Genomic DNA, 72,089 nt, shown 5'->3' with positions numbered 1-72,089 from the left:
GTGACTCATGCCTGTAATCCTAGCAATTTGGGAAGTTGAAGTGGATGGATTGCTTGAGCGCAGGAGTTCGAGACCAGCCTGGGCAACATGGTAAAACCCCGCCTCTACCAAAAAATATAAAAATTAGCCAGGCATGGTGGCGTGTGCCTGTAGTCCAAGCTACTCAGGAGGCTGAGGTGAGAGGATAGCTTGAACCTAGAAGGTGGAGGTTGTAGTGAGCCACTATCATGCCACTGCACTCCAGCCTGTGCAACAGAGTGAGATCCTGACAACAAAAAAGAAAGAAAAATTGAGATTTCATTCTTATTTAGCAATCTAGACACTAAACATATGTTTTTTCAACAAAAATCAGTGTTATCAAAAACAAGTAGTTAGGGGCTGTGTGTGTTCTTTTACAATTTCATTTTCGCATTCCCTGTAGGTACTCATAGTAAATGGCTCTTTTATATTTTAATTACGTCAGAAGTAGAAGGGTTATAGATAGATTGAATTAGCCTCAAGTAATAAAAAATGTAATTTCAGTGGTAAATCTACTTTCATCTATGAATGATGTCTTTCGAATGTAGTTAAAGTTAAAAGATTAATTTCACTTTACATTATTCATTTAAACTGGATTATGTGGAATAAATTGGTAAATATGCCTATATGGGTTTGGACTACAAAGTTTGTAGAGTTGCACGTTCTTTCAGCAGTCAGTAAATGAGTAACAATGACAACACTAAGGTTATTAATAATGATTAATAATCTTGGCAAAGTTATAACAATAGCTCCTGAATGTAATCATAATAAAATCAGGAAATATATGTTATAAAAAATCTATTTATTAGGGAAATCATTACCAAAAATTAATATCATTTCTAGTAGGTTATCAATCCTCTTTGCTGAAAAAATTAATGTTAATAATTATTTTTCTTTTTTTTTAAATTTATTATTATTATACTTTAAGTTGTAGGGTACATGTGCATAACGTGCAGGTTTGTTACATATGTATACTTGTGCCATGTCGGTGTGCTGCACCCATCAACTTGTCATTTACATCAGGTATAACTCCCAATGCAATCCCTCCCCCCTCCCCCCTCCCCATGACAGGCCCCTGTGTGTGATGTTCCCCTTCCTGAGTCCAAGTGATCTCATTGTTCAGTTCCCACCTATGAGTGAGAACATGCGGTGTTTGGTTTTCTGTTCTTGTGATAGTTTGCTAAGAATGATGGTTTCCAGCTGCATCCATGTCCCTACAAAGGACACAAACTCATCCTTTTTGATGGCTGCATAGTATTCCATGGTGTATATGTGCCACATTTTCTTAATCCAATCTGTCACTGATGGACATTTGGGTTGATTCCAAGTCTTTGCTATTGTGAATAGTGCTGCAATAAACATACGTGTGCATGTGTCTTTATAGCAGCATAATTTATAATCCTTTGGGTATATACCCAGTAATGGGATGGCTGGGTCATATGGTACATCTAGTTCTAGATCCTTGAGGAATCGCCATACTGTTTTCCATAATGGTTGAACTAGTTTACAATCCCACCAACAGTGTAAAAGTGTTCCTATTTCTCCACATCCTCTCCAGCACCTGTTGTTTCCTGACTTTTGAATGATCGCCATTCTAACTGGTGTGAGATGGTATCTCATTGTGGTTTTGATTTGCATTTCTCTGATGGCCAGTGATGATGAGTATTTTTTCATGGGTCTGTTGGCTGTATGAATGTCTTCTTTTGAGAAATGTCTGTTCATATCCTTTGCCCACTTTTTGATGGGGTTGTTTGTTTTTTTCTTGTAAATTTGTTTGAGTTCTTTGTAGGTTCTGGATATTAGCCCTTTGTCAGATGAGTAGATTGCAAAAATTTTCTCCCATTCTGTAGGTTGCCTGTTCACTCTGATGGTAGTTTCTTTTGCTGTGCAGAAGCTCTTTAGGTTAATGAGATCCCATTTGTTAATTTTGGCTTTTGCTGCCGTTGCTTTTGGTGTTTTAGACATGAAGTCTTTGCCCATGCCTATGTCCTGAATGGTACTACCTAGGTTTTCCTCTAGGATTTTTATGGTATTAGGTCTAACATTTAAGTCTCTAATCCATCTTGAATTAATTTTCGTATAAGGAGTAAGGAAAGGATCCAGTTTCAGCTTTCTACTTATGGCTAGCCAATTTTCCCAGCACCATTTATTAAATAAGGAATCCTTTCCCCATTTCTTGTTTCTCTCAGGTTTGTCAAAGATCAGATGGCTGTAGATGTGTGGTATTATTTCTGAGGACTCTGTTCTGTTCCATTGGTCTATATCTCTGTTTTGGTACCAGTACCATGCTGTTTTGGTTACTGTAGCCTTGTAGTATAGTTTGAAGTCAGGTAGCGTGATGCCTCCAGCTTTGTTCTTTTGACTTAGGATTGTCTTGGAGATGCGGGCTCTTTTTTGGTTCCATATGAACTTTATAGCAGTTTTTTCCAATTCTGTGAAGAAACTCATTGGTAGCTTGATGGGGATGGCATTGAATCTATAAATTACCTTGGGCAGTATGGCCATTTTCACGATATTGATTCTTCCTATCCATGAGCATGGTATGTTCTTCCATTTGTTTGTGTCCTCTTTTATTTCACAGAGCAGTGGTTTGTAATTGTCCTTGAAGAGGTCCTTTACATCCCTTGTCAGTTGGATTCCTAGGTATTTTATTCTCTTTGAAGCAATTGTGAATGGAAGTTCATTCCTGATTTGGCTCTATGTTTGTCTGTTACTAGTGTATAAGAATGCTTGTGATTTTTGCACATTAATTTTGTATCCTGAGACTTTGCTGAAGTTGCTTATCAGCTTAAGGAGATTTTGGGCTGAGACAATGGGGTTTTCTAAATATACAATCATGTCATCTGCAAAGAGGGACAATTTGACTTCTTCTTTTCCTAACTGAATACCCTTGATTTCTTTCTCTTGCCTGATTGCCCTAGCCAGAATTTTCAACACTATGTTGCATAGGAGTGGTGAGAGAGGGCATCCCTGTCTTGTGCCAGTTTTCAAAGGGAATTTTTCCAGTTTTTGCCCATTCAGTATGATATTGGCTGTGGGTTTGTCATAGATATCTCTTATTATTTTGAGGTACGTTCCATCAATACCGAATTTATTGAGCGTTTTTAGCATGAAGGGTTGTTGAATTTTGTCAAAAGCCTTTTCTGCATCTATTGAGATAATCATGTGGTTCTTGTCTTTGGTTCTGTTTACATGCTGGATTATGTTTATTGATTTGCGAATGTTGAACCAGCCTTGCATCCCAGGGATGAAGCCCACTTGATCATGGTGGATAAGCTTTTTGATGTGTTGCTGAATCCGGTTTGCCAGTACTTTATTGAGGATTTTTGCATCGATGTTCATCAGGGATATTGGTCTAAAATTCTCTTTTTTTGTTGTGTCTCTGCCAGGCTTTGGTATCAGGATGATGTTGGCCTCATAAAATGAGTTAGGGAGGATTCCCTCTTTTTCTATTGATTGGAATAGTTTCAGAAGGAATGGTACCAACTCCTCCTTGTACCTCTGGTAGAATTCAGCTGTGAATCCATCTGGTCCTGGACTTTTTTTGGTTGGTAGGCTATTAATTATTGCCTCAATTTCAGAGCCTGCTATTGGTCTATTCAGGGATTCAACTTCTTCCTGGTTTAGTCTTGGAAGAGTGTAAGTGTCCAGGAAATTATCCATTTCTTCTAGATTTTCCAGTTTATTTGCGTAGAGGTGTTTATAGTATTCTCTGATGGTAGTTTGTATTTCTGTGGGGTCGGTGGTGATATACCCTTTATCATTTTTAATTGTGTCGATTTGATTCTTCTCTCTTTTCTTCTTTATTAGTCTTGCTAGTGGTCTGTCAATTTTGTTGATCTTTTCAAAAAACCAACTCCTGGATTCATTGATTTTTTGGAGAGTTTTTTGTGTCTCTATCTCCTTCAGTTCTGCTCTGATCTTAGTTATTTCTAGTCTTCTGCTAGCTTTCGAATGTGTTTGCTCTTGCTTCTCTAGTTCTTTTAATTGCGATGTTAGAGTGTCAATTTTAGATCTTTCCTGCTTTCTCTTGTGGGCATTTAGTGCTATAAATTTCCCTCTACACACTGCTCTAAATGTGTCCCAGAGATTCTGGTATGTTGTATCTTTGTTCTCTTTGGTTTCAAAGAACATCTTTATTTCTGCCTTCATTTCGTTATGTACCCAGTAGTCATTCAGGAGCAGGTTGTTCAGTTTCCATGTAGTTGAGTGGTTTTGATTGAGTTTCTTAGTCCTGAGTTCTAGTTTGATTGCACTGTGGTCTGAGAGACAGTTTGTTATAATTTCTGTTCTTGTACATTTGCTGAGGAGTGCTTTACTTCCAATTACGTGGTCGATTTTGGAGTAAGTACGATGTGGTGCTGAGAAGAATGTATATTCTGTTGATTTGGGGTGGAGAGTTCTATAGATGTCTATTAGGTCTGCTTGCTGCAGAGATGAGTTCAATTCCTGGATATCCTTGTTAACTTTCTGTCTCGTTGATCTGTCTAATGTTGACAGTGGAGTGTTGAAGTCTCCCATTATTATTGTATGGGAGTCTAAGTCTCTTTGTAAGTCTCTAAGGACTTGCTTGATGAATCTGGGTGCTCCTGTATTGGGTGCATATATATTTAGGATAGTTAGCTCTTCCTGTTGAATTGATCCCTTTACCATTATGTAATGGCCTTCTTTGTCTCTTTTGACCTTTGATGGTTTAAAGTCTGTTTTATCAGAGACTAGTATTGCAACCCCCACTTTTTTTTGTTCTCCATTTGCTTGGTAAATCTTCCTCCATCCCTTTATTTTGAGCCTATGTATGTCTCTGCGTGTGAGATGGGTCTCCTGAATACAGCAGACTGATGGGTCTTGACTCTTTATCCAGTTTGCCAGTCTGTGTCTTTTAATTGGAGCATTTAGTCCATTTACATTTAAGGTTAAGATTGTTATGTGTGAACTTGATCCTGCCATTATGATATTAACTGGTTATTTTGCTCGTTAGTTGATGCAGTTTATTCCTAGCCTCGATGGTCTTTACATTTTGGCATGTTTTTGCAATGGCTGGTACCAGTTGTTCCTTTCCATGTTTAGTGCTTCCTTCAGGGTCTCTTGTAAGGCAGGCCTAGTGGTGACAAAATCTCTAAGCATTTGCTTATCTGTAAAGGATTTTATTTCTCCTTCACTTATGAAACTTAGTTTGGCTGGATATGAAATTCTGGGTTTAAAATTCTTTTCTTGAAGAATGTTGAATATTGGCCCCCACTCTCTTCTGGCTTGGAGAGTTTCTGCTGAGAGATCTGCTGTTAGTCTGATGGGCTTCCCTTTGTGGGTAACCCGACCTTTCTCTCTGGCTGCCCTTAAGATTTTTTCCTTCATTTCAACTTTGGTGAATCTGGCAATTATGTGTCTTGGAGTTGCTCTTCTCGAGGAGTATCTTTGTGGCGTTCTCTGTATTTCCTGGATTTGAATGTTGGCCTGCCCTACTAGGTTGGGGAACTTCTCCTGGATGATATCCTGAAGAGTGTTTTCCAACTTGGTTCCATTTTCCCCCTCACTTTCAGGCACCCCAATCAGACGTAGATTTGGTCTTTTTACATATTCCCATACTTCTTGCAGGCTTTGTTCATTTCTTTTCCTTCTTTTTTCTTTTGGTTTCTGTTCTCGCTTCATTTCATTCATTTGATCCTCAATCGCAGATACTCTTTCTTCCAGTTGATCGAGTCGGTTACTGAAGCTTGTGCATTTGTCACGTATTTCTCGTGTCATGGTTTTCATCTCTTTCATTTCGTTTAGGACCTTCTCTGCATTAATTACTCTAGCCATCAATTCTTCCACTTTTTTTTCAAGATTTTTAGTTTCTTTGCGCTGGGTACGTAATTCCTCCTTTAGCTCTGAGAAATTTGATGGACTGAAGCCTTCTTCTCTCATCTCGTCAAAGTCATTCTCCGTCCAGCTTTGATCCGTTGCTGGCGATGAGCTGCGCTCCTTTGCCGGGGGAGATGCGCTCTTATTTTTTGAATTTCCAGCTTTTCTGCCCTGCTTTTTCCCCATCTTTGTGGTTTTATCTGCCTCTGGTCTTTGATGATGGTGATGTACTGATGGGGTTTTGGTGTAGGTGTCCTTCCTGTTTGATAGTTTTCCTTCTAACAGTCAGGACCCTCAGCTGTAGGTCTGTTGGAGATTGCTTGAGGTCCACTCCAGACCCTGTTTGCCTGGGTATCAGCAGCAGAGGCTGCAGAAGATAGAATATTTCTGAACAGCGAGTGTACCTGTCTGATTCTTGCTTTGGAAGCTTCCTCTCAGGGGTGTACTCCACCCTGTGAGGTGTGGGGTGTCAGACTGCCCCTAGTGGGGGATGTCTCCCAGTTAGGCTACTCAGGGGTCAGGGACCCACTTGAGCAGGGAGTCTGTCCCTTCTCAGATCTCAACCTCCGTGTTGGGAGATCCACTGCTCTCTTCAAAGCTGTCAGACAGAGTCGTTTGCATCTGCAGAGGTGTCTGCTGCGTTTGTTTAGTTTACTGTGCCCTGTCCCCAGAGGTGGAGTCTACAGAGACAGGCAGGTTTCCTTGAGCTGCTGTGAGCTCCACCCAGTTCGAGCTTCCCAGCAGCTTTGTTTACCTACTTAAGCCTCAGCAATGGCGGGCGCCCCTCCCCCAGCCTCGCTGCTGCCTTGCCGGTAGATCACAGACTGCTGCGCTAGCAATGAGGGAGGCTCTGTGGGTGTGGGACCCTACCGGTCAGGTGTGGGATATGATCTCCTGGTGTGCCTGTTTGCTTAAAGCGCAGTATTGGGGTGGGAGTTACCCGATTTTCCAGGTGTTGTGTGTCTCAGTTCCCCTGGCTAGGAAAAGGGATTCCCTTCCCCCTTGCGCTTCCCAGGTGAGGCAATTCGGGCTGCAGCAGCTGACCAGCACCGATTGTCCGGCACTCCCCAGTGAGATGAACCCAGTACCTCAGTTGAAAATGCAGAAATCACCGGTCTTCTGTGTCGCTCGCGCTGGGAGTTGGAGACTGGAGCTGTTCCTATTCGGCCATCTTGCTCCATTAATAATTATTTTTCAATACAAATGCACTGCATTCATGTAAAGGAAGGCGATATATCAAAGAATGCTTGCTCACCCTGAATTCAATGATTTTTTAATATGACACCAAAACACAAGCAACAAAAGGAAAAATAAACAAATGAGACTATATCAAACTAAATAGTTTTAGTATAACACAGGGAAAACATCATCAAAATGAGAAGGCAAGCTATGAAATGTGAAAGCAGGTATGGAACCATACATTTGTTAGATTAATATTCAAAATATATAAGGAACTCATACAACTCAATAGTAAAACAATATATAAAAAACACTGAATAATCCACATAAAAATGGGCAAAGGATTTGAATGGACATTTTTCCATAAAAGCATACAACAGGTACAGTCATATGCTGCTTAACAAAGGAGATACCTCTGAGAAATATGCCATTGGGCAATTTTGTCATTGTGCAAACATCATAGAGTGTACTTACACAAACCTAAACGATATAGTCTACTACACACCTAAGCTATATGGTATGACCTATTGCTCCTATGCTACAAACCTATACAGCATGACACAGTACCAAATACTATATGCAATGATAACACAATGTTAAGTGTTTGTGTATCAAAATATATCTCACCATAGAATATATACAGTAAAACACAGTATAAAAGATTAAAAAAAAAAATGTACACCTGCAAGGGAACTCACTATGAATGGAGTTTGCAAGACGAGAAGTTTCTCTGGGTGGATCAATGAGTGAGTGGTAAGTGAATGTGAAGGCACAGGACATTATGATATATGACTGTAGACTTTACAACATTGTACTTAGGCTACACTAAATTTATAATACATACTTTTGTTTCTTCAATAAAGACTTAATCTTTGCTTCCTGTAACTTTTGTACTTTACAAATTTTGTAAGCTTTTGGCTCTTGTAATAGTTTAAAACACAAGCGCATTATACAGCCATAAAATATTTTATTTATTTATATTCATATTCTATATGCTTTTTCCTACTTTTAGAGTTCTACCTTTTTTAACTTTTTAAACTTTTGTGTTATAAAATAAGACATAATTACACACATTACTCTAGACCTACACAAGGTCAGGGTCATTCATATCACTGCCTTCCACCTCCACATTTTGTCCCACTGGTAGGTCTTCAGGGGCAGTCACACACATGGAGTTGTCATCTCCTGTGATAACAATGCCTTCTTCTGGAATACTTCTTTAAGGACATGCCTGAGGCTGTTTTACACCTAAAAGTTTTTTTTTCCATAAGTAGAAGAAGCACACTGTAAAATAATGATAAAATGTATAGTATAGTAAATAAATAAATGAGTAAAGTAGTCATGCATTATCATTATCAAGCATTATGTACTGTATATTACTATATTTTAGACTATTATACCACTACAGGTGCGGTTTGTTTACATTAACATCATCACAAAGATGTGTAATGAGTTGCACTATGATGGCTATACTGTCATTAGGCGATAGGAGTTTTTCGGCTCTATTATAATCTTATGGGTCTGTTGTGGCCTGAAACATCATTACACAGTTTGTAACTGTATATGAATAGCTGCTCAATATGACTAATCATTACAAAGGTGTAAATCAAAATGACAGTGAAATATCATCTCACAAGTTTTAGGATGGCTATTATGAAAAAGACAAGAGACGATAATTGTTTGGAGAGCATGTAAAGAGAACCTTTGCACCCAGTGAAAATATAAATTGGTATCTCCATTATGGAAAACAATATGGAGATTACCCAAAAAATCAAAAATAGAATTTCATTATAATCCAGTAATACCACATCTGTGTATCCAAAAGAAATTAGATCAATATCTCAAAGAGATATCTGCACCTCTATGCTTATTGTAGCATTATTCACAATAGCCAAGATACTAGCCAAACTGAGTGTCCATCAACTGATAAACAGATAAAGAAATTGTGATATATTTTCCTATGTGAACATATATAATAAAATATTATTCAGCCAAAAAGGGAGGAAATTCTACCACATTCACAACATGTGTGAACGTGGCAGACATTATGTTAAGTGAAATAAGCCAGGAACATAAAGACAAATACTGTATAATCTCACTTACATGTGGGATCTAAAAAGTTGAAGTTACAGAAGCAGAAAGTAGAATAATGGTTTCTAGGGGATAGGGAATAGGGAAAATGAGATGTTGATGAAATATACAAACTCTTAGTTATAAGATGAACAAGTTCTGGGGATCTAATGTATGACCTGGATGGTGATAGATGTGTTAATACATTTTATTGGGGTTATCTTTATACAATGTATATGTATATCAAATAAACACATTTTATATCTTGAATCTATTTAATATGTATTTGTCAAGTAAATATTTTAAAATTTAAAAAATACTAAAAATTTAAAATTAAAAATAAATAAGAGGCCAGTTTATTGAAGAACTTCTACTTACCCTGGATGTAAATAAAACCACATTTTTTAGATTTATTAAGCACTACTGTGACAGTAAGCAAATATAAATTACTACTTATATTGCAACTTCCAAAAAATATGCTTTATGTTAATTTCAGCATATAATTGTGTTCCTTGCCACTATAATTCATTGCTCTTTTAAATGATATTTTGCTTTTTGTTTTCATTGAACTTTTCCTTAAAATTTTGGTCAAACTGATATGTTCTTATATTGGCAATTATTGAACAATACTATCTTTATTTAGCTAAAATTGAATGAAAATGGTAACCGGGATATGACAGAACACAGACACTTAGTAAGGATTTTTAAGAAAACGTTTTTTGTTCCCCTTTGTTTCTTTTCTTTTCCCTGTGACTGAAAGACTTTCTGATACTACAGCTATTTAACCCTTTTCCCATTTATAAAAGAAAACAAGTGCAGCTCGTTGCCAGTGCTCATTTATTTTTACAAAAACATGCTCTTTGAGGCTGAAGCAAATATGATATTTAATGTGACAATAAAATATTAAAACTACTTTTGGAGTTATTTCTAAAGAGAACTAACATCAGAATCATCTATTTCAGAAAAATCAGATTCATCAAATGGATCTTCAGCAAACAACTGCTCGAGAATGATATTAACATCACGTGTAGGGATGCTACCTTTTCCAGGATTTTTACTCTTGTTTTCAAAGTCAATATACTAGAATGATGGGAAAATAATAAAAGCAAGATATTCCATGGCAAAGTTACCTTGGGGGTAAAAGTTGCAGTCGGAAACACCGCTGGTGAGTATTCTCAGGGCAAATGGGAAAAGGGTTAAAGAGTAAGGCATATTCTATTACGTACTTTTTCAGGTGCAAATTTTATTTGAAAAAGAAAATAATTCCCAATTTGTCTGTATGCACATGAAGCAAGCATCATATAATTTCTTTAACATTATTTTACATATGCTTCAAATACATTAATTCTTCTTGAACATTTTTTAAAGAGTTAATATTGACTCTGTTTTTTAAACAGTACAATATGGACACAGGAAAATCAATTAGCTCCACTAGGATCCATGTTCTAAAGTCCCTGACCTATGTTTATCCAGATAATGAGTTACCCTATGAGACTTGGGTTGAGATTCTCTCTCTCTCTCTTTAATATACACACAAACACACTACAAGAACAGAAGCAATCAGAGGCACGGATATACACGGGGCAAGCAAATATCTGACTACAAAGCCTACTAAATCAACTATAAGATCTGATGGCAAATAAAGATCTAAGCAGGCAAGGAGATAGAATCAGGGTTGGGGTAGTGTCTTATGGAAGTAATTTAACACAAAGAAATATAAACACTGTGACAGATCTGAAAATAAAACAGAGTAGAAATTAACAAGTGTTTACGGAGCGAGGCTTAGGGTCCGATTTTAGCATAGTAGTATTTATTTCCTCGATGCCCTGATGAAATGGGTATTTTTTCCTATATTTGAGTGGCTCTTAGCAAAAAGTGTTCAGAAACTTTCAGGTAAGTTATTCTGAATTTGGCAGGATTTTATTCCAAATGTGAACTGATGTAAATGTACAATGAAAAGCTATTAGATTATGGGTAAATTAATTAGTGGCATATTTGAGTGTATCATGGAACATAACAAAAGTTTGTTTAAACTGAAGTTCTCTTATTTTATTATAGACATTATTATCTACTGGTGTGGTAATGTATATATACACTTATATTAAGTATGCAGGCTTATTTTTCTAGCTTGAACCCTCCATTAGTAATGTTTTTCATCGAATTAATGTACTTACCAAGGTATAAACACTTACTTAAGAAGAAGCAATTTTGATGGAACTGTAAACAGGATACTAACAAATGAGTCATAACTAGTTCTTCCCCATCAATGTCCCATGTTCCTTCTATAGACTTGTAATTTTGAGTTACACACACAATTATATATGTCATAAATATTCTTACAGTATACTTATTTTGACAAAACCAAACATAGTATATTTAGCATAAACAGATCAACAGGAAAATAAAGGCAGTTCACTTAGGAGAAAGAAAATATACTAACAAACAAACTTTAAAAACTGTAGTAAGCTACTCCTGATTTTCACATTGCATGCCATTAAAGGATCAGAGAAATTGTTTCATTGCAATGAAAATAGCGTAATATTAAATATTATTGCAGGTAAGTGAGCATTTGTTTGAATGCACTAATATTTTGTAACATGCTATTTAATGCGTTTGAAAAATAACCAAATTGTTTTAGATTAATTTATCTTAAGATTTTCCATTACAACAAGGCCCAGTCTTAATGTGCTTAGAAGCTTGGAGTATTAAAAAGAACTACAGACATTATTTTGAACACTTTTTGTATAATTGTACAACTTCCTATTCTTATAGTTTCCCTGCAGTTAACAAACAATACATGATTTACCAAGAGTAAAATCATCACTCTATTCCTATGAACTTCACTGAAAATAATCTTAGATAAGTGATAGCAGATAGCAACTCAGTATTGACTTTCTTTCTTAGTAGTGATTTTCTACTCAGTATTGATTTTCTTTTTCTGGGTGGCCTGGACCTCACCCAGTCCCTGCAGACCACAGGGACTGCAGAATCTCTGGGATCTGAGATCACTTGAAATATAAATTATACACTGGGTAGAAATTTGGGGAACATCACATAGGGATACCATTCTGTGCAAATGATTTGTTATTCATGCAAGACAAGTTTAGACATCAACCCTTTTGAAACATAGCAAATAGTTTGAAATTATTTCTAGTCATATGACGAAAGACCTCATATCAGTTTATTTAACACGTGGCCAATTACCATTAACGTATGTAAAGCTCTCATCTGGAGACACTTCCTCTAAAATTAGATGACTATTGACATTCACTGATGCCCCATGAGCCACTCTCAGCATTGCAAGGTGTACTGAATTCTTCTGCATAGAAGACAATTATTAGACATCATTTCCTATGTTTCACAAAATACTAATCTAATAAGCTTATCTGTAAAATAAAAAGTTGGGGGAGGGGTTCAGGATGTCTAATTAGAGCCATCTCCTACTCTCCTTCTCCACTAAGAAGAACCAGAAGAGTGGGTAGAGAATCACACTTCGGATAGGCAAACTACTTAGAAAATGCCATTAAGTAAAATTGATATGAGAAGAACTAGAAAATCTTCACTATCTTAGATTAATTAAATAAATTTAATTTGTTGTGATAAACCTTTCTAGAAAATACTCTGTGCCAGAGAGCTTTGCTGGTAAATGCTTCCAGGTACTTAAGGCAGAAAAAAAAAAAAACAATCACACATACATATCCAAATTTTCTGAAACAATCTCATAGAATAATAAAAGGGAGTACTTTCTCACTTTTTAAGAGGCCAGTGTAGACTGATACTCAAACTGGAAATTAATAATAATAATAATAGAAATAATACAGACCTGTATTTCTTGATAATATAGATGTAAAAATCCTAAATTAAATAGTAATAAATCCAACCAAGTAATATGTGAAAAGATAATCCAGAAAGACTAAGTGTGGATTATTTCAGGAAAGCAAAATTGCTTTAATATTAACAATAAATAATTTCATGTAACAGACCATATTAACAGAATAAAGATAGAAACTAGTTGATTATTTCAATATAGATACAAACAATAGCATTTAATAAAATCTGACACCAAAAGAACATAACACTAACTTAAAGAAATTGAAGATAAAGAAGCTCACATTGCCCCATTTTTTAAATCAAATTCCAAAACATATAAAACTAATGTATGGCGTTAGAAGTCATCATGACAGTTACCTTTCTCTCATAAAGAGGAGGCATGGCAGGGCAGTGTTGACATGCCAATACTGTCCTGGTTGTACATCTGGCCATTGGTTATATGGATGTTATAAATTTGTAAGAAATCCTTGGTCTTGTGATTTGCGCACTTTTCTATTTGTGTCTACTTCAATAAAAACATTTTAAGTAGCTCACAAAGCTAAAGGAAAATATAACCTTTTTGAGATGGTTCTAGAGTAAAAGCAGGATAGTGTAGGTATCCCTTATTGAAAATAATTCTTATATTGTTGTGTATCCTAGCTGTAGACTTTGAAGCATATTAGGAAGATAAAAGTTGCATACCAATTTGTCAATCCTATAAAGTACTACTTATGGAAACATACCCTTACTCCACTGGTAGTATAAAGCGATCAGGGAATTTTTCTAACACATCTTTTACAGATGTTAGGATGCTTTTCTGTTTTCAAGGTGCCTGTGATGTTTCTGGGAATATACATTTAAAGTGAATATCATGGGACGATATAAATAACTGCATAAAATGTTTTACAGTTTCTAAAAATATAAAGTTGGCTTTAAAAGGAAACATAATTGTTTTAATAAATTCAAATGAAAGTAAAACAAGGCAACATTAAAAACTTCTTTATGTGTAAATGCATGTCATATTACTTTTTAAATCAATTCTGATACACATAAAGAGGAAAAAATGTGAGATACTAAGATTTTACATTACTGAGGAAAAAGTAATACTTATCAAATAAAGTAACCTTTTTTATAGTGATAGGGGTCCTGCTATGTTGACCAGGCTGCACTTGAACTCCTAGCCTTTAGCAGTCCTCGCATCTTGGCCTCTCAAAGTGCTGAGATTACAGGAGTGAGCCACCATGTCCAGCCTCATAAAATAACATTTGTCAGTGAAGTCTTATATACAGTGTGATGAGCCATATTGGATTATTTACATTTTAGGAGAAAGCAATTCATTGTTTACATTATGAGTGTTCTTATTTCGGTTACAATTCATTGAATATACACTATGCTGTATATGCTTTTCAAGTTGCTAAGGATGCATAGGCAAATTTAGCAGGGATGAATTTCCAACTGTCACACTAACAAGAATAAAAACATCACAGCCAAAACTTGAGTCTAAAATGATGTCATGCATCTAAATTATACCTGGCTCGATTCCATGCAATTCACTGAACTCTAAGAGAGACCAGATAACTGGAGGCTCAACCACTAAATCAGCTGTTTCCAAATTTAAAAGGGCATCAAAATTACCAGGGCCATTGTTGAAATTAGTTTTTCTGGGCTAGCCAGGAATCTGCATTTTGTTTGACTTGATGTGGTTTGGTAAGATTTCAGGTGACTGTGGCATAGTTATTTCTAGGACCATACTTTAGGAAATACCTATCCAAAAGAAACAGGTATCCAAACACTGACCAAAAGTTAAGTTCTGTTTTCTCCTTTATCCTCTTAACTTCTAATTTATACTAAAATATAAGTGCTTTGAACTTTTGTAGCTTTTGTTTCTATTCGCACTTGAAAACTCGGAAGGAACAAATAACTTTCTCATGTGATAGAATCATAGGCAATATTATTAAGATATTCTCATAAAATAAAGTGAAGATAAATAAAATGTAGTTTGTGTATTTGCCTGGGGCATGGTTTTCATTATGATACTTAAAAAATGTAACAAACCTGCACATTATGCACATGTACCCTACAACTTAAAGTATAATAATAATAAATAAATTTTAAAAAATAATCTTCATTCACCATCTTAAGAGAAACTAAACACAGATACAGAGAAGGCATGTCTGGGAAAAAAGTCATGACTAGCAATTACCTGTTGGAAAATGATAAACATTTAAAATTGCCACCATATTTTAACAAGTTTTCTGTATCCCTGAATTCATGGAACCATGTCTGATTTTTATGCTTAGAAAACATACTTCCACGAAGTATTTTAATAATTCTATGCTCAAATCTGATCATAATATTTGCTCACTGAATGATCATTCCTTTTGAACTATTATTTTCTTGCTGTAGTTCTCATCTTTTGAATTTTGTGGTTGTTGAGAAGAGAAATAGGTTAATCGAGTGTTGGTATGCATTTTTTTCTTGCTCTGCTTAGTACATAACTATTTTCTATATAGATTCTAACTCTTATAATTTTAAGATATTATAAAATGTGTCTACTTTGTGCATTATAAATAAAGATCAACATAAAAACCAATGAAAACATTTTAGGTAATCATTGTGTCTAAGTACAGCTGTATACTTAAGCACTCATATTCTACACTGACTTCTGGCTCCCATTCACAAGAGTGTTTTTTTTCCTCATTGTAATAACTGTATATGTCATTTTAAAAACTATATATAATTTTTTAAAATTATAATTACTTTTTAGAAAATATGATTTCAGGAAGCTGTTGAAAGTACAAATGACATAGAAAAGTGAATAATGCTTATAATCAATACTTAATATCAAATGAACTTAGCAAATAGAAATTATGGAATGGAGCCCACTTAGTGCTCAGTTGTGGAATAGGCCAAAAATTGGTTTGGTTATGCCTTTATTAAAACTAACATGACATATCTGAAACAATATTTACAATTCACTGTGTAGAGTAAGCCACTCCTAGATATCAGAATTTGGAGATATAGTTGAGGATGGTGAACACAAACACCTAGAGAATTTCTGCATAAGGCTTAAGTGATGTCGCATCCTGAAGATAATCTTCATCGGCCTCAACATTTTCCAGACTTGCCATCAAGATACTATTTAGTGCCTTTAATCAATACAGGATCATCTGTATTTCAAAGCAATCACAATTAACACTCAAAGAATAAACTAATTCTTGACCAGAGCTGGTGCAATTATTCATAATGATTTTCAATTTATAGAAATTTTAAAAGGCAAGTGACACTAATGAAAATATCACTTTTCATTTTTTAAAATAATTTCAACTTTTACTTTTGAGTCAAGGGGTACATATGCAGGTTTGTTACATGGGTATATTTTGTGATGCTGAGGTTTGAGGTGTGAATGTTCCCACCACCCAGATAGTGGCCATAGTACTCAATAGTTAGTTTTTCAACCCTTGCCTTCTTCTTGCTTTCCCCTCTCAAGTAATCCCCAGTGTCTATTGTTCTCATCCTTATCTCCATCCATACTCAATGTTTAGCTCCCACTTATAAGTGAGAGTATGTGATATTTGGCTTCTGTTCCAGTTTTTCTTTATTCACTTAAGATAATGGGTTTCAGTTGCATCCATGTTGCCGCAAAAGACATGATTTTGTTCTTTCTTATGGCTGTGTCATAATACATTTTGTGTATGTACCACAGAAAATGCCACTTTTCAATGCCATAATAGTTTGGGTTTAATATAGATTTTTCTCCTAAGGATTCAGTCATTTAATGATTGCCTCATATTTGAACAAAACAAAACAAAAAAACATAGCAACTAACTTGTGCAAAATAGAAGCATTCATTTGTAAAGAGTTGATGTCAATGGTATTTTAATTCTCTGAATTAATTTCTAAAAAATCTTTTCTCAAAACTGAGCCAAAAATGGTGGGAAAGATAAAGCATCCTTTTAATAAATGGATATCATTGCTCTTCTGAGTACTACACATAATAAGATGCTGAAAAACTATTTGGAAATGAATATGATAAGTAACTAATAGTACTGTACTAATATTACTGGAAGAGAATGGAAATGTGTGTAATATTACAATGATTTTTGGAGCAGATACCATCTTAGTAGCCCTTGTAAATTGGAGAATACTAAATAGAGTCCCAATATACAAACTCTGGAAGGTGAAAAGAATGTTAATATGACTATCTATTAATAGAAATATGTATAGTAAAATTATCTGATATCAATGAATATAGAGATGTTGTAATTCTCATTTATAATGAAGTGATATGCTCCTAAGCAACAAGAAAGCCAAATCAAAGAAATTTTATTTTTATTTATAAAATAAGAAAATCAATTTGTTCAAACTATGAGTTTCTAGGCATGTATTGTGCTATGCATTTTACTGAGGGGTGCAAAGTAAAGAAAAATCTTGAAAGGTGCTTCTAATACAAGAATATATTGCCGGGCGCGGTGGCTCACGCCTGTAATCCCAGCACTTTGGGAGGCCGAGGCGGGCGGATCATAAGGTCAGGAGATCGAGACCACGGTGAAACCCCGTCTCTACTAAAAATACAAAAAAAAATTAGCCGGGCGCGGTTGTGGGCGCCTGTAGTCCCAGCTACTCGGGAGGCTGAGGCAGGAGAATGGCGTGAACCCGGGAGGCGGAGCTTGCAGTGAGCCGAGATCGCGCCACTGCACTCCAGCCTGGGCGACAGAGCGAGACTCCGTCTCACAAAAAAAAAAAAAAAAAAAAAAAAAAAAGAATATATTAATAAATCCCTCATGACAGTAAAGTGTCATGGAAATATGAGTTTGGAAGTTCATACTTTATTCACAATTGGCTATAAATAGATCTTTAAAAAAGACAAAAATAAAAATTCTAGTCATTATAAAATGTTGCAACATGTAAATATAGATGGTAAACAAAAAAGTTTAAAAATGATTTGGCATCCTACTTTTATATTCCTATATATCTATCCTGATTATCAATACTCCAACATTTTTTAAGGGCCTGGAATGAGACTAGATATTTCTAGTTACAAATAACATGAAGTTACAAATAATATTAAGATAGCTATTTTAGAATAGTTTCCTTTCTGAAATTGTTTAGAAGTTAAATAGTTACTTGCTGTTATGTTATTTGATCTATAAAATAGAGTAGATAGCAAGAAGTAGTTTGTCTCATCCATTATTTAAAACAGATTTTGTCACAGTATACTCTAATATTAAGCTTAAAATTAGTTTCATGTGTTCAAAGTTTCTATGATGCTTTGATCTATCAATTGCCACTGAAAGTGACATAGCCTCTACTTATAACAAATCTTTTTAATTAATGTATTCCTAAGAAATGTCAAGCTAAATTCAATTGTAAGAAATGTATACCCTGTAGAATACAAAATCAACATTCAAAAATCAGTAGTATTTGTATGTACTTACAGTGAACTATCCAGAAATCAAGAAAATAGTTTCATTTACAATAGCTAAGAAAAAAAGGTAAGTGTAAATTTAATCAAGGATGTTAAAGAATATACACTGATAACTATAAACACTCATGAAATAAATTGAAAAAGACACAAACATATAGGAAGATATCCCATGTTCATGGATTGAAAAGTCTATGTTAACCAAAGTGATTTACAGGTCCAATGCAATCCCTCCAATGTCATCTTTTGCAGAAATAGAAAAAACAATCCGAAAACTAATATGGGACCACCAAAAAACATAAATAGCCAAAGTGATCCTTATCAAAAAGAACAAAGCTAGAAGCATTGCACTATCTGATGTTAAAATTTACTACAAAGGTACAGTAATCAAAATAGCATTGTCTGGAAAAAAGTACACATGGAACAACAGAACAAGATAAAGGACTCTGAAGAAAACCCATAAATTTATAGCCAATTGAATTTTGACAAAGAGGCCGAAAGAACAGAATGGGGAAAGGACAGTCTCCAAAAACTGGTGTCAGGAAAACTGTATACCCATATGCAGAAGGATGAATTTGAATCTTTCTTTCATAACATATCACTTAAACATAAGACCTGAAACTGTAAAACTACTAGAGGAAAACATAGGGGAAAATTATCTTGACATTGGTTTGGGCAATGATTTTTTTAGATATGATCCTGAAAGCGCAAGCGATAAACAGACAATGAAATTTTATCAGATGAAAAAGCTTCTTCACAGCAAAAGAAACAACAGAGTGAAAACATAACCCACAGAGTAGAAGAAAATACTTGCAAGCCATACATCTAAGAGGTTAATATTCAAACTATATAAGGAACTCAAACAACTTAATTACAAGAAAACAAATAACCAGATCAGAAAATGAGCAAAATACCTGAAGAGATATGTATCATAATAAGACATACAACTGATCCACAGGTTCACGAAGAATTCTCAATATAAGTAAACATTAGGGGAATGCAAATTAAACCCATCATGAGCTATAACTTCACACCTATTGGAATAACTATAATCAAAAAGAAAATACATGTGTTCCAGAGAATGTAGAGCAAAGGGAACTCTTGTTTATTGCTGGTGGAAACACAAATTAGTACAGCCATTATGAATAACGGTCCGGAGGTTCCATAAAAGATGAAACATAGAACTATCCCATGATTCGGCAATTTCACTAGGGGATATATATATCTAAAAATTTGAAATCAATAAGTCAAAGAGCTATATGCACTCCCCTGTTTATTGCAGCACTATTCACAATAGCAAAGATATGGAATCAACCTAAGTGTCTATCAATGGATGAATGGATGAAGAAAATGTGGTGTGTAAACAAAAAAATGCTATTCAGTCATTAAAAGAAGGAAATTCTGTCATTTGCAGCAACATGATGAACTTGGAGGACATTATGTTACATAAAATAAGCCAGGCACAGAAAGACAAGTATGGCATATTTTATATATGGAATGTAAAAATGTGAACTTATAGTAGAGGAGAATGGTGGTTACCAGAGGCCGGGGCCAGGGGAAAGGGAGGAAATAGAGACACGGTCATCAAAGGTATAAAGTTTCAGTTACACAAGAGGAATAGGATTTTGAGATATATTGCACAGGAGGATGCCTATAATCAAAAACAATGTATGTTCCAAAATAACTGAGTGAAAATTTTCCAACATCTCATCACAAAGTTAGTGAGATGAAGTGTGTTAATTAGCTTGATTTAATCATTCCACATTATATACATATATAAAAACATCACGTTGAAAACCACAAATGTACCCAAATATCATTTGCTAATTAAAATAGTATTAATTAAGTAATAAATTAAAACAAGTTTAAAAATAGCCCTGGATACCTCATACCCATTAGGATGGCTACTATCAAAATAGAAAAAATTACAGAAAATCATAAGTGTTGGTGAGGATGTGGAAAAATTGGAACTCTTGTTCACTGTTGGTAGGGATGTAAAATGGTGCAGCCACTACGAAAAACAGAATGGCAGTTCTTCAAACATTAAAAAACAAAATTGCCATATGATCCAGCAATTCCATTTCTGTGTATATATTCAAAATAAGTGAAATCAGGGAGTAAAAGAGATATTTGCATATTTGTGATCATAGCAGCATTATTTACAGTAGCTAAGAGATAGAAGCACCCTAAGCGTCTATCTACAGATCAATGGATAAACAAAATGTGGTGTATACATGCAATGAAATCTTGCTCAGCCTTAGAAAGAAAGAAAATTTTGACACAGGCTACAACAGGGATGAACCTTGAGGGCATTATGTTAAGTGAATTAGTCTAATCATAAAACTACACAAAAAGACAAATACTGTTTTATTCTATTGATATATCTACAATAGTCAAAGCCATAGAGACAGAAAATAAAACGGTGATTGAAATTTTTATGTATATGTATTTTACCAGATTTAAAAATTTTTTTAAAGCCCCTGATTTTTAAGAAAGTAATTAAATCCATCTATGCCTAGTGTTCCAGTAATGGAACACTAAGCATGTGGGAGTTATTTATATCCTACTGCTCAAGGTCATCGCCAAGGTCTGATTGCAATAATTCAAAAAACTGCAACCTCAAGCATATATGGGTTAAGAAAAACTTTGCATTCTTGTTATTTCTGGGACCACACTTCCATCTAGCATGATGATGCCTAAACAACCTTTTGAAAACTGATATAAATATCCAAAGTTTTAGAGATTAAAATAGTGAGGAAAAACAAATAATTATTATAATTCCCAGGAAATATCCATAAGTCGAAAGCCTTTGCTTAGGGGAATCTTCAGAAAGAAAGACTTGAGGAAAAGAAAAAATCAAATTCCTTAAGCATGACATTTAGGATTTGCTCTGGCTTGTGATAAATATATAGAGAGCAAGTCCAATTGTGTGATGCCCTATTTTAAGAAATTGCATTTTTTATACAAATGAATTAGCTTAATTTATCATATTCTAAAAGTATCCTTTAGTATTCTTTGAAATTAGAGACTCCATTATATCACTTATCTTTTACTTGAAGACTAAAGCACATGTCTCAGAAGTGGAGGCAGTGGTAACATGTTAGAAATCACTGTCAATCGGAAATCAATCTGTAATAAAGGCGGCACTTCTAAAATTATAATGTAAGTCAATAGGGAAATATATGATTCCATTTTCAAAAATGTGCTTCAAGTACAAATGTCACGGAATGCAACTATTTGTAAAATAAGGTCTAGTTTTAGTCACATAAGGCATGATTTTAAAAAATCACACTCAACTCAGTATTTCCTAGGTGAGTAAAGAAAGAGAAATAGAAATGAGCCATTTCTGAGGTGCTGGGGGATGTTATTTGATAAATTTACTAAGAGCCTAGAGAAAACTGAAGTTGCTGCCCTCTGACTACAACATTCAAGTTTATCATTTGTGTGTAACATAAAAGGCCAATTTAGATGTTAAAATTTAATCATCATGAAACATTAATGCCTTAGGTTGAAACAGAGAATGGCACAATAATGGCATTAGAAAGGGTGAAAATAGCACCATTACTCTCATTGACATCATCAATGTGTTTGCTTCAGTGAACTGCACTTCCAAAATGGAAAAACAAGAAGGTTATTTGTAAGGAAGTTATCATCAATATTTAGCTTTCTTCTTGCCCGACTCTAGAATGACCTACATTCTATAAAAGACGAAAAAATACATCTAACCAAAACATAGATGTCTTCATTCATAAAACACAGCAACATTTGGCAGATTTCCTTTATCATCTTTGGATTAATGTGATTGCATTAGGGAAATTTAAAAGTTGATCATTAAATGATAAAAATATGAAATATTGCTTCGTGGGGGCAGTAAGCACTGTTTAGTATCAACTAAACAAACATTTATTTGGCTATCAATCTACAAGTCGTTAGTTACCTACTATGTCCCAGACATATAATAATACATAAATATATACATATATAACCTGTCTTATGAGTGTCAAATCCATATTTCTAACTGCCAACCAGAGATTTCCATCAGGAAATCCTATAGGCACTTCAAAGTCTACAAGGCCAAACTGCAATAGCCCTGTAGGTATGCATACCCTGCAGGTATGCATTATTATATATGTAGACCTATATATGTTTATATATATGTGTAGACCTATTTAATATGTTTATATATATGTGTAGATCATTATTATATGTGTAAACATATATATATGTTTATATATATGTGTAGACCTATTTAAAAATGTATGAATTTTGAAATGAGAGCCAGAAGACTTAGATTCTGAGACACTACACACTACACCCCTCCTTGCCTCTCCCAAATACTATTTATATAGTGATAATAGAAACACATTTGTGTTTCCAGCCTTAACCTCTCTTATGAGGACCAAATCCATATGTCTAACTGCAAACCAGACATTTCCATCAGGAAATCCCACAGGCACTTCAAAGTTCACAAGGCCAAATTCCAACAGCCCTGTACATATGTATGTGTCCATACAATTCAGACATTCACAAGTCCTTTGAAGTCAGTATTGGCTCTTCTTCATTCTTATTTTACTTTCCAGACCCGGATCAACTATCGCCTTTTTGGGTTGCCCTCCATAACCTTCCCAGGCTGAATTGATTGCTATTTTCCCCATATTCTCATTATTTTTAGTATATATCCTTAATACTATACTTACTTTTTTGTTATAATTAGTGAAGTAACTATCTTTCTCTTCTGCTACACCATAAACCTCTAAGGCAGATGACGTTTTTGTTACTGTCTTGCTTTGGTTTTGAAGGGATTAATCTGAGAACACTCAAATGAAATGGTGTTTTTACAAGAAAATTCTGTTACAATAGGTATGAGTTGAAACATCTCTTACTTTCCTTTTTTTTTTTTTTTTTTTTTTTTTTTTTTTTTTTTTTTTGAGACGGAGAGTGTAGCTCTGTCGCCCAGGCTGGAGTGCAGTGGCGCGATCTCGGCTCACTGCAAGCTCCGCCTCCCGGGTTCACGTCATTCTTCTGCCTCAGCCTCCCGAGTAGCTGGGACTACAGGTGCCTGTCACCATGCCCGGCTAATTTTTTGTATTTTTAGTAGAGACGGGGTTTCACCGTGTTAGCCAGGGTGGTCTCGATCTCCTGACCTTGTGATCCGCCCGCCTCAGCCTTCCAAAGTGCTGGGATTACAGGTGTGAGCCACCACACCCGGCAACATCTCTTACTTTCAACATATGTACCAGTGACTCTAATATGTTCCAAAGTCTGAAAATCACTGAATTACGCAAATAGTTAGACAGAGAGTACTGCCACACAATAAATGTTTAAAATAACTCTTAAGGTGTAAGCATACCCTCTTATATTTGGCTAAATATTTCATGTGTCATTCTAATGATTTCTGGTGATGGCAACCATTTTCTAAGTAGTGAGCCTATACACACTTAATTTTTTTCCTTTTTTTTGAGACGGAGTCTCGCTCTGTAGCCCGGGCTGGAGTGCAGTGGCGGGATCTCGGCAGTGGCGGGATCTCGGCTCACTGCAAGCCCCACCTCTCCAGTTCACGCCATTCTGCCGGTTCACGCCATTCTGCTGCCCCAGCCTCCCGAGTAGTTGGGACTACAGGCGCCAGCCACCACGCCCAGCTTTTTTTTTTTTTTAATTATTATTTTATTTATTTATTTATTTTTATTTTTAGTAGAGACGGGGTTTCACCGTGTTGGCCAGGCTGGTCTAGAACTCCTGACCTCAGGTTATTCACCCGCCTCGGCCTCCCAAAGTGCTGGGATCACAGGCGTGAGCCCGGCCTCACCCCCCCACCTTTTTTTTTTTTTTTTGAGACAGAGTTTCACCCTTGTTGCCCAGGCTGGAGTGCAATGGCGTGATTTCGGCTCACTGCAACCCCCGCCTCCCGAGTTCGAGCGATTCTCTTGCCTCAGCCTCTTGAGTAGCTGGGATTACAGATGTAGGCCAGCACGCTCAGCTAATTTTTTTATTTTTAGTAGAGACGCGGTTTCACCATGTTGGCCAGGCTGGTCTAGAACTCCTGACCTCAGGTAATTCACCCGCCTCCGCCGCTCAAAGTGCTGGGATTATAGGCGTGAGCTACTACGCCCTGCCCAGCCTGTACACATTTAAAACACCCTGACTGTTAGGTAAGATAAATATTGTGACGGAAAGATGGAGACATTAACTGAAAAAAAGTAGGTTGCAAAACAACTTTTACAAAATATTCACATTTTAGTATCAACTGCATAAATGGGTACATATATGTACAAAAAAGTCATGAAAGATATACACTAACTTGCTGACAGTAGTAATCTTAGGCTGGTGGAAATGTGGTGGTTTTTGAAAATATTTTACCTTATGTGTCCGACTTTCTGCAAGGCACATAAACTGTTTTTATAATAATTAGATAAAAAATAAACACATATGCCTTCTGTCAGAATTGATAGGACTCTAGAGGGGAAAATAATGAATATAAATCGAATACCTTATGCATCAGGCAGTATGCTAGATGCTGGGGATAGAACAATTAGTAATGCAAGGACAGGTTTAGAGAAGTTAAACAGCATACCCATGACTTATTATAAACAAATAATATAATTCGGATTCAAATTCAGGTATTTATGATTCTGAAATAATACTTATTTCCATTTCATCTTGGTACTTCGGGTCCAATATCATTCCTGGGCAAAACTTAAGTTTCTGCTGCTCTACCCACATTACGTCATGCCATGAATCACCATGATCATTACCATGGGGCCTATCTCAGGATACTCTTCATCCATCAACTGAATCTTTATCATCTTCCCTAATGTTTTGGTCAACTAATCTGATAAAGTAATTTATGAAAAAGAATTGATATATTAGTTGTTGTACTGAACACTCAAGTGCCATGTATGTACAGCCTATTATGCTAGGTTTGGGATGACAGAGCTCATATTCAAGTGGAGGGCAGGGAAGCTAAACACTCACATAGCTGACTGCATCATAATCTGCTAAATGTTATAATGAAGATAACAACAAAACTGTCACTGTGAGCATGGAGAAGTTAAGTGCTTAATTCTGTATTGGAAGTCACAGAGAGTTTAATAGAAAAGTAAGTAGGCAAAGGGCATATGAAGCAAAGACCAATACCTGTGCAAACTACATATGTATCCGCGAAAGAACCCTCCTTCTAAGGGTAAGTCTGACCATTTTATGGCAACCTCCTGCAAACACATTGCCCTTACATTGATGCCAAATTCCAGTGCTAGGTGTCTCTGGGTTTACAGCAGACTAGTAGCATGAAATACTTTTAGGCAACCCTTTCTTGAGCAGATCTCACAATAACATCTTAAAGCAAACACCTGTGGCTTATGCAGCCTCTCTTTCATATTGGTACATGACATTCTCACTGAACTGCAACCCTGAGCGGCTCACATAGTGACATGTTTAATGTAGTTGGGTTACCTAATAATACTTGCAGAAATTAGGAAGCTGTCAGCAAAACATCCAGGAGGGCTTTGTGAATTGCTTTCTAAAATCACTCTAAATTAGCAATTAATGAAAAAATTTTGACAAATTGTTCAACACTGAGTACAAGTGGATAAAAATCAACCTCTGGAAAATTCAATTTTGTTTATCATTAATGCTAGAGTATATTTAACAGATGAATTTTTTCCAGAGTAGTCATCTCAATTTACTCCAGTAGATAGCCTTGATAAGTAAATTATTTTACCCCTTTTTAAAAGAAAATAGAAATTAACTCATTCCAAAGAGTAAAGGAGAGGAACATAAACTTTTGGATCAGAAGTATGCTTGGAGAGAAATATGTGAATAGGTAGTTAGAGATAAAGAGAATTAACATTTTATGCATAGTTATAAGTAACTGAGGCCTTTCAGGCATCAGTGATAGGTAATTTATACATGAATATTTGCACTTCCTTATGTACTTTAAGCGAGTTGTATTTATGGGCTTTCTGGAGGGCTGACTTTTTTTTCTTCAATTATTTCAGTCACAGTTTACATAAATAATCATAGTTCTATGATCACTGTGTCAGAATTAGAAAATATTTCAAAATAACTAGATGGTTACAAAATATAAATGTACACATGAAATATTTAGTTTTTATAAAGTTAAGTCAGGTGGTTTGGCATAAAAATGATATACCCTAAAATATGAAAAAGTTAAGAGTGAGTCGGTGATGAAATTAAGGACCAAGACAGAGAAGAAATCAAACATGCCTTCTATTTCTTCTCTAAAATCCCACCCCAGGTAGGAAGTGTTATCTCCTCTAAAAATGTTTTCCACATTATTTCCAAAATAATTGCGAGAATACCATAAAAATTCCCTATTGCCTACAAGAAAATAGGCAGTTAATACTTTGAAGTTATTGGGTAACATTTAAGGAAATTTTTAGCAAATATGTTTTTTAAGTTAAAACACAAAAACCACAAAACATGTTTCAAAACTAATTTCTGAAAAACAACCAAAATATTTTAAATAAATCTTCAAACCTAAATGGTTGCAGGTGAAAAGATTAATTTCCAGTGCCAAATAAGATTTATACATGTTCCTTCCTCGTCTAGTATCACATATGGGTAAGTTTATAATTGGATAAGCACAATAGCCTGACCTGAAAATAAATCAGGGCAAAGTTTACCAACAAAGGGGGGAAAACACAACAGGATTCTATATTATTTAAGAGAAATATTTATTTATTTATTGACTTAAAACTTTAAACTCTAGATCTCCAGAGGCATTCAACCAGTAAATATTTACTTATTGCCTTTTATTTGCTAAGTATTAGTGGAGAAATGAGGCAATATAAAGATGACAATTGTATTCTCTGTTCTCAAGACATTTACAACTGAGTTGGAGACGCATGCACACAAATACATCTTACTGCTATATAACAACAATTATATTAGCCTTTATAACAATGGCTAAAAACAAAAGCTTACTTTTTGGTATTTCTTAAATGATTTTTAGTACAATTTATTATATTAACTTGTTCGGATTTGTGACTGAACAGCATGTTGTGTGTGTACACCAAGACAGCATCTGAGTGCCCAAACATCTAAGGAAAAACAGACATGACAAATTACCAATCCTAGTTCAGCACAACCTGGCCAGTTTTAGAAATGGCAAATATTCCTTCTCACTTCCAATGGCCTCACATATGGAGAAGTACAACCTGTTTTCATAGCAGTCCACAATTTATATTTATCTGCACCCCAATATACTTTTCTTCAACCTCATCCTATTTATTTTAAATCTCACTTCATCTTGAAACAAACTTCCTATGTTCTTGATATTGCATGCTATTACATTGAGAGTTATAACAGCACTACTTTTTAACAACACATTATACTTTAGGAAAGAATCTTTGAACTTCACAAAATAAAATCTTATTAAGAATCTTTTTTTCAGAATGTGCTATTTTTGGTCTTTTTTTTTTTTTTTTTTTTTACTGTGAATTACCTCTTAACCAGAATTGGAAAATGTTAAATATCCTCAAATATAACATTTTATATTAAAAACAGCAACAGCAAAAATATCCAGTCTATACCCTGGATCAGTATACATTCTGTCCAGCCTGCCATACATTCCACATTTACATTTCCTGCTTTTCATGACGGCTCCAATGCACTGTGCAAGTTTTTCAAACAACATACATTCAAATATATTCACAAGTCTTGATAGTAGTAAGGCAACAAGTGAAAAAATACACATTCTTTTATCTATTTAAGGAGAGGTGATAACACTTAAATAAGTTGTGAAATTAAAAAAAAAATGGTTGTTTCAACTTTCATGTTAATTCTGAAAATGCAGTGAAGCAGAACCCCTGCACTCCTAAAGTGTTCTCACCAATGAGGAGTTTGATACAAACACAAGATTCTATGATAACTTCTTTTCAAAGAGAATAAACTTAAGAAAAAGCACTTTAGCATGAACAAAGTAAAAACTATATACACTAAGATCACAATTTGCAAATTGAGTGTTTCCAAACGTAGGTAATCCAGAGCTTGGAATGTATTTTTCCAATTGAACAATGCTATAAAACTATGGCAAGCTCTCCAGAAAAGATGTAGGAACACCTTGCTTACTAGAAAATTTTCTTTTCGTATACCATGTATCTGCAATGAAAAATAACTAAAAATAATGAGGTTGTAATACTGGTAACAAGGAAAAACAAGGAAAACAAATATATGTAACTGTAAGACATTGACTGCATCTCCTTAAAGAAAGAGAATATATGAATCATTCAAAGAGAGAATGCAACTAAAGATTAACCAAATTTCTTTGTATGAAAATTCCAAAAGATGGTGTTGGAAAGGAGTCAAAAAGTCTTAAAGTCAAGTTTTCATTGACCAAAGGATCACTCACTCTCTCTGCTTGGAGGAGTACAACTTAAGCTGGGCTGGTTCCACCTGGAAAACAAAAGACACACAGAGTTAAAAGCAAAAAATGCAACATGAAGCAGGAAAGTCAGGTGGAACTAAAAGGTAAATCTGTGTACCTGGAGTACAAGGCGGCCATCCTTAGCTCCAGAGGCCTGCATAGTTCCCATGGAGGCCTGCAGGGAGAGGCCCCCCAGCCACAAAGAGCTTCATCTCGGGCCAGTTGTAGCAGTGGGTGTAGAGCGCATTGGGAAACACTTCCATGCCACCAAAGTAATTCACCCAGAAGTCATTGTGGTTGAGCCAACCTCTGCCACAAGCAAGCCTGAGCTTCCTCCCTGAAGGTCCCGAAGAGGACTCCAGGGTGGCAGAGGCTCTCTCCTCCAGGAATTTCTGGGCCCGGATGTCATAGAAGAGCAGGGAGCCCTGACCGGTGCCCACAGTGATGATGTGGCGGTAGAAGCTCAGAGACCGCACACCTGTGCCACCCTCTCGAGAACACAGGGGCCGGATGTTCTGCTGGCCCTGGCGCAGATCCAGGAAAGAGACGTGGGAATGGGAGCCCACAGCATACACAGACATATCATCGCAGTAGGTCAGGCACACATTATCCCGGAAGTAGGGTAGCCTGATGGACAGCAGCCTGGATAGTGTGCTCTGGGCTTTCCACAGGTGGAAGTAGCCATCCAAGGACACCGCTCCCAGCTCCTGGTTCTTGGCGCCGCAGGCCAGGGCCCGCACCTTGCGGTTACTGGGGTTGATGATGGCCCTGGGGATGGCCTCCACATCCTTCGGACGGATGTGGGCATATACGGGGAGACCCACCTCGCTATGCCAGGCAACAGTGTCATCGAACTTGTCCGGGTCCATCCGCCACAGCGCCACAGTGCCGTCACGGGAGCCGCTCACGGCTATGGTGTCACTCAGCCAGGCGACGGCGAAGATCCAGTCCTTGTGGCCATGGCGGTCGCCCAGGCACAGGGGATCCAGGGTGGGCAGCTGGTAGATGGCCAGGCTGTTGGGATTTTCGCCGCCGGTGGCCAGAAGCGTCTTGGAGGGATTCAGCTCGATGGCATGGATGCCACAGCCCTGTTGGTCCTGGGCCAGCCTGGCCTCCCTGTCCCGCAAGAGGGGGATGCGTGTGATGTGGCCTGACTGCACGTCCACCACGAAGAGCGTGTTACACTTGGTGCCGCACACCACCTGCCTGGAGTTCAGCCACTGTGACGCGAACACCTTGTTGAGGGTGCCCAAGTCCAGTTGGCGCTCCGTCAGCAGCTCGGGCAGCCTCTGTACCGCGTAGCCTCGCATCTCGCCATCGAAGCCCTGGAGCCCGGCGGGGCCCCATCCGCCTACCTCCCGAACCTTCAGATAGTGCACCATTGAGCGACACGTCGCCGGCCGCCTCTGCCTCTTCAGTAGCAGAGGCCCCTCACCGTCCGCTGCCGCCAAGCCCTGCGACGGCGAGCTCTCGGCGCCCGCCTCGACCGCGGGCGCTTTCCGTTTCCTGCTACCTGTTTGCTGCTGGGCCATGGTGGGCGGCGGGCGAGCGGCGGCGGCAAGGCGTTGGTGGCGGTTGCGGCGCGTGGCTCCCGTGTAGGTCGTGGCGGCGGCGTGGATGGTTGCGCTGGGACCCAGCCTTCGGATTCTGAGGCGCGGCAGTGGCGGACCGGGTGAGGGACGCGCGGGCGAGGGCGGCTGTGGCGGTGCAGACCTACGCGAGGGCGGGAAGTGCGTCTGGCCGGACAGTGAGAGCAAAGTCAGTGTGGGGCGAGATCTACGCGGGGGGCCGAGTGGGAGGGGCGGAGAGAGTGGGAGGAGCAGGCGAGCGGGCAGGCGGGTGTGAGCGCGTGGGGTGCCTGAGGAGTAGCTGAGGCCGGGCGGGGTGAAGGCTGGGAGGGGACAGGGCGGGGAGCGGGGAGCGGAGCTGCAAAGACAGAGTCTCTGAGGGCCCGCAAGCCAGGATCCCAAGTATCAGACACGCGGCATTTCACTACCCTCAGGACAGCAGCTAAGTACCCCTCTTAAAATCCCTACTTCAGTAAAATCTGAAACCTACGATATAGTCAAGTACCGGGCTAGAAGGAGCCCAGGCCACGATCTGTCTGGAGAAACCAGTGTGCACTTGGTGTAATCCTGGGACACCCTTCGCTAAGATTAGACATTAAACTTGGCAAGGAATGGGGGATTCGGCAGCTGCAGGGAGACCTTTACCCATGTCAGACCTGCAGCCCCCCAAGTTTCAGCCCCTCAGTTGATGTCTTAAACAGTTTCAAACAAATCTTTTTTCCCTCCTCAAATTGAGGTTTCTGAGCTGCTGCACTACAGTCCCTTGAGGAGTACAATCCAGATGCAAATCCCTGGGACCCACGTTTGGCCCATGGTGATATCAGGGAACCCTTGGTTTGGTGCAGCCTTGAGAAAATGGTGGGTTGTAATAATGGGGGAGGAATCCTGAGGGGCTTTTTGGAGATGTTTGCTTCCTTTGAGCCTCAGAGCCCCAAAGAGATGGAGTGGAAGCATCTGTGGAGGGGGATTCCTTCCCCACTCCTGAGAGGCAAAGTTAATATCCCCGTTGTCAGTCACAGAGACGCCTAAGTTGAGTCCCTGGGACCTTGGAACTGGGTCTAGAGGCAGAGGATTTTCACGTGCAGAGAAGAACATAACGTTCCAGAAGAAGGCAACAACATGGATACAATGATGCAAGTTTAGAGGTTCTGTGCATGAGTAACTTCTCAGGGTTCATAAAGTTCTTATCCAGTTCTGCTGCTTCAGAACAGTCAGGTGGCAGGCCCAAACGGGGCATACTCAGTTACCCAGTGATTTCAGTTACACAGTGATACATTGGAGAGAGAGGGCAGCGAGAGCAAAGTCAGTGTGTGGACAGATCCAGGCGGAAGGCCGGAAGGCCGAGCAGGAGGGGCTGAGGCAGTGAGAAGAGCAGGTAAGAGGGCAGGCGGGCCTGAGGGCATGGGGTGCTGACACCTGTGGTGATGAATTTACTTCCGGATCAGGGAAACCATAAGAGTTATTTTGTTGCTGCTTCTCCCCAACCCCCTTTTTACTTTTCTGATTTTCTGTCCCCTTCCCCCATCCCTTTTTGCAACTTCACCTCAAGTGCACAAATTCCAAGTAAAAGCCATAGGTCCTTCTCACCACTCCAATCCAACTGCTGCCTTCCAGTGCACCCCAACACTCTCTTGCACCTCAATTTTGATTCCTCCCCATATCATTCATCCTACAGCAACAGAAAGGTTCCATCTGCTGGTGGTAGTGAACATGAAATTAGGGACAGGTACATAGAGGAAGCTGCATTTTGTTTCCACATGTGGACACAAATAGGGTGAATGGACATTTTAGAAAGAGGCAACCATATGTGAAAAGGCACAGATAGTGTAAAGGATTGTTTCATGAATTTTAGTGTACATTAACATTTCAGGAGCGGCTTAATAGATGTGCATATCCTTTGATTCTATCCCTAAAGATTTGATGCAAATGATCAGTGGACAATTATTTGAGAAACACTGGTCTACACTCCTCTCACTCAGGTGGGGACAGGATGTGTTGCAGGTAGGAGGAGATAAATATCTTCATATACTTCAGGGTTACCCTGAAAATTGGCCTTATCCAGGTGAATATTGTGCAAGAATTGGGAATTAGAAAGGTTATGATGATGTAGATATCAGAGCAAAGAGTGACCCAGAGAGGAAAACTGTACCTATTATGCATATAGAACTTACTCTTCTTTATATTACCTTACACCTTTACTATATTGTTATATTAACAGGCATTGCTGCGAGTGAGGTAGGAGAATAGGGTCTGGAGTCAGGGAACCCAAGGCCATTTCACGCTGACTTCCTGGAATCAAACTGAAAAGAAACCCTAACTTTCCACGCCTAAATAACAAAAGGAACAGAGGCTACTCCCTATACATACCCCCACTTTTTCTGTGTCCTCAGATGGGAAATTTAAAGTACCTCTGATTGGTTGCTTTTTGCAACCAGTCAGATGTTTGCATAGGAGTATAACTATGTAACTTCCCTTCAGCCTCTGATTGGTTACTTTCTCCAACTAATCAGACTGATTGTGGGTCATCACTTCATTTACATGAGGTGAATGCCAAGTGGCCATTGGGAAACCTCCAGAGCATATTTAGACAGGAGGAGATTCTGTATCTGGGGCCCTTGAGTCGCTTCTGGGACCCGCTCCCACACTGTGGAGTGTACTTTCATTTTCAATAAATCCCTGCTTTTGTTCTTTCATTGCTTCATTCTTTCCTTGCTTTGCTATGTGTTTTGTCCAATTATTTGTTCAGAATGCCAAGAACCTGGACAAGTTGCAGTCAAGACCCTTTACTGGTAACACAAGAACAAATATTATCTCATTTAATCCAATCTTATCATAGTAACCACTAATATTATTAACCCCATATTGTAGGTGAGGACATTGAGGCTTGGAGAGGTTATGATTTTGTCCAGAGTAAATGAATTATTAAGTGATCCCAAGTAGCTTGATTCCATATTCCATGTTCTTATTCACTTCCCAGAGATTGGAGAAATTCCAGGGATTGAGTAAAAGATTCTGCTAGTGATTGATAGAAATTTGATAAGCCTCACTTCCTTGCAGCACAGATGATGGGATATGACTATGGAACATCTGTTGAAGTTGGGTACCAGGAGTAAAACACTAAGCCAGCTGTCAGGAGTTTGGAGATTGATTTTTTGATTAGTGTCAAGGCCTGCTGAAAAGAACTGCTCCATAGGAGCAGGAAGGACCAGTGTAGGTCATCTTGATGTCATCTAGCAGCAGAGGAACAGTAAGGGTATCCATAACAAACAAGAAAAACTAAGGACCACAATCAACTTATTTTTCCTGGGACCAAGTAAGCATCACAAGTCTAATAGGATCCCATAGAGAAAGGAAGGAACTTTTGAAATTTTACTGATATTGGACTTTCCACAAGGCAAGTGTATGTAGCTTGAACTCAAATGCAATTTGACTTAGGAAAATAAAGAAATGTGCCATACATTCCTCTTATGTTTCACAAAACAAGATAATATCCATTACCCAAGGCTTACAAAAGGAGAGGGCTTTCTATGCTCTGAGGGATGAGGTACCACAGATAGTAGACTGGCAACGCCTTAGAACTTAACACCGTCCCCAAGTCATAATGCAGTGCTCTTCTGTTTGTAGTGGTGGAGGGTGCATATTATAAACGTCTTAAACAAGGAGATAGAAGAAAAGGGATTTCCAGCTCTGACCAAGATAGAGTAGACCCATTCTTTCAAGGTCCTCCCTCTTCAAACTAAAGGACATAGCACAACTTTAAGAAGTCTCTGAAAGGTGAAAAGAAGCTGGATGAACAAAGGACCACAGAATTTGAGGAAATTCAGGGTAGTGAGTTCCCTGGGTGTCTTTATTGTGTCCCATATATCTTGGCCTGAAAGTTGCGGGCACCTCTAACCCAGAACAATGAATAGGCACAGATAATAAAAGCTCCAACAAAAGCCTGTTGTCCATAGGCAAAGGATCTGGAACACAGAGGTCTAATTACAGAAAACCTTTTTTTTTTTTTTTTTTTTTTTTTTTTTTTTTTTTTTTTTTTGGGCAATACCCATCCTACTGCAGCTAAACATCAACAGAAAAACTACCCTACCTCACTCTACTACAGATTGTTTCAGTGTGTGGCCAAGTGGGGAGTTGATCTTCCATTCTTTCAATGACAGAAGTAGATGTTATACTACTTGCAGGGGTAGTGTCAATGTGGTCCAGTAGTAAACTCAGCCTCCACACACCTGGTCAGCAAGGAAAAGGTTTGAGAAGTGCCTCATCATCACTATGCTTCACACCCCTCCTCTTTGCCAGTGTCAGTAAAGCTCAGTGACAAGCTGATCTTCCAATCACATTTAGTATCAGTGAGTCTGAATAAAGCAGTGAGATTCAGAGCTAGTCAGTTCTCCACTCTTCCTGACTACTGGTGTCAGCAGGAGCTGAACCTGTACACACACTCAGCAGGAAAAAAGACTGAATAAGGAGGTGGGAAGCAGGGTTAAGTCTTGCTCCAAAGAAATAATGAAATGCATACACCTACAGATTCAAGAAACGAAGTGAACACATATAGCATAAGCCCAAATAAATCCACACCAAGACACATTATAATTAAATCTCTGAAAAAAAAACATAAAATAAAACAGAGAAATGGCACACTGACTACAGGGCAAAACCAGATCAAATGACGCCAGATTTCTTACCTGAAACCACAAGGCCAGAAGGAAGTGCTGAAGTAAAACGTGCCAACCACACATTCCACATGTAGCAAAATTATTCAGGAATGGGGTGAAATAAAGGCATCCTCAGATGAAGGAAAACAAAGAATTTGTTGCTAAAAAATAAAAAATAAAAAAAACCCGCTACCCTTGAAAAATGGCTAAAGGAAGTTGTCTAAGCAGAAAGGTAATCATGAAAGACAACTTGGAATTTTAAAAGGAAAAGAAGAATATCAAATGGGTAAAAACACAATTAAACATAATAGGATTTTCTACTTCTCATGAGTTTCTAAAATCCTATTTGATGATTGAAGGAAAATTATGACACTACCTGATATGGTACTAATGTATGTAGAAGGAATATTTAAGAAAGTGATATTTTAAAGTATGGGAAATAAAAGGACTTTATAGAAAGTAAGGTCTATCCACCTCATTCAAAGTGTTAAAACACTGACAACAGTATACTATGATAAATTACATTTGTATATATTGATACCTAGAGCAATTACAAAAATACAAATTGATATACTCAGAAATGCTGTAAAAATGAAGATAGAACCCAAGAAAAAGGGGGATTTCAAATAACCCACAGGAAGGTGAGAAAGAAGAAATAGAGAAAATAGAAAACAAATTAGTGGCAGACTTAAACCCAAACATATCAAAACTTACCATAAGTATAAATTGTCTAAGTATACTAATCAAAAGACAGAAATTGGCAGAGTAGATTAAAAAGCAAACATGATTCAAAGACATGCTATCAATAAGTAACCTCTAAAACTATGACATTGATAGTCTAAAAGTAAAAGGATAGAAAAACATATGATGCATGCATTAATCACAGAAATCAGGAAAGGCTATAGAAATGTCAGATAAAATGGACTTCAAAGTGAAGAAGATTACAAGATTCAAAGAGGTGCATTACATAATTTTAGAAGGATCAATCCATAAAGAAGACATAACAATCCTAAATGTTCCAAACTAAAGAGACTTCTGAATAAAATGAAATAAAAATGAGTATAATTAAAAGGAGAAATAGACAAATCAATATCCTACTCTCAGTAACTGATAGAACTACTAACCAGAAAATAAGCATGCATGTAGAAGAACTTAATAATCCAATCAACTAGATCTAGTTGACATATATAATACACTCTACTCAACAATAGCAGAACACGCATTATGTTTTTCAAACACACATGGAACATTCACAAAGATAGACCATATTCTAAGCCTTAAAACAACCTTAACAAATTTTAAGTATTGAAACCACAGTGTATGTTCTTTGCCCATAATAAAATCAAATAGAAAAACAATAAATCTTTGCCCATGCCTATGTCCTGAATGGTACTACCTAGGTTTTCCTCTAGGATTTTTATGGTATTAGGTCTAACATTTAAGTCTCTAATCCATCTTGAATTAATTTTCGTATAAGGAGTAAGGAAAGGATCCAGTTTCAGCTTTCTACTTATGGCTAGCCAATTTTCCCAGCACCATTTATTAAATAGGGAATCCTTTCCCCATTTCTTGTTTCTCTCAGGTTTGTCAAAGATCAGATGGCTGTAGATGTGTGGTATTATTTCTGAGGACTCTGTTCTGTTCCATTGGTCTATATCTCTGTTTTGGTACCAGTACCATGCTGTTTTGGTTACTGTAGCCTTGTAGTATAGTTTGAAGTCAGGTAGCGTGATGCCTCCAGCTTTGTTCTTTTGACTTAGGATTGTCTTGGAGATGCGGGCTCTTTTTTGGTTCCATATGAACTTTAAAGCGGTTTTTTCCAATTCTGTGAAGAAACTCATTGGTAGCTTGATGGGGATGGCATTGAATCTATAAATTACCTTGGGCAGTATGGCCATTTTCACGATATTGATTCTTCCTATCCATGAGCATGGTATGTTCTTCCATTTGTTTGTGTCCTCTTTTATTTCACTGAGCAGTGGTTTATAGTTGTCCTTGAAGAGGTCCTTTACATCCCTTGTAAGTTGGATTCCTAGGTATTTTATTCTCTTTGAAGCAATTGTGAATGGAAGTTCATTCCTGATTTGGCTCTCTGTTTGTCTGTTACTGGTGTAGGCATGGGCAAAGACTTCATGTCTAAAACACCAAAAGCAACAGCAGCAAAAGCCAAAATTGACAAATGGGATCTAATTAAACTAAAGAGCTTCTGCACAGCAAAAGAAACTACCATCAGAGTGAACAGGCAACCTACAGAATGGGAGAAAATTTTTGCAATCTACTCATCTGACAAAGGGCTAATATCCAGAACCTACAAAGAACTCAAACAAATTTACAAGAAAAAAAACAAACAACCCCATCAAAAAGTGGGCAAAGGATATGAACAGACACTTCTCAAAAGAAGACATTCATACAGCCAACAGACACATGAAAAAATGCTCATCATCACTGGCCATCAGAGAAATGCAAATCAAAACCACAATGAGATACCATCTCACACCAGTTAGAATGGCGATCATTCAAAAGTCAGGAAACAACAGGTGCTGGAGAGGATGTGGAGAAATAGGAACACTTTTACACTGTTGGTGGGATTGTAAACTAGTTCAACCATTATGGAAAACAGTATGGCGATTCCTCAAGGATCTAGAACTAGATGTACCATATGACCCAGCCATCCCATTACTGGGGATATACCCAAAGGATTATAAATTATGCTGCTATAAAGACACATGCACACGTATGTTTATTGCAGCACTATTCACAATAGCAAAGACTTGGAATCAACCCAAATGTCCATCAGTGACAGATTGGATTAAGAAAATGTGGCACATATACACCATGGAATACTATGCAGCCTTCAAAAAGGATGAGTTTGTGTCCTTTGTAGGGACATGGATGCAGCTGGAAACCATCATTCTTAGCAAACTATCACAAGAACAGAAAACCAAACACCGCATGTTCTCACTCATAGGTGGGAACTGAACAATGAGATCACTTGGACTCAGGAAGGGGAACATCACACACCGGGGCCTATCATGGGGAGGGGGGAGGGGGGAGGGATTGCATTGGGAGTTATACCTGATGTAAATGACGAGTTGATGGGTGCAGCACACCAACATGGCACAAGTATACATATGTAACAAACCTGCACGTTATGCACATGTACCCTACAACTTAAAGTATAATAATAATAAATAAACTAAAAGAAAAAAAGAAAAAAAAAAAGAAAAACAATAAATCTGTAAGGACTAAACAACATGCTTCTAAATAATCTCTGGGTCAAAGAGGAAAGTCTCAATGGAAATGAAATAATGTATAGAATTCAGTGAAAGTAAAAGCACAACATATGAAAATATATACCACACAGTGCTGAAAGGGAAATTTGTAGCATTAAATGCTTACATTAGAAACAAAGGTCTCAGGGAATATAAGTTCTTATTTCAAGAAACTAAAGCAGATAAGAGCAAAATTCATTCAAGACAAGCGGGAGGAGAGAATTAATAAAGATATAAGCAGAAATGAATTTAATTGAAAACAAAAAAAGGGGGATAATCAATGAACCTAAGAGTTGATTCTTCAAAAAAATAATATTAATAGCCACCTAGCAAGACTGACAGAATGGAAGAAAGAAAACACAAATTACTGGCATCAGGAATGAAATAGAAGACATCACTATAGGCCCTGCAGACATGAAAGGATAATAAGGGAATATTATGAGCACTGTTACTATTAAAGAAATTGAAGTAATACTTTAAAATCTCCCCCTAAAAAGTCACCTCCATACACAAATACTTTCACTGGAGAAATCTACCAAACTTTTAAAGAAGACTTAACACCAAATTTACACAATCTCTCCCAGAAAATTATAAAAGGAGATGTCTTAGTCTGCTCAGGCTGCCATAACAAAATAACATAGACTGGGGGGCTTAAACAACATAATTTTCTCACATTTCTGGAAGCCAGAAGGTGCCAGAAAGGTAGGTTTAATTCTGAGGTCCCTTGTCTTGACTTATATATAGCTGCCTTCTCACAGTGTGCTCACATGACCTATTTTTTGTTTGAGGGCTGAGAGACATCTTTTCCTCTTCTTATACAGCCACCAATACTGTCACATTAGGAGTCCATCCTTATGACCTCATTTAACTTTATTTACTTTCTTAAGGGTTCCCTCTTCACATACAGTCACATTGGGTATTAGGACTTCAACATCATAAATTGTGGAGAGACACAATGCAGTCCATAGCAGGAGGGAATATTGTCCAATGAATTTTAGTTAGCTAGTAATTCTCAACAAAATATTAGCAAATTGAATCCAGCAAGCTATAAAAGGAATTATACAGCATGACCAATTTGGATTTATTCCATGTATGCAAGTCTGGTTCAACATTAGAAAATCAAACAGTGTAAACTACCATCTCAACAATATTTTGTAAATAATATGATCATATCAACTGACACAGGAATAGCATTTAACAAAATCCAACCCCCATTTGTAATTTAAAACTCTCAGCAAACTGGGAATAAAGGAGAACTTCATCAACTTTATAAAGAACATGAACAAAAACTTACATCAAATATCATATTTGAAGGTGAGAAATTAGATTCCTTATGTCTAAGATCAGAAACAAGGCAAGGATTTTTTGCTTTCACCACTTTTACCCAACTGTAACTGGAATTTTTACGCAGTGTAATATGAGGCAAGAAAAAGAAATAAGAGCCCTACAGATAGGAAAGAAAGACATGAAACTGTCTCTACTTGCAGATGTAATGATTACCTATGTAGAAAATCCCAAGAAATCTAAAAAAGAAAAACAAAAATTTTAGAACTAATGTCAGGTCAACCAGTTCATAGGATGCAAAGTGAATGCGCAGAAATCAGCTTCATTTCTATATATTGACAATGAACAAATGGAGAATGACATTAAAAACAAAATACCATTTAAATCACATAAATACAATGAAATAATTACATGTAAATTTACCAAAAACATGTACAGGCAGGATCTGTATGCTGAAAAGTACAAAATAATAATGAATGAAATCAATTAAGACCTAAATACATGCCACGTTTATGCATTGGAAGACACAACATATTAAATATGTCAACATTCCTGACTGATTTATAGTTTTAGAGCAATTGCTATCAATATCTCAGCAGGGTATTTTTGGAGCTTGTTCTAAAATTGATATGGAAAGGCACAGGCCCTAGAATAGCTAAAGTAATCTTGAATAAGGTGAAAACATCACTCTACACCACATTAAGTCCTACTACATAGCCACAATAATCAATACAGGGTGATATTAGCACAGTGATAGATACATCCAAAAATTGAATAAATAACCCAGAAGTAGACACACAATAATGCACCTAGCTGACTTTTGACAAAGGTACAAAGGCAATTTCAATAAACAGCTGGAGAAACTGAACATCTATCGGCAAAAAAAAAAAAAAAAAAAAGAACCTTGACCCAAACCTCACTTCTTAAACAAATTCAGTAAAGTTGCAGGATACAAGATCGACATACAAAAATCAGGAGCATTTCTATATGCCAACAGTGGACAATTCAGGGTAATTTTTAGACATCAGTTCTAATAGTTTTTTGTTGGAGTGCAAATATAAGATCATATCATCTGCAAACAAATTTGACTTCTTCCTTTCCGATTTGGATGCCCTTTATTTCTTTCTCTAGTCTAACTCCTCTAGCTAGGAATAGATTCCACACAGATTTAAAACATAAAATCATAAATCTCTTAGAAAAAAAGCACAGATTAAAATCTTTGAGATATACATCTAGGCAAAGAGTCCATAGACTCAGACGCAAAAGATTCATCCTTAAAAGGAAAAACTGATAGACTGAACTTCATCTAAATTGTAAGTTTTTACTCTGCGAAAAATCCTCTTAAGAGGACTAAAGGACAAGCTATGGCCTGGGAGAAAATGTATGAAAACTGTATACGGAACAAAGGACTCATGTCTTGAATATATAAGTATTCTTAAAACTCTCAAAACATCAAGCCTGTAATCCCAGCACTTTGGGAGGCTGAGGCGGGCAGATTGCCTGAGGTCAGGAGTTCGAGACCAGGCTGGCCAATATGGTGAAACAGTCTCTACTGAAAATACAATATTAGCCAGGCGTGGCGGTGGGCATCTGTAATCCCAGTTACTCGGGAGGCTGAGGCAGGAAAATTGTTTGAGCCCGGGAGGCAGAGGTCGCAGTGACCCAAGGTCAAGCTGCACTCCCACTCAGACAACAGAGCAAGACACCGTCTAAAACAAACAAACAAACAAACAAAAAACAAAAACATCAATTAGAAAATGGGTAAATGACAAAAACGGGCATTTAATTAAAGAGGAGTTTCAAGAGTTCTTATATAATCAAGATTCTAGTCCGTTGTTGAGGATACAGTTTTCATACATTTCCTCCTAGTCTATGGTTTGATCTGTCTTAAATAAATTACAACATATCTTCACACAAAGTCCCACATATGGATGTTTATAGCAGCTCTATTTGTAATAGCCAAAATCTGGAAACAACCTTGCTATCCTTCAATGGATGAATAATTAAACAAACGTGCTTTATCCATATATTGTCTACTGCTCAACAGTCAAAAAGGGCACACTGTCAATGCATGCTACCACTAAGATGAATCTCAACGGAACTATGTTGATTTAAAAAATGCCAGTATCAGAAGATTAAACACAGTATGATTCCATTAATATAAAATTCTGGAAATGACTAATTTATAGAACTAGAGAACAAGTTAGTGGTTACAGGGGTTAAGGAGGGGAGTGGGAGTCAGAGGGAAGTGGGTTTATCTATAAAAGGGTCATAGTATCTCTGTAGTGATGGAAATGTTCTATAGCTTATTTTATCAATGCCAGTATTCTGATGATGATATTTTAACATAGCTTTTTTTTTTTTTTTTTTTTTTTTTTTTGAGACAGAGTCTAGCTCTGTTGTCCAGGCTGGAGTGCAGTGGCTGGATCTCAGCTCACTGCAAGCCCCGCCTCCCGGGTTCACGCCATTCTCCTGCCTCAGCCTCCCAAGTAGCTGGGAGTACAGGCGCCCGCCACCTCGCCCGGCTAATTTTTTTTGTATTTTAGTAGAGACGGGGTTTCACCGTGTTAGCCAGGATGGTCTTGATCTCCTGAACTCGTGATCCGCCCGTCTCGGCCTCCCAAAGTGCTGGGATTACAGGCTTGAGCCACCGCGCCCGGCCAGCATAGCTTTTTTTTTTAGACGGAGTCTCGCTCTGTCGCCCAGGCTGTAGTGTGCGCAGGCTGGAGTGCGGTGGCACAATCTCGGCTCACTGCAAGCTCCGCCTCCCGGGTTCACGCCATTCTCTTGCCTCAGCCTCCCAAGTAGCTGGGACTCCAGGCGCCTGCCACCACGCCCAGCTAATTTTTTGTATTTTTAGTAGAGACGGGGTTTCACCATATTAGACAGGATGGTCTCGATCTCCTGATGTCATGATCCAACCGCCTGTAGCTGCCAAATATATAGCTATTTTTTAATTGAGGAAAACTGGGTAAAGTGTATACTGGATCTCTATATTACTTCTAAACATTGTATATGAATACAATTTTTTTCAAAATTTAAAAAATTGTTTGAAAACCATTAAGAAAGAAACCATGTTTTCTTCTAGGGTTTTCATGGTTTTTGGTCTAACATATATGTCTTTAATGCATCTCAAATTAATTTTTGTATAAGGTGTAAGGAAGGGATAAAGTTTCAGCTTTCTACATATGGCCAGTCAGTTTTCCCGACACCATTTATTAAATAGGTAATCCTTTCCCCATTTCTTGTTCTTGTCAGGTTTGTCAAAGATCGGATGGTTGTAGATGTGTGGTATTATTTCTGAGGGCTCTGTTCTGTTCCATTGGTCTATATCTCTGTTTTGGTACCAGTACCATGATGTTTTGGTTACTGTAGGCTTGTAGTATAGTTTGAAGTCAGGTAGCATGATGCCTCCAGCTTTGTTCTTTTGGCTTAGGATTGTCTTGGCAATGCGGGCTCTTTTTTGGTTCCATATGAAATTTAAAGTAATTTTTTCCAATTCTGTGAAGAAAGTCATTGGTAGCTTGATGGGGATGGCATTGAATCTATAAATTACCTTGGGCAGTATGGCCATTTTCACGAGACTGATTCTTCCTATCCATGAGCATGGAATGTTCTTCCATTTGTTTGTGTCCTCTTTTATTTCATTGAGAAGTGGTTTGTAGTGCTCCTTGAAGAGGTCCTTCACATCCCTTGTAAGTTGGATTCCTAGATATTTTATTCTCTTTGAAGCAATTGTGAATGGGAGTTCATTCATGATTTGGCTCTCTGTTTGTCTGTTATTGGTGTATAGGAATGCTCGTGATTTTTGCACGTTGATTTTTTATCTGGAGACTTTGCTGAAGTTGCTTATGAGCTTAAGGACATTTTGGGCTGAGATGATGGGGTTTTCTAGGTATACAATCATGTGATCTGCAAACAGGGACAATTTGACTTCCTCTTTTCCTAATTGAATACCCTTTATTTCTTTCTCCTGCCTGACTGCCCTGGCCAGAACTTCCAACACTATGTTGAATAGGAGTGGTGAGAGAGGGCATCCCTGTCTTGTGCCAGTTTTCAAAGGGAATGCTTCCAGCTTTTGCCCATTCAGTATGATATTGACTGTGGGTTAGTCATAAATAGCTCTTATTATTTTGAGATACATCCCATCAATACCTAGTTTATTGAGAGTTTTTAGCATGAAGGGCTGTTGAATTTTGTCAAAGGCCTTTTTTGCATCTATTGAGATAATTATGTGGTTTTTGTCATTGGTTCTGTTTCTATGATGGATTACATTTATTGATTTGCATGTATTGAACAAGTCTTGCATTCCAGGGATGAAGCCAATTTGATCGTGGTGGATAAGCTTTTTGATGTGCTGCTGGATTCAATTTGCCAGTATTTTATTGAGGATTTTTGCATCAATGTTCATCAGGGATATTGGTCTAAAATTCCCTTTTTTTGTTGTATCTCTGCCAGGGTTTGGTATCAGGATGGTTCTGGCCTCATAAAATGAGTTATGGAGGATTCCCTCTTTTTCTATTGATTGGAATAGTTTCAGAAGGAATGGTACCAGCTCCTCTTTGTACCTCTGGTAGAATATGGCTGTGAATCCGTCTGGTCCTGGACTTTTTTGGTTGTTAGGCTATAATTATTGCCTCTATTTCAGAGCCTGTTATTGGTCTCTTCAGGGATTCCACTTCTTCCTGGTTTAGTCTTGGGAGGGTGTATGTGTCCAGGAAATTATCCATTTCTTCTAGGTAGAGGTGTTTTGTGTATTTGTGTAGAGGTGTTTATAATATTCTCTGATGGTAGTTTGTATTTCTGTAGGATCGGTAGTAATATCCCCTTTATCATTTCTTATTGCATCTATTTGATTCTTCTCTCTTTTCTTCTTTATTAGTCTTGCTAGGGATCTATCAATTTTGTCAACCTTTTCAAAAAACCAGCTCCTGGATTCATTGATATTTTGCACTTTTTTTGTGTCTCTATCTCCTTTAGTTCTGCTCTGATCTTACTTATTTCTTGCCTTCTGCTAGCTTTTGAATGTGTTTGCTCTTGCTTCTCTAGTTCTTTTAATTGTGCTGTTAGGGTGTCAATTTTAGATCTTTCCTGCTTTCTCTTGTGGACATTTAGTGCTATAAATTTCCCTCTACACACTGCTTTAAATGTGTCCCAGAGATGCTGGTATGTTGTGTCTTTTTTCACATTGGTTTCAAAGAACATCTTTATTTCTGCCTTCATTTCGTTATATACCCAGTAGTCATTCAGGGGCAAATTGTTCAGTTTCCATGTAGTTGAGTGGTTTTGAGTGAGTTTCTTAATTGTAAGTTCTAGTTTGATTGCACTGTGGTCTGAGAGACAGTTTGTTATAATTTCTGTTCTTTTACATTTGCTGAGGAGTGCTTTACTTCCAACTAGGCAATACCATTCAGGACATAGGCATGGGCAAGGACTTCATGAATAAAACACCAAAATAAATGGCAACAAAAAGCAAAATTGACAAATGGGATGTAATTAAACTAAAGAGCTTCTTCACAGCAAAAGAAACTACCATCAGAGTGAACTGGCAGCCTACAGAATGGGAGAAAATTGTTACAATCTACCCATCTGACAAAGGGCTAATATCCAGAATCTACAAAGAACTTAAACAAATTTACAAGAAAAAAATCAAAAAACCCCATCAAAAACTGGGCAAAGGATATGAACAGACATTTCTCAAAAGAAGACATTTATGCAGCCAACAGACACATGAAAAAATGCTCATCATCACTGGCCGTCAGAGAAATGCAAATCAAAACCACAATGAGATACCATCTCATACCATTTAGAATGGCGATCATTAAAAAGTCAGGAAACAACAGGTGCTGGAGAGGATGTGGAGAAATAGGAACACTTTTACCCTGTTGGTAGGTCTGTAAATTAGTTCAACCATTGTGGAAGACAGTGTGGCGATTCCTCAAGGATCTAGAACTAGAAATACCATTTGACTCAGCCATCCCATTATTGAGTATGTACCCAAAGGATTATAAATCATGCTGCTATAAAGACACATGCACACGTATGTTTATTGTGGCACTATTCACAATAACAAAGACTTGGAACCAACCCAAATGTCCATCAATGACAGACTGGATTAAGAAAATGTGGCACACATACACCATGGAATATTATGCAGCCATAAAAAAGGATGAGTTCCTGTCCATTGTAGGGACATGGATGAAGCTGGAAACCATCATTCTGAGCAAACTATCGCAAGGACAGAAAACCAAACACTGCATGTTCTCACTCACAGGTGGGAATTGAACAATGAGAACACTTGGACACAGGGTGGGGAACATCACACACTGGGGCCCTGTCATGGAGTGAGGAGAAAGCAGAGGGATAGCATTAGGAGATGTTCCTAATGTAAATGACGAGTTAATGGGTGCAGCACACCAACATGGCACATGTATACCAATGTGGCAAACCCGCACGTTGTGCACATGTACCCTAGAACTTAAAGTATATTAAAACAAAGGAATAAATCATGTAATATATTTAAATATGAAGTTATATTGTTATCAAGACAGAAAATTAAAAAAAAAAACTATAAGCACCCTTCTGTCAGTAGGCCTAATGTTAACATACAAGACTCTGTGCCTTCAATTGTGAGGCCTCATTTTTTGACTTGGCAGAGACCATTAGAACATTTGAGTGCTAGAAACAGAAAAATATAGTGCAGTGCCATTCTGCTTCCTTTGCACTCTTCACTCCACCATATACAACTGCCAGGTACTGAATATAAATTAACAGAAACAGCCTGTTTAGCATTACAGACACCTCGTAAGTATATCTAAGGAGGCTGCAAGCTAATAACTTCAGCGAGGTGCTGGAATCATGATTCTTTAGACCAGAAGTAATCAAATTTAATAAATATCATTGAAACTTACCCTCCTAAAATGTATGGTTTAAGAAATGTCTTTGAGCTAAACATATTGTTTTGTTTCAATATATATCATTATTATTTTAAAATTTGATTATTCTTGGTGATGCAGCCATTCAAATATTTGGTTTTATGTTCAGTTTTTTTTTTTAAGTTTATTATTTTTCCCATGTCTGGATTAAGTGGCTTTCATAGCTGAAAAAGACACTTCATGAAGTTACATAGGTTTAATTAGAAGAAGAGTGTTATTGACTGAGTGCAGTAAATTATTATTCACATTTTAATCCCACCTACCAATTATGCATACACTTTGAAAAGAAACACTGCTAATAAAGTTTCAACTTCTTTGAAGCCCATTAGTTGTTCCTGCAAATTTATGGGTCAGCATTGCAGTTTGTACTTTTATGAAAGATTTGATATTGCTGGGCATGGTGGCTCACTCCTGTAATCCCAGCACTTTGGGAGGTGGAGGCAGGCGGATCGCTTTAGCCAAGAGTTTGAGACCAGCCTGGGAAATATGGCGAAACCCTACCTCTACTAAAAATACAAAAATTAGCAGGCCTTGGTGGTGCACGACTGTAGTCCCACCTACTCCAGAGTCTGAGGTGGGAGGATCACTTGAGTCCAGGAGACAGAGGTTGTGGTGAGCGGAGATTGTGCCACTGCACTCCAGCCTGGGTGACACAGCGAAACTCTGTCTCAAAAGGAAAAAAAAAAAAAAAAAAAGGTATCTACTACAGCACTTCATTTGGAATATTTTATAAACAGTTTAGAAACACTGTTTCTAAAGGATGAGTTCATGTCCTTTGCAGGGACATAGATGAAGCTGGAAACCATCATTCTCAGCAAACTAACACAAGAACAGAAAACCAAACACCGCATGTTCTCACTCATAAGTGGGAGTGGAACAATGAGAACACATGGACACAGGGAGGGGAATATCACACACCCGGGCCTGTCGGGGGGTGGGGGCTAGGGGAAGGATAGCATTAGGAGAAACACCTGATGTAGCTGACTGGTTGATGGGTGCAGCAAAACACCATGGCCATGGCACGTGTATACCTATGTAAGAAGCGTGTATGTTCTGCACATGTATCTCAGAACTTAAAGTAAAATATTCATAAGAAGAAGAATTGCTTGAACCTGGGAGGCTGAGGTTGCCTTGAGCTGGCATTGTGCCACTGCATTCCAGCCTGGGCAACAGAACAAGATTCTGTCTCAAAAAAAAAAAAAGAAAAAGAAAAGAAAGAAACCAAGATCTGGGGTTGCATGATATCTTATGTTATTTTCCTAATGTTACTTCATAATAAAAAGTGAAAAAAAATTTTTTTAAAGTGTCTTATTTAGCTCCATTCCCCTGAAATTGCTTTCAGTAAAACTGGAAAACCAATACTTATGTCCTCTTACACAATGGGTTCATATATGCCTCCTGCAGTCACCCTGTGTTTAATGTTAAGCATCACCACCTGTTTGCTGTGTGACCTCATCAAAACACTCAACCACTCTGGAAAAAAAAAAAAAAAAAAAAGAAACACTGTTTCCAAAGTTGTTTTTTAACATGCTCATGATGATAGGTTTATTTTTTTTTTAAGTTATACACTCTAGTTGTACTCAGAAGAAAAATCATATAAAGATAAAAACATTTTAAATAGTTCTTTTCAAAATTCCCTCTTTATAACAAAACATTTTGTTCAAAATCAGAATTTACTCTTTGGTAAATTATCAATGTCTAGAAGGGTCAGATTAAGTGTTTTTATTTTTTGGTTTTGTTTTCAAAAAATCTATTATAAACATGATATTGAAAACCAGTTGTCATTAAAGAAAAAGTGGACAAATTTGATACAATTGTTTTTTTAACAAAATACAAATATATAATACATCTTTAAGTTACTGTAAATCTATTATCATGGAAAAATCTTCATCAGTGATATTCAGTACCGTAGCCCCAACTTATCAGAGGGAGAACTGTTCTAAGGCACACAGTGAGCAGATGCCTGAAACTGTGCATAGGACCAAACCATATCGTCCCTCAGTTTCTCAGGGGGATTGGTTACAGAACCCGGTGGGGATACCAAAATGTGAGCATGTTCAAGTATGTTACACAAAATAGTGTAGTATTTGCATTTGACATGTACACATACTCTCATATACTTTGAATCCTGCATAGATTACTTATAATACCTAATGTAATGTAAATGCTATGTAAAAAGTTGTTTTACTGAATTATTTAAGGAATAATGACAAGAAAAAAATCTGTACATGTTCAGTACGGATGGAATTTTTTTGAGAATATTTTCAATCCAAGCTTGGCTGAATCCATGGATGTGGAACCCATAGATATGGAGGGCTGACTGTATTTACAATTTTTAAAAGTCTGATAACCGAGAAGACTACTAAATGACTAACAGGTGGTTAGCATAGAAAGTGTGGATACATCAAACAAAGGGATGATTCACTTTCAGGTAAGATGGAGTGGCAAGGGGCAAGATTTCATCACACTACTCAGAATGGAATGTAATTTTAAACTTTTGCATCACTTACTTCTGGAATTTTCCATTTAATATTTTTGGGCCATACTTGACCATGGGTAACTGAAATCATGGAAAATGAAAATGTGGATAAGAGGGGGCTACTCTCTTACATAAACTGCATATATCAAAATGGGTTAAAATGCTATCATCTAATCTTCTGACTCAGGGTGCTTCTCTAACCCTTTGTATAACAGACTGACAAATGGATCTAGTGAGATTGCCTATCTGTATATTAAATAGTAAAGCTTAATTTCATTTTCTAATGTATAAAAAATTGAATATAGTCAACAGTGAGCAGTAACTTAGGTTGAGTTCTGTAGAAGCAGGGCCTGAGATGAGAATTTTTGTTCAAGTGAAATAAGATTTCTAGCTAAAATACAAGGTGCCCAGTTAAATTTGAATTTCAGATAAACAGTGATTAATTTTATAGTGCGTGTATGTCCCAAATATTTCATGTGACATATTTATACTAAAAATTATTCCTTCTTTGCTCAAAACTAAAATTTTAATGAGTGTGCAGTATTTTTATTTGCTAACTATGACAACACTATGTGTGATTTATTAAGAAAGTACTCTTAGGTAAGACATATAAAGGCATAAGGGAAACAGGATAGGGCAGAGGAAGAAGCTCTGCACAAATGTGAGTTCATTCACCCTGTCTTCAATTCCTTAGGAGGATTTAGAATGAGTGTTACCACCAAAGTTGTCTTGGGGAGGACAGAACAATCCAGTCATTTTCAGTGAGGTGTCCCTCCTAAGCCCAGGGAAATTCTCAAGAGAAAGTTGCAGCTGTGAGCAATTGACATAGTAACAGCCAGGTAACTGGGGGATGGGTGAACCAGCTCGCTAAGGAGGAACTTGGCAGGGCACTAAGAGTATCTATTAGAAGAGGACTCTGGAAACATGGCAACCTGAATATGGTTCCCTTCCCCTGACCTCCAAACTATGTCTGAGTCAGATGTCTACTGGAGTCTATAGGCAGCTATACTCTTTGAGTCTCACCGGAGAGAAGTGGTATCTTCGTAAGCCACCATTTTGTCTTATTGTTTTTATAGCAAAATATAATGTCAGCTGACACAGATATAAAAATAAAACAAAATCTTGAAAGAAAGTCTAATAGAGTAGATGTAGAATCACATTCAATCTAAGTGGTCGAGAGTAACCTTCACTATATACACTCAACAATACAAAAGCTGAAAAATAAATTTTGTGTAACAAAACCATTAGACAAATGATAGTTTTGGAAAACATTGTACTGAATACATCAAACGAAACGCTGAAGTCTATAATACGTAAATGTGTCTTAGCACACTGACAAGAAAAAGACCAAACAACCAAAGAGTAAAAAAGGACAAAGGATATAAATAGCCAACAAATATATGAAAAAATGTTTCACATTCACCAATAGAAATATTCAAAGTAAATTCAAAATAAAGTACCATTTCGTTTATAAGACACATAAAAATGTATAAAGAATAATAACATCTGTTGCTATCAAGGATGCAAAAAAAATTATCTGATATATTGCTGGTGGAAATATAAGATATTATCACCTTTTGGGGGGACACAATCTAGCCCATCCTACTGAAATTAAAAATACATATAGTCTTCTACCTAGTAATCTCACCTCTAGGAATCTACCCAATAAAATAAAACCTCCGTTACATAGAAAACTGTATCAGCCAAAATGATGACTGCAGAACTTTTCAAAAGTGGTAAAAAGATGATAATAATAAATAAAAATAAATAAAACTTCTGGAAGCAAAGTGAATTTCCCTCAGTGGAGAAATGATTGAATGTATGATACTATAGTCACAATATAGAATATTATGCAACCATTAACAAATATGTATTTGAGCTCTGGTAGTTGACCCAGATAAATTTTCAGTACACATTGTTGAGTGAGAAAAGCAAGATGCTAAAAGCGTGTACAGCGTGATACCAGTTTTAGAAACAAACTGACCAATTCCCTGTGAGTGTGTGTAAGTGTGTGTGTGTGTGTGTGTGTGTGTGTATAAGATGCATGGCAAAGACATTTTTTCCTTTTGAATTCTCCTATCTTCTTATAAGGCTGTCACATGAGATTTTTGGGTTTTGTTTTTGAGTTTTTAGGGTTTTCTTTTTCAGACATGGTCTAATTTTGTCAACCAGGCTGGAGTGCAATGGCATGATCATAGCACACTGTATCCTAAAATTCCTGGTTCAAGCAATCCTTCCACCTCAGTCTCCCAAGTAGCTAGGACTAAAGTGACACACAAACATGTCTAGCTATTTTGTTTTTAATTTTTACTTTTGTAGAGATGAGTCTCACTATATTGACCAGGCTGGTCTGAAACTCCTGGCCTCCAGCCTTCTTCCCACCTCAGCCTCCCAAAGTGTTGGATGACACATGTAAGCCACTCGGCATGGTTTCACATGAGATTTTAGAGGTTGGCATCATTGCAGCCATCTTACTAAAATGAAGGAAAAAGAAAGAGTTATCCATCTGGCCTTAAAATGTCATTGAATCAATGAAGCAACTCTAAAACTGCCTTACTACTTCCAGCTCTCTTCTTAAGTGATATAATTAAATTTCTTACTTATCTAAGACACTATTAAATGAGTGTTCTGTTAGTTGCAGCCAAGAGCATTGCTGAGTGATACAGATCTTTATCTGGAATGTGTTTCTTGGGGGTAGGCAAAGGAGCTGATATGGGCAAAGGAGAGAGAAAGAGATAGGGGTGAGACAAGCAAAAAAGGAAGAAATATATATACCACAAAAACTTGGCATATATGATATGATTACATTTGTATGCTTATTTAAAGTTATATATATAGTATTATTTAAAGTTACATATATATAGTATTAATGTAGTTTTAAATTAAAAGAAAGTAATATTACAAATTAAATGCTTAGTGTTTTATTTGGTAACTCAGTGGATTGTCTTGCAATACTGCTTTGAGATGTGGTCTAATGCAGGGGTCCCCAACTCCTGGACTGCTGATTGGTACCAGTTAATGGCCTATTAGGAATCAGGCCACACAGCAGGAGGTGAGCGAGTCAGTGGGCAAGCCAGAACTACCACTTGACCTCCGCCTCCTGCCAGATCAGTGAAGGCATTGAATTCTCTCTCTCTTTTTCATTTTTTTGAGATGGAGTTTCTCTCTTTTCGCCCAGGCTGGAGTGCAATGGCGCAATCTTGTCTCACTGCAACCTCCACGTCCCATGTTCAAGCAGTTCTCCTCCTGCCTCAGCCTCCCGAGTAGCTGGGATTACAGGCACCCACCACCACGTCCAGCAAATTTTTGTATTTTTAGTAGAGAAGGGGTTTCACCATGTTGGCCAGGCTGATCTTGAACTGCTGACCTCAGGTGATCCGCCTACCTTGGCCTCCCAGTGTGCTGGGATTACAAGCGTGAGCCACCATGCCTGGCCAGCATTGAAATCTCATAGGAGCAGGAACTCTATTGTGAACTGCTCATGCAAGGGATCTAGGGTGCACACTCCTCATGAGAATTCAGTGCCTGATCTAAGGTGGAACAGTTTCATCCAGAAGCCATTCCCCTCCATGGTTCATGGAAAAAATTGTCTTCCATGAAACCGATCCCTGGTGTCAAAAAGGTTGGAAACCACTGGTCTAATGGACTATTATTTATTGAGTGCTTATTAATAAGCCATGTACTGTGCCAAGTCCTTTACATAAAGTATTTAATTTAATACCTACACAACAACTGGAGACATGTATTTTTGTTTCCATTAAATGTATTAGGAAAAGAAAGTATAGTAAGTTGAAGACAACTCAGCAAATTTGCACAGCTCCTAGGTGAAAGAGCTGGGATTTAAATGTACCTTTGCTTGCTTCCTAAGACTGCACAACCTATACTTTGTATTTTGTGTTGAATTTTTGCTTATAAAACAAGTGATATAGTGAGGTATTGTTTTATTTTGTCTTGAAGAACTGCTTTCATTTTTAAGGTAGAACATAGGAATACAATGCTAAATGTACAATTCAGCTAAAAAACATGAACAAAGTGCTGAAAACTATTAGGATAAAATTAAAATATATTGAAATCTTATCCAAGTGTCCAGTTTTACTTGCTGAGAATTTTCTTGGACCCATTAAATCAGTCTTGATTATCTCAAACATTTGAAATATAGTATCATGCAGTTTCAAATATGTAAGAAGCAGAGAAAATATGTAATATCTTCAGTATAAGTTTTCTTATACCTTCCCTAATTCTTAACACATAGAATTATAAGATCAACACACATCAACAAGGAATCTATTCCTTTCATTCCTTGTTGACGACCACTAAGTTATTCTGAACAAAGGTATAGAGAATGTACATGGCACCTGCCTTCCCACAGTACCTTTGATGGCCACCTGTTTCACTCATAACTGTTGTTCTACAAGAAGCCTTTTGTTGGTCTTGCTTTATATCACATGGCTCTGTGCTCCTAGTTCCAGATGATTGAACCAGATGTAGGCATAGGATGACTATAAATCAACATATACATATACAGGTGACTGTATCATAGGTCAAAAACTGAGCTGAGACAACAAGATTCTCAGTATCAGTAATTCTATGTAATGAGTACGAATTGCCATGAACTTATCATGAGTTTGCTGCATCTACACTAGGATGGAATTTTGAAAACCCTAATTAAAAAAAAAAAAAGTAGCAGATGGAGTTGAATTAAGCAACACTGCAGAGTACTGCAATAATAGTACTAAAAGGAACTCAGAATATGGCTGATTAGTGAATGAACGATGCTATTCTTGGTTACTATATTTTTTTTCTAAAAGCTTGACATTTATTTACAAGTTCTGCAATCTCCAATGGCACATTTTAGAGGAATATGCTGGCATTTAGTGTGTGTTGCAATTTAGTCCATTAAAATTTCATGTGAATACATATACATTCTTCCATTATCGCTTATCGAAATGTCTTATAAGCATTGTTATTCCACTATAAAATTAAAGCAGAACTGATCAGAAGTATTTTCTCACATTAACTTCTTATATTAAGAGAACTTAATCGCCTTTATAGCAGAATGCACTCCTATGGATAAATGAAATGAAAATAGGAAGCAGAAAAAAGCACAACATACTCAGTGCCTTTCAATACATATATTGCCTACAAGTGAAAACATAAAATGTGCTATGTGGTAAGTTATAAGGTCTCTGGCGGCAAGAAGCCTTGTCCAATTCAATAACTTAAAAAAATTATACCATAGCTAGCACAAATGATTTTAAGTTAGTAAGTTTAAAAAGGTTACAAGTTAGTAAGACTAGATTTTTTTTAAAATGATTTTTAAAAGGATGGTATGTTGTAGCATAAATATTAAATCATGATTTTGTCACTCTATGTCATGTCAAAACAATTCAGCATCTACGTATTTATTTCTTAGAGTTAAGATCCTAGGATAAATCCTCACGTAGACATTCCAAAGCAAATACGCAAAATGATTTAGTTATCCATATCTGAAGATACTTTCTTACGAAACAAAATGATTGACCAGACATGAATACAGTTCTCCAGCAAAAATGGTAAATTGGGAGAAGTAAGCGATTGTGAGAGCTACCTTGAGATGCTATGGGTATAAAAATTATACTTACAATCCAGAATATGGGAGTTCAGTGCAGGAAAATTTCTTAGTGTGTTGGAGCTCGATGGAGTGCCTACCTAATGCGTCTAACATATTACTTGACCCAGTTGAGACTGCTGAGCTGCAAAAGTTAGTACAAAATCAGTAAGCTCAGGAGAGCAAACTTTTACCTAGGCTTATCAGTAGGTATTGATCATACCCAAACAGCTGATTTATTATTAATACTACCCTGTAAACTCCAAGATTAACTATCCTGGACCTAGTTTTAACAGCCACAATTTATGAATAATTGCCCTCTCTAAAAAGATCCACAGGGATATTATATTTTGACCAGAATTTTCCAGTTTGAGCAGCCGAATTTATAATTTTCCAAATTTTCAATTCAGTTTAAAATTTGAGCCTGAGTAGGAGAAACCTATAATAATAGGGAATAATAATAAACATAATAACAGCTGCCATTTACTTGTAGCTTACTATAAGCCATGTACATACAATCATCACAATAACCCTGCAAGTTATTGGTATCCCTACTCTACTGATGAGTCATAGACTTAGAGGTAGTGTTAGACTTCTAGTAAGTTTCAAAGATGAAGAGTAAATTCAGTTTGGTCCCAAATTCTTCAACAATATTATCTTAGTTCAGGCTGTCATAACAAAATATTTCAGACTGGATGTCTTAACCAACAAAAATGTATTTCTGACAATACTGGAAGCTGGAAGTTCAAAAACAGGGTGCCAGTATAGTCATGTTCTCAAGAGTGGCCTCCTCTTAACTTGCAGGGGGCCCCTTCTCTGTGTCTTCTCGTGGTGGAAAGAGGAAGTTCTGGTTTATCTTCTTCTTATTATAAGAGCACTAATCCTATCATGGGAGCTCCACTCTCATGACCTCATCCAAAACTAACTACCTCACAAAGGCCCCACCTAGTACCATCACATTGGGAGTTAGGGATTCAGGATTTAAATTTGTGAGAGACACAAATTTCAGTCCATAACATGCACCTGAAAGAACATTAATATTTTTCTTTGCAATAGTTTCTAAAATATGTTATGAAGAATCATTTGTGTAGTGCTTTACAAAAAGAGTATGCATGTTCTCTTCAGAGAAATTTGAAATGCAGCTTATCTGAGACATTTGCAGAAAAAAAACCTATTTTACTTCAGTTAGTATTTTCCAAACTTGTGGTAATATTAAACAACTTTCCACTGAACACGCTTTGAGAAATGTTACATTTCTGTCAGTCATGCTCTTTTCTCTCTAAATGCTTCCTGAATGAGATTATGACTCTAGGTTTTGGAAATCTAGGTAACATATAACATGTTACTAGGCCAACAGAAATGAACATAAAGAAAAATCCTAATTGCATTTCATTTTTTATTCTGTCAGTGGATGAAAAAGCTAAGGCAGGAGTCAGTGATGGTATTGAAATGTCATATCATGTTTAAGTGTTATATGCTTAATGTTCAACATCTTGCAAGATAAATAATAGTCGTGATGGTTGTGATAGCTATTATTTATTATTATTATTATTATATGAAGCACAAAGGCAAGTTAATTGAAATACAAGTCCCTCATCATAGGGGGCTTTTAAATATCTAGAAAATTGACTACTGTACACAATGGACATTATTGTATCACTGCAGCACATGACAGTCATTACGTCTGCTGCTAAAGAACTTTGTTGAAGGCACTCACTCTTTAAAACAAACCTACATGTGAAAAACAACTGCAAGAGATTCATATGACTAAAGCTTCTACAAAAGTTTCAGAGTAGAAGTGAGTAAATTTAAAAAACACACACACTTAACCCTTCAGAGTGTGAAATAAGTTTCTGTAACTCCATTTTTAAATGTCATGATAGACCTCAAAACAATTAAGTGAATATAACTAATGAAAACCAAATTACTAAATCGATAGTGTAATTGAGGCCAAACTAAAATTCACTCTAACTGACTTGAACTACTTAGATTTCACAAGCTGAGTACAGGATCTCAATTGGACAATATGATGCTATTGGTGAGGAAACTTGCAGAAAAATCTTTATTCTTACACTTGAGATTAATAATAAAGAATAACAGAATGTTTCAAAGCATGTGAAGTATTCCAATATCCAAATATTCATAGCATTAGCTTATTAGTATGATTATACAAAGGTTGGCTAGCCACATTCCATAGATCAGGAAAGAAACACTATTAATTTGGCATCTATATTTAAGATAGAGCTCAAATTAATTTTAAATGACTTAGTTTATACACACAAATTTTATTTTATGTTATTTTTTATAGTGTCCAATCTGTAGACTAAATTGCCCCTTATGAAAATCTACAGATAGAACTTGAGAGCTGGACATATAAAATTCTACATAAAATTTAGGAGGTAGTATAAGGTCCTGAGGTCCTTGGAGACATTCCAAAGGAGGAAAAATTGAGTATGAAAAAGTCATTTATAGAAAATAGGTGAAAATATGAAGAGAAGCAATACTAATTCTTGCTTATGGGCCTGGATTGTTGAAATACTGCTAGAGATATGGTAATAATTGGTAGAGTTCAGATGGTAAATTGATTTAGTATATCTGATTATATGATAGACCCTGGAAGATAGGGAGAAATGTGGTAGAATGATTTGGACAATACCTATAATTCCCCTGAGTGTGATTCAGTGAGAAATATTAACTTTCATAAAACCATAATTTGATCAATAATTTTCTTTTCTTTTGTATATTAGAAAAGCATACAATTGATGAGCCAGCTCACGGGCTGATGAGGTTGTGAGTTTTAGTATGTAAGCCTTGAATAATAACTTATATGCTGTGAATTAATCTGTCTCATTTACAAACTCACCAAATATTTGATGTTCTTTTAATGAGGAAAAAACCTTTTTTCAAAAACTAGAGAATAATCTTAAATTAACACAGAGATATAAATGACTGATATTAGACTCATTGTTAAATATTGTATGGGGTGATTGGAAAAAATGCAAAAATGGTAGAAGGGACACAATAGCCTAAAATGAGTCTGATCTATCAATGAGCCTACTGATGTTTATAGTGGATGATGTTGATACCAATGTCTCTCAGTTTAAGCAAGATTCATTAGCATCTTTTGAATAAATAAAGAATAATCAAGTCATAACCAATACAGTAAAGCTTTTAATTATATTGAGCCTGTTTAAAAATTTGTAATTTATTGTATAATTATAACTACATTTTGTCTATTAATCCATTGATAGGTATTTAGGTTGATTTCTTATTTTGGCTATTGTGAAGACTACTGCAATAAACATGGGAATACAGCTATTTGTTCAGCATACTAATGTCATTTCATTTGGTTATATACCCAGTAGTGAGATTCTTGCATCATATGGTAGTTCAGATTGTAATTTTTTGATCAACCTTCATACTGTTTTTCATCATGGCTGTACCAATTTATGTTCCCACCAGTTACATACAAGTGTTCCTTTTCTCCACATTACTGCTAGCATTTTTTAATTTTTTGTCTAATAGGCATCCTAATGGGTGAGATGATACCTCACTGTGGTTTTGATTTTTTACCATGACTACAAGTTATGTTGAATATTTTTTCATATATTTGTTAACCATTTGTATGCCTTTTTGAGAAATGTCTATCCATATATTTTGCCCATATTTAAACTAGGTTATTTGTTGTTGTTTTTTTTGTTTGTTTTTTGGTTTGCTACTGAGTTATTTGAGTTCCTTATATATTCCGGATATCATTATTCAACGACAAAAAATAATGATAGCAAACAACTCTGTCTGACAGCTTTGAAGAGAGCAGTGCATCTCCCAACACGGAGGTTGAGATCTGAGAAGGGACAGACTCCCTGCTCAAGTGGGTCCCTGACCCCTGAGTAGCCTAACTGGGAGACATCCCCCACTAGGGGCAGTCTGACACCCCACACCTCACAGGGTGGAGTACACCCCTGAGAGGAAGCTTCCAAAGCAAGAATCAGACAGGTACACTTGCTGTTCAGCAATATTCTATCTTCTGCAGCCTCTGCTGCTGATACCCAGGCAAACAGGGTCTGGAGTGGACCTCAAGCAATCTCCAACAGACCTACAGCTGAGGGTCCTGACTGTTAGAAGGAAAACTATCAAACAGGAAGGACACCTACACCAAAACCCCATCAGTACATCACCATCATCAAAGACCAGAGGCAGATAAAACCACAAAGATGGGGAAAAAGCAGGGCAGAAAAGCTGGAAATTCAAAAAATAAGAGCGCATCTCCCCCGGCAAAGGAGCGCAGCTCATCGCCAGCAACGGATCAAAGCTGGACGGAGAATGACTTTGACAAGATGAGAGAAGAAGGCTTCAGTCCATCAAATTTCTCAGAGCTAAAGGAGGAATTACGTACCCAGCACAAAGAAACTAAAAATCTTGAAAAAAAAGTGGAAGAATTGATGGCTAGAGTAATTAATGCAGAGAAGGTCATAAACGAAATGAAAGAGATGAAAACCATGACACGAGAAATACGTGACAAATGCACAAGCTTCAGTAACCGACTCGATCAACTGGAAGAAAGAGTATCTGCGATTGAGGATCAAATGAATGAAATGAAGCGAGAAGAGAAACCAAAAGAAAAAAGAAGAAAAAGAAATGAACAAAGCCTGCAAGAAGTATGGGATTATGTAAAAAGACCAAATCTACGTCTGATTGGGGTGCCTGAAAGTGAGGGGGAAAATGGAACCAAGTTGGAAAACACTCTTCAGGATATCATCCAGGAGAACTGCCCCAACCTAGTAGGGCAGGCCAACATTCAAATCCAGGAAATACAGAGAACGCCACAAAGATACTCCTCGAGAAGAGCAACTCCAAGACACATAATTGCCAGATTCACCAAAGTTGAAATGAAGGAAAAAATCTTAAGGGCAGCCAGAGAGAAAGGTCGGGTTACCCACAAAGGGAAGCCCATCAGACTAACAGCAGATCTCTCGGCAGAAACTCTCCAAGCCAGAAGAGAGTGGGGGCCAATATTCAACATTCTTCAAGAAAAGAATTTTAAACCCAGAATTTCATATCCAGCCAAACTAAGTTTCATAAGTGAAGGAGAAATAAAATCCTTTACAGATAAGCAAATGCTTAGAGATTTTGTCACCACTAGGCCTGCCTTACAAGAGACCCTGAAGGAAGCACTAAACATGGAAAGGAACAACCGGTACCAGCCATTGCAAAAACATGCCAAAATGTAAAGACCATCGAGGCTAGGAAGAAACTGCATCAACTAACGAGCAAAATAACCAGTTAATATCATAATGGCAGGATCAAGTTCATACATAACAATCTTAACCTTAAATGTAAATGGACTAAAGGCTCCAATTAAAAGACACAGACTGGCAAACTGGATCAAGAGTCAAGACCCATCAGTCTGCTGTATTCAGGAGACCCATCTCACACGCAGAGACATACATAGGCTCAAAATAAAGGGATGGAGGAAGATTTACCAAGCAAATGGAGAACAAAAAAAAGCGGGGGTTGCAATACTAGTCTCTGATAAAACAGACTTTAAACCATCAAAGATCAAAAGAGACAAAGAAGGCCATTACATAATGGTAAAGGAATCAATTCAACAGGAAGAGCTAACTATCCTAAATATATATGCACCCAATACAGGAGCACCCAGATTCATAAAGCAAGTCCTTAGAGACTTACAAAGAGACTTAGACTCCCATACAATAATAATGGGAGACTTCAACACTCCACTGTCAACATTAGACAGATCAACGAGACAGAAAGTTAACAAGGATATCCAGGAATTGAACTAATCTCTGCAGCAAGCAGACCTAATAGACATCTATAGAACTCTCCACCCCAAATCAACAGAATATACATTCTTCTCAGCACCACATCGTACTTACTCCAAAATCGACCACGTAATTGGAAGTAAAGCACTCCTCAGCAAATGTACAAGAACAGAAATTATAACAAACTGTCTCTCAGACCACAGTGCAATCAAACTAGAACTCAGGACTAAGAAACTCAATCAAAACCGCTCAACTACATGGAAACTGAACAACCTGCTCCTGAATGACTACTGGGTACATAACGAAATGAAGGCAGAAATAAAGATGTTCTTTGAAACCAAGGAGAACAAAGATACAAAATACCAGAATCTCTGGGACACATTTAAAGCAGTGTGTAGAGGGAAATTTATAGCACTAAATGCCCACAAGAGAAAGCAGGAAAGATCTAAAATTGACACTCTAACATCGCAATTAAAAGAACTAGAGAAGCAAGAGCAAACACATTCGAAAGCTAGCAGAAGGCAAGAAATAACTAAGATCAGAGCAGAACTGAAGGAGATAGAGACACAAAAAACTCTCCAAAAAATCAATGAATCCAGGAGCTGGTTTTTTGAAAAGATCAACAAAATTTACAGACCACTAGCAAGACTAATAAAGAAGAAAAGAGAGAAGAATCAAATCGACGCAATTAAAAATGATAAAGGGGATATCACCACCGACCCCACAGAAATACAAACTACCATCAGAGAATACTATAAACACCTCTACGCAAATAAACTGGAAAATCTAGAAGAAATGGATAATTTCCTGGACACTTACACTCTTCCAAGACTAAACCAGGAAGAAGTTGAATCCCTGAATAGACCAATAGCAGGCTCTGAAATTGAGGCAATAATTAATAGCCTACCAACCAAAAAAAGTCCAGGACCAGATGGATTCACAGCTGAATTCTACCAGAGGTACAAGGAGGAGTTGGTACCATTCCTTCTGAAACTATTCCAATCAATAGGAAAAGAGGGAATCCTCCCTAACTCATTTTATGAGGCCAACATCATCCTGATACCAAAGCCTGGCAGAGACACAACAAAAAAAAGAGAATTTTAGACCAATATCCCTGATGAACATCGATGCAAAAATCCTCAATAAAGTACTGGCAAACCGGATTCAGCAACACATCAAAAAGCTTATCCACCATGATCAAGTGGGCTTCATCCCTGGGATGCAAGGTTGGTTCAACATTCACAAATCAAAAAAACATAATCCAGCATATAAACAGAACCAAAGACAAGAACCACATGATTATCTCAATAGATGCAGAAAAGGCTTTTGACAAAATTCAACAGCCCTTCATGCTAAAAACGCTCAATAAATTCGGTATTGATGGAACGTACCTCAAAATAATAAGAGCTATTTATGACAAACCCACAGCCAATATCATACTGAATGGGCAAAAACTGGAAAAATTCCCTTTGAAAACTGGCACAAGACAGGGATGCCCTCTCTCACCACTCCTATTCAACATAGTGCTGGAAGTTCTGGCTAGGGCAATTAGGCAAGAGAAAGAAATCAAGGGTATTCAGTTAGGAAAAGAAGAAGTCAAACTGTCCCTGTTTGCAGATGACATGATTGTATATTTAGAAAACCCCATTGTCTCAGCCCAAAATCTCCTTAAGCTGATAAGCAACTTCAGCAAAGTCTCAGGATACAAAATTAATGTGCAAAAATCACAAGCATTCTTATACACCAGTAAAAGACAAACAGAGAGCCAAATCAGGAATGAACTTCAAAGAGAATCAAATACCTAGGAATCCAACTGACAAGGGATGTAAAGGACCTCTTCAAGGAGAACTACAAACCACTGCTCAGTGAAATCAAAGAGGACACAAACAAATGGAAGAACATACCATGCTCATGGATAGGAAGAATCAATATCGTGAAAATGGCCATACTGCCCAAGGTAATTTATAGATTCAATGCCATCCCCATCAAGCTACCAATGAGTTTCTTCACAGAATTGGAAAAAACTGCTTTAAAGTTCATATGGAACCAAAAAAGAGCCCGCATCTCCAAGACAATCCTAAGTCAAAAGAACAAAGCTGGAGGCATCACGCTACCTGACTTCAAACTATACTACAAGGCTACAGTAACCAAAACAGCATGGTACTGGTACCAAAACAGAGATATAGACCAATGGAACAGAACAGAGTCCTCAGAAATAATACCACACATCTACAGCCATCTGATCTTTGACAAACCTGAGAGAAACAAGAAATGGGGAAAGGATTCCCTATTTAATAAATGGTGCTGGGAAAATTGGCTAGCCATAAGTAGAAAGCTGAAACTGGATCCTTTCCTTACTCCTTATACGAAAATTAATTCAAGATGGATTAGAGACTTAAATGTTAGACCTAATACCATAAAAATCCTAGAGGAAAACCTAGGTAGTACCATTCAGGACATAGGCATGGGCAAAGACTTCATGTCTAAAACACCAAAAGCAACGCCAGCAAAAGCCAAAATTGACAAATGGGATCTCATTAAATTAAAGAGCTTCTGCACAGCAAAAGAAACTACCATCAGAGTGAACAGGCAACCTACAGAATGGGAGAAAATTTTTGCAATCTACTCATCTGACACAGGGCTAATATCCAGAACCTACAAAGAACTCAAACAAATTTACAAGAAAAAAACAAACAACCCCATCAAAAAGTGGGCAAAGGATATGAACAGACATTTCTCAAAAGAAGACATTCAGACAGCCAACAGACACATGAAAAAATGCTCATCATCACTGGCCATCAGAGAAATGCAAATCAAAACCACAATGAGATACCATCTCACACCAGTTAGAATGGCGATCATTCAAAAGTCAGGAAACAACAGGTGCTGGAGAGGATGTGGAGAAATAGGAACACTTTTACACTGTTGGTGGGATTGTAAACTAGTTCAACCATTATGGAAAACAGTATGGCGATTCCTCAAGGATCTAGAACTAGATGTACCATATGACCCAGCCATCCCATTACTGGGTATATACCCAAAGGATTATAAATTATGCTGCTATAAAGACACATGCACACATATGTTTATTGCAGCAGTATTCACAATAGCAAAGACTTGGAATCAACCCCAATGTCCATCAGTGACAGACTGGATTAAGAAAATGTGGCACATATACACCATGGAATACTATGCAGCCATCAAAAAGGATGAGTTTGTGTCCTTTGTAGGGACATGGATGCAGCTGGAAACCATCATTCTTAGCAAACTATCACAAGAACAGAAAACCAAACACCGCATGTTCTCACTCATAGGTGGGAACTGAACAATGAGATCACTTGGACTCAGGAAGGGGAACATCACACACCGGGGCCTATCATGGGGATGGGGGAGGGGGGAGGGATTGCACTGGGAGTTATACCTGATGTAAATGACGAGTTGATGGGTGCAGCACAGCAACATGGCACAAGTATACATATGTAACAAACCTGCACGTTATGCACATGTACCCTACAACTTAAAGTATAATAATAATAAATAAATTTAAAAAAAAATGATAGCCTATCATTTGCATCAACATGCAAACACCTAGAGGATATCATGTGAAGTGAAATAAACCAAGCACAGAAGAACAAATATCACATGATCTCATTCACCTGAATCTAAAAAATAGTTAATCTTATGGAATTAGAAAGTAGAACAGTGTTTACCAGATGTTAGGGAGAATAGAGGGGATGGGAGTATGAGGAGAGGTTGATCAATGGGTACAAAGTTACACAGAAGGAATAAGTTCTGGTGTTCCATTGCACAGCCAGGCAACTATAGTTAATGATAATATATAATTCAAAATACCTAGAACAGAGGAGTTTGAATCTTCTCACTACAAATAAATGACAAGCGTTTGAAGTGATGGACATGCTAATTACCCTGATTTGATTATTACACAATGTATATATGTATTGAAACATCACACTGTATTCCATAAACATGTACAATTATTGTGGCTCAATTAAAAAAATAAAACTTAAAAAAATAATTATTTTGAAGTGACATCAGCCAAACAGTGAACTAGGAAGCCCTAGGTATCTATTTTCCCCATGGAAACATTAAAACAAGCAAACAAAAAAGTAGAGACCGGCTAAACGTACTTATAGGAGTTCTGGAAAATAGCCAAAAGTGTACAGCAACCACGTGAATGCCCAATCAAGAAAAGCAGAATTCAAATGGTGGGAAATTTCCTCACTTTTTTTTATTGATTGTTACCTTCATATACCCAGTATTGCACAGTGTTGGTTTAGAGGAGGCAGCTTCCCTGTTTCCAGTTCCCTCCCTCAAAGCAGGGACAGCATAACAATGTTTTAACTTGTCTGTGGGCTTTCTGAGTGACTAGTATCTGTTTCACTTGACTTGGAGTTCAGTCAGGGAAAAGTACTTTGATGATCTTTGGTAAAGCTGCTGGAAAACTATCACCCACAGATACCTGAGGCCAGAGATTTAAGGTGAAGATATTCAATTGACCATCTAAGGCAGCAGTCCATTTCTCAGTTCTCTCCTTTAAACTGGAGGGAGCAGAGCAGAACTTATTTGCAAGATTCTAATTTATCTGGGGGATTCCTAAAGGACTAGTCTCTGTTACGTGTAACTCAGATCTCAGCCTGGAAAAGTGACAGAGAGCAGCAAGTACTACTCATAAAAATTGAAGGGGGACTACAGACCTGTAGAAGCCTGGAGTTTCTCAAACCACACACCTGTAAGGATAGCTAATTGCAACAAAACAAAACAGAATGTCGGCATGTCTTGGTATAGATGAAGACAAATTGGAACACATGTACATTGTTGGTAGGAACTTAAAATTGTGCAACTACTGGCCGGGCGCGGTGGCTCACACCTGCAATCCCAGCACTTTGGGAGGCCGAGGCGGTCGGATCACAAGGTCAGGAGATCAAGACCATCCTGGCTAACACGGTGAAACCCCGTCTCTACTAAAAATACAAAAAAAAAATTAGCTGGGGGTGGTGGTGGGCACCTGTAGTCCCAGCTACTGGGGAGGCTGAGGCAGGAGAATGGCGTGAATCCAGGAGGTGGAGCTTGCAGTGAGCCGAGATCGCATCACTACACTCCAGCCTGGGTGACAGAACGAGACTCCTTCTCAAAAAAAAAAAAAAAAAAAAAAAAAAGGGCAAAAGCACAACTACTATGGAAAATAGTATGGAAGTTACAAAAAAATATATATATATAATTACTATATAACACAATTCCTCTTGTGGGTATATATCCAAATGAATTGAAATCAATAATTTGAACATATATTTGTATGCTCATTTTCACAGCAGCAATAAAGGAAAGATGGAAACCAACCCATATGGCCATCAACGGATAACTGGATAAAACGTGGTATGTACACACAATGGAATATTTTTTCAGCCTTACAAAGAAATGAAATTCTGACACGTTACAACATGGATAAGCCCTGAAGACATTATTCCACGTGAAATAAGCAGACACAGGAAGACAAATATTGTATGATTGCACTTATACGAGGTACCCAGAGCAGTGAAATTGATAGACAGTGAAAGTAGAATGATGATTGTCAGATGCTGGGGGAGAGGGCTGTGAGGAGTTATTGTTTATTTGGTACAGAGTTTTCATTTAAAAAGATAACAAAAGATCTGGAAATAAATGGTGATAATTGTTGCACCATGTTAAGGTATTTAATGCCACTGAAGTGTACATTTAAAAATGGTTAAAATTTGCAATCTCATATTATGTGGGTTTACCACAATAAAAAATAAATATGAAGAATATTTATATTATATTTATCTTACTGACATACTTACATTATTAAAAACGTTATTAAGTACATGGCAAATGTCTTTTAACAAAAATATTTGATTAATTATAATTATTGTAGAGACGGGCTTCTATAAACATGCCAGATAAAATAAAGTGTACTGTATTTTCTTGATGAGAATGACAGTGGCAGTCTTTTTAAAGAAAAGAACAGACAGGAATTTTTCTCAAGATATTATTTGGAGTGTCTATTAGAATTGGCTGAATATTTATATAACCTGCAACAGCAGAATTGATCATGCAGAAAAAAAACCCAGCAAAAATGACAGCAGATCATTTGAAATTAACCAGTTACAGGAACAAAGGAGAGGAAAGGAATAAAAAGCATGAGGACACCAAACAGGACCTATGGAACACCGTCAAGTGAAAAATATATACGAAATATTATATTCTTAGGAAGAGTAGAGAAGAAAAAGGGGGCAAAGACCTATTTAAAGAAATAGTGGTTTAAAACTTTCCAAATCTTGGGAGGGATAATAACATCTAACTACATGATACTGGAAGGATCCCAAGCTGGATCAATCCAAAGAAAATTATGAGTCACATAATAAAATGTAAAGGGGAGAAACAGAATTTTACGAGTTTTTTTTAATGGAATTGAAGTTAAGTTGTTATTAGCTTTAAACAGATTGTTATATGATGTTGTATGAAAGCCTTATAGTAACCACAAAGAAAACACGTGTAGTAGATTACAAGAAAGATAAAAGAAAAAAAAATTATAGCCACTAATACAGAAAACATCAAATTACAGAGGAAGATAGCAAGAGAGGAAGTAAGGAATAAAGGAACTAAAAAAAATAGTTGAAATTCAATTAACTAAACGACCACAGTAAATGCTTCTCTATTAACAATTACTTAAATTTAAATTAATTAAATATTCTAATCAAAAAGACACAGAGTGGCTGAATGTATGAAAAACAAGATCCAACTAGATATTGCCATCAAGAGACTCACTTTTGTTTTAAGGACACATATAGGTTGAATGTAAAGGGATGAAAAACATTATTCTATGCTAGTGGTAACCGAAAGAGCATGAGTGGAGATGCTTACATGAGACAAAATAGACTTTAAATCAAAATCTGTCACAAGAGACAAAGATCCCACTATATAATGATAAAAGAGTAAATTCATTAAGAGGATATAATAATTATTAGTATTTATGCACCTAATATTGGATCCCCAAATTATAAAAGCAAATATTAATATATCTGAGGGGAGAAATAGATTGTAATACAATAATAGTAGGGAACTTCAACACCCCACTTCCAATATCCAGATGAAAATTCAATAAGGGAACATTGGATGTGAACTACACTTTAGAACAAATGGACCCAATAGACATATATAGAGAACATTCAACCCAAAAGAAGAATATACATTCTTCTCAAACACACATAGAACATTCTCTAAGATAGATCATATGTTGGGCTGCAAAACAAGTCTTAACAAACTTAAGAAGATGGAAATTATATGAAGTATCTTTTTGACCACAATACTATGAAACTAGAAATTAATAACAGGAGGAAAATTGGAAAACTCACAATTATGTGAAAATTAAACAACACACTCCTGAACAACTAATGGGCCAAAGAAAAAATCAAAAGGGAAATTGAAAATTATATTGTGATGAATGAACATAGAAACATGCATGCTAAAGTAGTTCAGAGAGAAAGTATATAATAATAAATGCCTAGATTAAGAAAAATAATTATCCCAACTGAACAACCTAACTTTACACCTCAAAGAACTTAAGAAAAAGAAAAAACTAAGCTGAGATGTAGCAGAAGGAAAACAATAATAAAGATTAGAGCAGAAATAAGTGAAGTAAAGACTAGGAAGACAATACAAAAGATCAACAAAACTAAGAGTTGATTTTTTGAAAGGGAAAAAATATCTACAAACCTTTAGGTAGACAAAGAAACTAGAGAGAGAACTCAAGTGAATAAAATTATAAATTAAAGAAGAATGCTATGATTTTGATACCTTTTGTTTGTCCCCACCAACACTCATGTTGAAGTTTAATCCCCAGTGTGGAGACCCTGGGAAGTGAAGGGCTGTAGTAGGAGGTGTTTGGGTTATGAAGGTGGATCCCTCATGAGTGTCTTCATGTTGTTCTCATGGTAGTGAATCCTCATTCTTGTGAAACTAATAGTTCTCATGGGAATGAATTAGTTCCACAAAGAATGGGTTATTATAAAGCCAGAATGTCCCTAATGTTTTTCTCTCTTCACATAGGTCCACTTCCCCTTTGATCTTTTCCATGTTGTGATGCAGAACAAAAGCCCTCACCAGAAGCCGGAACCATGTCTTTTAACTTCTCAGTCTATACAACCATGAGCTAAATACAACTATTTTCTTTATGAATTACTCAATGTCAGTATTCTTTTATAGCAATAAAAAAGAATAAAAGCAGGAGACATTATAACTCATGACACAGAAATAAAAAGGGTCATAAGAAACTGCTCTGCAAAATTATACACAAAAATTGAATAACTTAGAAGAAATGTATACATGCCTAAAAATATACAAATTACCAAGAATCAGTCATAAAGAAATGGAAAATCAAAACGGATCAATAACAACTAAGGGGACTGAAGTGATAATTCAAACACCCCTACAATGAAAAGCCCAGGACCCTATGGGTTCACAGGTGAATTCTAACAAGCATTTAAAGAAGAATCAATGCTAATCCTTTTCAAATTGTCCCCCAAAATTGAACAGGACAGAACACCTCCAAACTCACTTTACAAGGCCAAGATTACCTTCATACTAAAGTCACATAAGGACACTACAAGAAAAGAAAAACATAAGCCAATATTCCTGATGAACATAAATGCAAAAATCTTCAATGAAATATTGGCAAACTGAATTCAACAGCATATTTCAAAAATCATGCATCTGCTCAAGTGGAATGTACCCCTGTGAATTAAAGGTGTTTCACATACACAGATCAATAAATGTAGTATACCAGATTTACACAAGGAAGCATAAAAGCAATGTCACAATAGATGCAGTGAAAGCATATGACAAAATTTAACATCCTTTCATGATGAAAACTTTCAATAAATTAGGTATAGAAGGTGTACACTCAAACACAGTAAAGACAATAAATGACAAGCCCACAGCTAACATCATATTCAATGATTAAAAGCTGAAGGATATTCCTCTACACTCAGAAAATACAAGGATTCCCACTATCTCTACTTCTATTCAACCTAGCAGTGGAAGTCCTAGCCAGAGAAACTAGGCAAAAAAAAAAAAAAGAAAAAGAAAAAGAAAAGAAGGAAGAAAAAAAAAAGTAAAGAAAAGAAAAGAAAGAGAGAAAGAAAGAAGGAAAGAAAAAAGAAAAGAAAGAGAGAAAGAAAGAAAGAAGGAAAGAAAAGAAAGAAAGAGAAAGAAAGAAAGAAAGAAGAAAGAAAGGAAAGAAATAAAGAAAAAAAAGAAGGAAAGAAAGAAAAAGAAAGAAAGGAAGGAAGAAAGGAAGGAGAGAAGAGAAGAGAAGGAAGGGCATCCAAATCAGAGAGGAAGAAAAAAAGTTTCTCTATTTGCCAATTATGTGATGAATCTTACACATAGGCAAGCCAAAACACTTCAAAAAAATCTGTTAGGACTAATAAACTGTTAGAAATAATATGGAAGGTTGTAAGATACAAAATCAACATCCAATAATGAGTAGTGTTTCTATATATTAACAAGAATTACCCAAAAATGAGATTAATAAAGCAATTCCATGGACAATAGCATCAGAAATAATACAACATATAGAAATGAATTTAGCCAAAGAGGCGAAAGGTATCTACACTAAACTATAAGATACAGATGAAAGAAATCGAAGAAGATACCAATTAGTTGAAAGATATCCCATGTTCATGAATCAGAAGAATATTGTTAAATATTCAGACAACCTAAAGTGATCTTCAGGTTCAACACAAACTATATCAAAATTTAAATGGCACTTTTCACAGAAATAGAGTCAACAATCCTAAAATTCATATGCAATCACAAAAGACTCTGAATAGCCAAAGCAATCTTGAGAAAGAAGAGTAAAGTTGGAGGCATCACAATGAAGTTATATTAAAAAGCTATAGTACTCAAAACGTATGGTATTGGCATAAAAATGAGACATACAGATCAATAGAACAGATTAGAGAGCCCGGAAAAGAACCCATGCATATTTAGTCAACTAATCTTTGACAAGAGTGTCAAGAATACACAATGATGAAAAGATAATCTCTTCAAAAAATTGTTTTGGTAAAATTGGTTAACCACATGCAAAAATGAAATAAAATTTGACGCTTATCTTACACACGAATAAAATTAATTTGTAATTGATTTAATACTTAATCTTTAAATGTAAGACCTTAAATTATAAAACTCATAGAAGGAAACAGCATAAAAATTCCTTGATATTTTGATCTTGGCAATGATTTCTTGAATATATCACCAAACATAGAGGCAACTAAAGCATATTGAACAAGTGAGACCTCATAAAACGAAAAAGATTCTGAACATCAAAGGAAAGAATCAACAACATGAAAAGGCAACCTATGGAATGAATAAAATATTTCCATACTGTATATTTAATGAAGGGCTAAAATTTAATATACATAAGCAACTCATACAACTCAATAGCAAAAGTACAAATAACCTGATTAAAGGTGGGCAAAGGACCTGAATAGATATTTTTCCAAAGAAGACATAAAATTGGCCAACATTTATATGAAAAGGTGCTCAACATCACTAATCATCAGGGAAATGCAAAGCACAATCATGGTAAGATATTATCTCACACCTGTTAGGATGGTTATTATCAAAAGCACAAGAGATACCAAGTGCTGGTGAAAGTGTGTGGAAAAGGGAATCCTTGTACTCTGTTAATGAGAATGTAAATTAGTACACCTATTATGGAAAATAGTGTGGAGGTTCTTTTAAAAATTTCTGTATGATGTGGCAATCCCACTTTTGGGTATATATCCAAAAGCAATGAAATCAGTATCTCAAATAGACAACCTAAATCCCATGTTAATTGCAGTATTATTCACAAGACTTAAGATATGGAAACAACTTAAGTGTCTATGGACAGATGAGTAGATAAAAAATATGGTTTACGTATACAACAGAGTATTGTTTTTGCCATAGAAAAGGAAATCCTGTCATTTTAAATGGCATGGGAGAACCTAGAAGACATTATGCAGAGTGAAATAAGAAAGACACACGGAGACAAATTACTCTATAATCTCACTTATATGTGGAATTTTAAAAAGTCAAATTCACAGAAGCAGAGAACAGAATGGTGGTTACAAGACCTGGGGATTGGGAGGAATAAAGAGATTTTGGTCAAAGGGTATAACCTTTCAGTTATAAGAGAAATAAGTTCTGGGAATCTAATATACAGTATGGTGACTATAGTTATTAATACTGTATTATATAATTAAAATTTGCTGAGAGTAATCTTAAATGTTACCACACACACACACACACACACACACACAATTGGCAACTATGTGAGGTGATGGATGTGTTAATTAACTTGATCGTGATAATCACTTTACCATATATATATATCAAATTTTATCATTGTACATGTTAAATATATATAATTTTTGCTTTCAACTGTATCTCAATAAAGCTGGCAAAAATAAATATCTCAGGGAAACACCCCGAGTATCCATCAGCAGAGAATGGGTTAAAAAAATATTTATTCATACAATAGCATACACAAAAGAATGTCACTGACATTATGCTGAAGAAAAGAAGCTGAACACATAAAGAGAATATTGTATGATTTGTTCGCATAAAGTTGTAAAAGAACAAGAACAATCTATGGTGAAAAAAGAAAAGCTGCTTTCTATGTTTTGTAGGGTGGGATTGACTAGGAAGGGGCATGAGGGAACTTTCATGAGAGAAATGTTCTACATTGTTGTCATAATATGAGTTACTTGGGTGTAATCA

The 72,089-nt window shown here is 36.8% G+C and overlaps 1 protein-coding gene and 1 long non-coding RNA gene across 2 annotated transcripts; one reads left to right on the top strand and one right to left on the bottom strand.

Moving 5' to 3' along the window:
* Positions 1-27,764: 27,764 nt before the first annotated feature.
* Positions 27,765-30,465, bottom strand: LOC105468444 (DDB1 and CUL4 associated factor 12 like 1). The gene is made up of 2 exons (XM_011718612.2): positions 28,846-30,465; positions 27,765-28,756 (listed from the first exon to the last, which is right to left on the bottom strand). Exon 1 carries the CDS (start codon positions 30,257-30,259, stop codon positions 28,868-28,870), a length of 1,392 nt encoding a protein of 463 aa, XP_011716914.1. The 5' UTR covers positions 30,260-30,465; the 3' UTR covers positions 27,765-28,756; positions 28,846-28,867.
* A 1,017-nt stretch (positions 30,466-31,482) lies between these two features.
* Positions 31,483-68,541, top strand: LOC105468443 (uncharacterized). Its single transcript, XR_979481.2, has 3 exons — positions 31,483-31,670; positions 65,618-65,681; positions 68,373-68,541. It is a non-coding gene; the product is annotated as an uncharacterized lncRNA (long non-coding RNA).
* The last annotated feature ends 3,548 nt before the right edge of the window (positions 68,542-72,089 follow it).

Source organism: Macaca nemestrina, chromosome X, assembly GCF_043159975.1.
Source record: "Macaca nemestrina isolate mMacNem1 chromosome X, mMacNem.hap1, whole genome shotgun sequence".
NCBI lineage: Eukaryota > Metazoa > Chordata > Mammalia > Primates > Cercopithecidae > Macaca > Macaca nemestrina.
This window is presented reverse-complemented; position numbering and strand designations above follow the sequence as displayed.

Bases quoted from the DNA above. Each gene is read 5' to 3' on its own strand.
- LOC105468444 (XM_011718612.2), bottom strand. From the start codon at position 30,259: ATGGCCCAGCAGCAAACAGGTAGCAGGAAACGGAAAGCGCCCGCGGTC.